Raw genomic sequence first — 55995 nt, 5'->3', positions numbered from 1 at the left:
CTTGTTCCATCAGTATAATGTTTGAAACATTAACATTAGAGGAGACTATAGCAACGTCTTATCTGACTTCATTGTCCTGTACATCAATTTCCATAATTTGTCCCCCTCCTGTAAAGACCCTAAAAACCCTGACAGAATAAAATACGGGCAGTACAAGAGAATAATAATGCAACCAGAAAATAGTTTCCAGTTCCAATTCAAACATAAATTCATGAACTTCACTTTTCAGCATATTTGGAAACACTATAACAACCTTCAGCCAATAATATCAAGTGTGGTCCAAACATGAGTATTTCAGCAACTGGTTATTCCTGACAGTACAGCAGAATGATAAAGATTGTTGGAGTGAAAAGGTTAACACAGACCACCAGGAATTGCATTAACGAGTAGCACCACCTCAAATGAGCGGGAGTAGGCCGCCAATCATCGCTGCTCCTCAAACACTGCTGACATGTGTCAACAAAGCAGTGTGAGTGAAACCCTGTGACACCTGAAGATGATGGAAGAAAGGAGTGCAGAGAGAGAGGGGTGAGAGAATACAACCAAGCCCCCCCAACCCCCCCCCCCCCTCAGGAAAAAAATCTGGTGCCATAAAACGTAAGAGTGGGCAAACAGCTCCTCCACAGCTTGTCGGGGAGTTTGTTTTAAAGTGGAAATGAGGCTGATGGTGCACTTGGCGATTAGCCTTGCGGCTAACATGAAAGGAGAGGAAAAGACAGCTGCTAATTTTCTCCTTTGACCTTTGGCTCCCGCTGGTATTTCATACAAACACTGATTTATGGAGGAGCCTAACAGCTCACTGCTACTGGAGGGATTACCATAAGAGTAAGGAGAGAGAGGGGGGTGACCTCTGCTACTCACGGTATCTGGATTCATTCATTTAATTTTTTTTGGTTTCTATCACCGTCCTCTTTAACTTCATGTGTCCTTCTCTCCTAGATCTCATTGTTGTTTTTTCTTTGTTTCTCTGTCTGCCTTAGTCTGTTCCAAACCCTTTTTCCATCTTCTTGTGTTCCCAACCAAACTACCTCTTTACTTAGATACTTATGTATAGAAGTATATATATATATATATATATACTATATATATACATATGTATACAGACAGACAGAGAGAGAGAGACCTTTGGAAACTGACATTCAGAGAGGCTTGCTGACTGGGTCTTTTTAGTCACAAGGTAGCCTTCGCTAAATTGTCAGGCTCCTATCACATAAACCCCTTCTGTAAGAAAACAACTGACACTATCCTCAGCTACCAGTGTAGAGTGCAAATGGATAATCAATTACAAGCATTGCTGATCCTGTTGTCTTTGCTAACAGCTGTTGTGCAGTTGAATTCTGTGCTATGATACAACTGTTTGCATGAGTAGGAGATGAGCTAATACTTAATAATAATTAATCTGCGATAATGCCTGTGTCTTTTAAAACAATGCAAACATAGTAGTATGGATGTAGCCTGAGTCAAAAACAAAGTCAAACATCCTGACACCCTGTGGTCCACAAATGAGAAAGATAACACCATCTCTGAGCTCTTCCTCATTCACTGTGCATTGCCCAGTTGGGAATATGAATGCAAGTTGTGTCCCAGTGCTTTGTCTGCAGTGAGATCCCATCAAAGTCAGTTTCATGCAAATTCCATGTATGGTTGGGTCCCGTGTAAGGAGGCCCTGAAAATCGCCTGTGGGGCTGCAGAAACCCAGAACTTGTAGAGCTGGCTGCACATTCCCTTCCTCCCCTCCTCTCTATAATTGCCTCTCAGTTGTCCTATTGTTCCCTCAGGTTGTCAAAGGGGGTTCCAGTGAGCAAGTTGAAAAAAAAGCCAGTCACTGGACAACCACATTTTCAATATTCGGTTTGGATATTAGCTTGTAAATCACATGATTGTTGTGGTTATGTGGAGTCATTCAGTCCCGATAAGATAAACAGTTACTGTGTTTATATAAAGAGCAATGGCTCTAAATACATATACATGTTTCACTTGTAGTAGTAAGCTGAAAGTTATTTAGCCCCAGAGGCTCATTTGTCTTAAAACAAGGAAAAAGTTTGTAAATCCAGTGATAGTGGTATAAATACTTCCAGCTGTTGCCCGATTGTCTGTTGTCTGTTTTTGTCTCAAAGTGCCCCTCTGGACCAAACAATAAAGAAGAGATGTAATTATTGCTCAATATAGTGTTGTAATTCTAACACTGTATCTATACATGTTTTATTTACAATTTCAGCCTTAGGTCTTGATCACACATCTTTCACGTTTAAATAATGCAAGTATCTACAGCAGCCATGTCATATGTTCAAGTCTATTTTTTCCATTTTTTGTTATTTCCATTTTGAGATGACCCCCTGATTATAAACAGTGTCAAAATTTTTCTGATATTTCTGAGCATAACATTCATAACTTTATAACCTAGAATAGCATTTGGTAGAGTACACCCTATCTCCTTACGAAACCACATTTAAATCCAATTTTTGTTGAGATCTGCACCAAATTATATAAACTGTAGATATGCCTCCCCTAAATGTGCCTGATTTATTTATTCAAGATCCATGTAATATTCTGAGGGAAATCCATGCGAATGTCAAAAACCCAAACTATCTTGCGATGTTGCAAAGTGATAAAAAAAATGTCCTGGATGCGCCCCTACGTCCAGATCTGTGTCAAAATCTAATACTTCCTTGGCCCAGACCCCATCCTTCCATTACAATAAAATTGGTTCAGTAGTTTTTGCGTAATCTGATCTGGTTGTCACAAGCCAGACACAACAACCATGAAGAAACATGGAGGCAGATGTGCAGCGCGCTGAACAGAAGTGACTGAGGATTTAAATGACACAATAGATGCAACAGCACTTCCAGCTAAATACAGAGCATTGTTTTAGTACCTTTTTGGACTAGAAATGTTAACATGGGGGATCCACACAGCTTTCCTGGGGATACCCTCCAATGTTACAGTAATGTGTTCAGAGCAGGGCTGGATCCTGGGATGGGGCCAGGGAGGCATTGACCCTAGATGAAATCTGATTGGCTCTTGAAGTGCCCATATCAGTAATCTGTATGAACTTACTAATAATACATATGACAACTTTTAATGAATATGATTTTTTAATCTTCAATCATGTGTGACTTTTCTCAAACCTATGAAGTTGAAAGTGAACAATGTCTGACTTAAATGTGCATTTTACTGAATCAGGAATTCAATGAATGTTAAGAATTATTACATAATTACATAATAATTAGCACCTCTGTGTAAATTGAGGCCCGTTTATGGTCCAGGATTTAGTAAAATCCTAGTACCACTGCACTGCCACATGCTAAACATTTAAAAGACAGTGATCAGGGAGATTTTACAATGACATGCTACATTTCCTAAACAAAACTTTGAAGTTACACAAGTACATTTTTACATAGTGTTTTAAGATGATCTCTGTCCCTTAGTGTTATTACAAATAAAACAATTTACCCTCTAGTTTCCACATCACAAATATTAATTATACTATCAAATATTACAATATTTATTGTTAATTTGGTGTTTAGGTGGAATTTGTCTCTAAAGGAAAAAATTAGCAGAGTTTTGACCCATCATTAACAAAAAAATACAATTTAGATCAACATTACAGTTCCTTTCTATCTTCAAAGCCCTCAAACTATTGTACTCAGAATAGAGCAGTGGACCAAAATGAATGTCTGCAGGCAGCCATGTTCACACGCTGCATGGTTTTCACTATGTCTCTCTCTCCACCTTTTGTTCTCACCTCCTGGGTTTCATTCTGAGTTCAGGCAGGTCATTAGCAGAGTGATTACACTGGGAGAAATGGCATTCATTAAGGAAATGCTAATGCATGTGTGTGTGAATGTGCAAGTGTGTCTCTGTGATCATCATGTAAATGTATGCATGCAAGTGTGTGCCTCACCGTGATCACAGTGTGTGCGTGTGTGTGTGTGTATCAATCACTCCAGTGTGGATGACGACGAGGAGCTGTTTGTCTTTGGAATAAAGGGGAAAGGGATCAAAAGGTATAGTCTACCAGCTGGACCTTCAGTCACACTGGGACAACGTGACATTAGAGGCTGGGCAGCTGGAGCTCTGGGGACTAATGGTGTCTGTGTGTGACAGACCCTTTTAATCCAGGTTCTGCCCAGTCTCTATCACCAAATTCCATCTTTATCCTGCACGGTAATGTGTTCTTTTACAGCTTGATTCTTGTATCCATTCTTTCAGGCCAGGTTTCAGGGTTTTCATTTTATCATAATGTTGTAATTACCAAAGCGATCATGAAATCTGCGAACAGAGTAAAATTGCCACAACAAAGTCTGATGAGTCAAGACACAGGACAAAAATCTTGGACGGATTATGTGCAACTTATTTTCAAGTATTGTGATTAGTATCTCAACTAATTAATCATTTAATCCATAAAATGTCAGAATATATTGAAACAAGGTCATCATAATTTACCAGTGCACAAAGTGACATCTTCTAATGGTTTTATCTGTCAAATACTCCAAAACCCAACACATTCATTCATCACAAATGACAAAAAAGTAGATAGATTTGAGAAGTTTTTAGAAGAAAGTATTTGGGGTGAAATGATTATGGAAATAATTGCAGCTCCTGTTTTAATGTTCTTCTCTCTCATAAATAACTTTAAATTGGATGTTTGCATGCTGTGATCATCTGACTGCTTGTGTATTTCATCTGGTCTGATTTCTTTTTAGACATGTTACCATATTCCCACATTTCAGCAGTGAGTAGGATGAGTATGATGGTGTTATAAACTATACAAATATTGACCAAAAGTATGAAAATAAGGTCCAAATTTAAATAAAATCGAATTAACTTCTTCTGCATGAAAAATTCAAGTTTGTGCATGTGAACAAAGGTTTGTATTGAATAAAAAATGCGTGTTTGTATATCCTTACTGTACTCTACTTTGTGATTGGATTGTCCTTCAATCAGATTCAAGTGTAAAGGAAGGGTCAATATTCATTTGAAGAACACTTTGAGCACTGAGTTTTACAAACAGTTTTCTGCTTTGTATTTCCAAATATTCACAAAACAAACACAAATCTTTTCAACACATGTAGAAACTTAAATGAATGCAGGTTTTTTTTACATGTTTGCAAAGGTTGATTTATAGCCACAAACTTTGAAATTACTATTATTATTAATTACTTTTCTTCTTTAAATATGGACATGGTTTATTATCTGCAGTGATGATGAATTGTGTCTATGTGCTGATATGAAGAGTTTTGCCATATTAAAAAATAATACCGCAAATTATTATTGAATATTACACTGACAAAAATGATAACTGAATAAATAGGCCTACAACCATGTCAATGTCTTGTGTTTGAATGTTTCACTACTTAGTACATCATAAGGAAATGGACAGAATGATAAAATGTGACAGATGTCTTGTACCATACTGTCACAGGTTCAATAACACTAAAATAATATAGCAACTAAGATATGTGTGAAACAATAGGTAAAATAATTCCAGCAGACTTTTAAAAGTAACTATTTTATTAGTAACTAATTCATTTAAATGTAGTAAATGGTAAAGCTTGAAAGAAGAAAAAAGTACCTAACTAATAATAACTGTTATATATATATATATTATATATGTCGAATGAACATGAATGTACAAGTTACCAGAGTTCAGCACCTATTTAGTCTAGAGTTCAAAATCCTTGCACATTCATACCTTGTCATATTTCTTGCATATTTTCAAAATGTCACCCTGCTTGCTTTTCTGCCTGATATAAATCAACTTTGTGCTTGACAAAGGAGAGTAGATTTTACCAGGGTGTTGTTAAAGTGCATATATTGGACGTTATGATTGTGTGTGTGTACATGAACATGTCAAGGCAGCAAGATCAAGGCTGCAGCACAAGCATGACTGCAGAGTTTTAGGATCTGAACACACCTGTTGTACCTGCTGTGTTGACAGGTCTTGACTGGTACCCTTGTCCGGACACTCTTTTGATCTGAGACCAAATATTCTGATCTGAGCCTAATTTTGAATTAACAAACGTGATGTTTTTAAAACAATGATTTCCTCATCATGGGCAGTTCCAGGGGTGGGGCCAGGGGGGCACTAGCCCATCTGATGGGCCCTTGAACTGCCAGTGTCCTGAAAATTTTGAGAAATAAGTGTAGCTGCTGAAATAATTTGTATTTCTGCTCAACTAAAATTTAACATTAACAGACGGCATTTAATATTACTCAACAATCTCAGTATTAGGGGGCCATTTGCGAGTCATTGGGAAAAATAAGGCTGAACTATTAAGTAAGGTATGCTAAGGGATAGCAGTTACAATGATAAAAAAAAAAAAAAAAACAGTTCTTTGAAACAACAGTGTCTTTTTATGTCTGTGACATACTGTTTGTGACTTAACCTGTTGAGCATGCTTGCAGTGGGTGTACCTTTGTTCATGTGTGTCATGACATCACCAAGCGTGTTCACGGTCCCTTTGAAGACTCAGTAAGTAAACAGGTTGTGAGACAAGGTTTCGAAACCACAGATCAAAGTTGGAATGTAGCAAATGAGGTGAATTGTAGGAAGGAAACAACCGGTGTAGCAACTGCCCAACCTGCCAAAAACCTATCTTAGGCCTTGTTCACATCTGACATTATACAGAACACAAATTAATCAATGGACAGGAAACACTAGGAAGAGCAAAGATATTTTTAGGTCGTTACGAAACTGCAATGGGTCAGAGGACGCCAATTGGCTTTTTTCCAATGGCCACATCGCAGAGCACCTCTGAATGTGGTCTGAACTCGAACTTGAACTGGGATCTCAGCTACTGTATATCCACACTATCATGCTTTAAACAGTCTTGTGAATACGCCTGGCATCCAAACTACTCTGTAGCTTTAGAGACGCATGGAAAGGCGACTGGCCCCGTTTTCGGGTGAAAACTCTGGGGCTGCATTTTAGTCTGGACAAGTTTAAACTGAATTGTTTAGAAATTATGACATAGACACTCACAACCACTTGCTGATTGGGTCTTTTAGGTCATGATGAAGCCTTCACTGATTTGTCAGGCTCTTATCACGTGAATTGAAGAAAACAACCAGCATCAGCCTTGGCTAACAGTGTAGAACGCAACATGGTTAATCAATTACAAGCATTGCTGAACTTGTTGTCTTCAGAAACAACTATTGTGCTGTTCAATTCTGCATTATACTTTTCACCATTGCTGCTTCTCATTTGTAACCCAGCTCTTTCTGCAAATAACAACCAGATACTTCTTATTTACACTGACACCAGTGCCCAGTGTAGGTGAGAGGACTGATACAGAGCCAAACAATCCATGTGTGATTGGTGGCAAGTATGGATGTAGTCTTTGGTGCTTGCACACCTGTACTTCAAATTGTCCCCTTGTGATCAGATTGCCCAAGACTCTTGTTGATACCTGGTCTGAACAAGACTCTAGAACTTCCTTCCAAGGTGGAGGAGATGTCCATCTAAATATATCCTGCTGTGTGTTTTTATAAAGAGCTCTGTTGTTACCTTGTATGTCCAGTTTTAGAGAAGGATTAAAGGATTATAATGTCTGCTGTAGATTCAGAACATTTTTGACGCCAAGACTCCAAGATGAACCTTTCAAAGCCTGTTGTGTAATTTCAAAAATGCATGGTCACCAAACTAAAACTTAGAATAGTGAAGAGATGTGTGGAAGGTTTTTGACCCAGCAGCAGCTAAATGCATGGAACCAGCTTAGAAATGGTTTCAGACACATTCTTTAGGCAGCCTCAAAAAAGGCTGTTTTTTTAAGTCTCTTTGGAATCTGAGTGATATTTCAGTCAAAAGGCAAAAGCAAAAGCCTGTGGTTGTGTGGGTGAAAGTCGGATGCTATCCAATGTTCAAAGCCTTGAAATACATATGCCACACAAAGTTAAAGCATTCCTTTTCACAATTTACAATGCATAAACATGATGGTTTACAGAGGCCCAGGGTGATTATTTGCACTGAGGTCTAGTTTCAGCTATTTCAGGTTTCCTTGAGGCTGCCCCATGATGCCGCCCCACAAAGTGCTTCTCAAAAGTGTTAAACCACTGGCCCTCCAGCCTTAGTCAACACAAAACACTGATTGTTTAGACTTCAAATATCCAACACAGATTGTCCAGACAGCATAAGCTACAAAAAGCAACTCACGCCTATATGAAACAAAAATAAACTGCTTGGGCATTTGTGTTGATTTATACCACAATTGCCTTCGTTCATTCCTCTAATATGACATAATTTCTCACATTTAAGATTTTAATGAATGAGAGGGGTCTATCTAACATGTATTTGTAAGTGCCATTTCTGTAATCCCTTTACAACAATATGTATCAACATGACGTATAAATCGCATACGGCTAAAGATAAAGTCTTGACAAGTTGCACCTCAAAAGTCGACTTTGCTCCAGGTCATGTATTCATGCCGTTGTCTTTCTGCACATACAGAACATGAACTTACTGTCAGCAGCTCTGATAACACAAGAGAGAATGCACCAATTTCTCATTTTTCAAAAGTTAAGAAAAACCTAAGCAGAGCAGCATCTCCACAAGGGCCCCACTGATGTATCTTGAAAGACTGTGACTTCTCAGTTTGCATTTGATACGGTGTCTTTTTAGCAGCCACGTGAGAAAGCCAGTGCAAAAGGGAGAGACAGGACGAGCTCCTGGGCCTTCAGAAGTCTCGTCAAAAGCTTTTCCTTTCTGCGCTTTGTCCCACCGATATTCATCTTGCCAGTTGAAAAGTGAAGATGGCAAAAACTTCAAGCTTGAAAAGAACTTTTCAACTTCTGAGAGGCACCTCGCAACAGGATTGAGTATTTGAAAAAAAAGAAAAAAGAAGGCCTGAAACAGTGGGAAAGGAAGGGACTTCCAGACTGAGAGGCATGTTAAAGAATCAGATACCGCATTTGGAAAATGGAGCGAGGATGAATATGGCATTGTCCTCTGGTGAAAAGAGAAACAGACACATAAAGAGTGTGTTGATACTGGCATGCTTTGTGGTCCCACATCCCGAAAATCAATGTGACATATCCCAATAAATACATACTTACGTGTTCTATACATGTTTATCCTTAATCTGTGTGTGTGTGTGACTGATATAGACAGACATAACAGAAAGGATAGATTGTGTGTGTGGATGTGCAAACGTTCCTGTATTAGTGACAACCATCAGTAACACATTGTTTGACAGGATTCTTCACAGGAGTGTTGTCCTGCAAATGCGCTGTTGAAAGAAAAGTTTAATAAAGTTTGAATGCTGTTTATTTTATCTCAGAGATCAGTGAGGCCTTTCAAATTTTGCAGAGCTAAAAAACTTTCACGCCACATCTTTTTACCTCAACTCTGCTCGTCTCTCAAAGGAAAGCTGACTTCATCACCACACCTCGAGAGTTTGACGAAAATGAATGCTAAGCTCCTGAATCCTCTCTTTCTTTCGCTCAACGGCAAAATGAATAAATGATATTCCTCCCTTTAATCGACGCACTCAGCGATAACAAAGAGACTTTGAGACACTTTGAGGACACCTAACGATCAGAAGCATCCGGAGGTGCTCTTCGTTTTCGTTGATGGACAGGCAGATCAAAAAGCAAGCCCCTTAAACGCTTCTACCCACTTTAGAATAATCTCGCCTTTTCCCTTTTCAAGCACAAAGTGGGAAGAGAGAATAATCGTTTCATCTTTGCTCTCTTTTCCAGTTTCAAAGTTATTTTGCCCGTGATAAAGCGCTCTATATTGACGACTTCGAAGGTGCCTTGTCTCTTGAAAGAAGTGACATTTTATCTATATATAGTGTTAGAGTGAGCTTCAATTTAACTTTGTCTGGCACAGAGCGCATTGAGTGTTGATGTGGCTGACAGCTGCTGGTTGAAAGACACGGGAAAGGAACTGAAGATTCAAATAAAGTTTTGCCATGACGACAGGGGCTTGATGTATGCTAATCAATCGATGGGGTAGAAAATATGCTTGCTGGTGGAGAGAGAAAAAGGAGAATGTGTGAGTGACAGAAACTTGTCAGACAGCACTCACCGAGATATCAAAAAGTCTCAAAGTTTGCGTCGCCACACAAGAGCCCAAATCGCATGTGGTATATGCTACAAAAGGTTCTACTTGAAACACACTGCATTTGATATAAAGGAAAAGAAATTGGGACAATTCTCCATATGGTGTGGCAGCAAGCAAGATTATATTCTTTAAATGGGAGGGGGGCACGCTTTATCTTCATGACACCTATTGTGGGTTCCTAAGAAAATTCTCCATCTAGGTCTGTTTGAACTTCTTCCATCCCTCAAAGGACACGGCAATAGGATGTTGAATTTACATCACAAAAGACCCTGAACTGTCCCAGCGAGTAAAGGTAATAAACATCAATAAACATCAATATCTAATAGAACAGATTGTGAAAGAAAGACAAGACATCAGCTTTAAAACAATACACTCAGTCGAGGCTAAAAATATTCTATTCACTCTAGTTTGTTACACTTCTTTAGAGGCTCAGTAATGTCTCAGCCAGATGCTTACAAGTTTACCACCTTGAAGATGCTCTCCAGGCTACCTGACGTGGAGTGTTTGGGTAAAACCACAACATCTGAGCTGCTGCTGCTCATTTCAGCTTTCAGCTCAGCAGCCGGAGCTTTCATAACACAGCACAGAAATGTGTTCCAGATGTGGATCCCCGCGGAATTCCAGGAAACAAGAACTATCTCCACTGATCTGTTCATCCACATGTACGTCTCATACGTGTCAGAAACAACAGGTTAAGATGACACAGACGGCAAATTTAACCACTGGTGAACATCGGCACAGACGATCCATTCTTGTTTCATGTCTTCATGAAATGGAAGGTCTTAACTACATGCTGTTAAGACACTACATGTAAAGATTTTAACATGTTCCATTGTGTTAAACAAAACAGACCCACATCATTAGGACAAAACAAACATGGGAGAATCCTGCTACATACTATTATATTTTCGTTCATGATTTCTGTCCACAGGAGCATTTTAGTTATGCATCACTATAAATCCCCATCCATATTGACTTTCTGAAAACACATATCACATGACCACTCATGTAGACTGGACATGCACATGCCGGTGTACACAGGAAGCATTTGGTTGTTAGTGCAGAATTATTGCTTGAATAATAGCTCCTCTCCTTTGCATGTAAGCAGATGTTGTTTGTATGTTGTAACCCGGGGCGTAGCAATGTAAATTTCGTTGGATCACGTTCAATGATAATAAAGGCAATCTGAATCTGAATGTAACATTGTAACTATTCATGCTCTACACTGGTAGCTGCTGGTTGTTTTCTTCCTGAAGGAAGTCATGTGATAGGAAATAGGTGTCTTTGAAACAATTTCTGAACATCTCAGTTTCTGTCCATCCAGACTGAAACACAGCCCGAGAGTTTTCAAACGAAAACAGGGTCAGCAGCTTTTCAAAACTTCTGTGTTTTAGCGGCTCTAAAACTCTGGAGTCCTTTGGACACCAGGCGTATCCATAGCAGATTAGATGTGTTTTCATATGAAGTTGTAATAGTATGGATGTAAACTGAGGAGGCACAGGACCACAAAGGCTAAACATAACCTTACAACAATAAACACTCACATGCTCATGTACACAACCTCAGACTGATATTTACATACACACACTGAATTGATGTGCTCTTGCTGGCAGACACGCAGACACATAAGGAGCCATGTTATCACCAAATGTGATTAACACTGTAAAACGATTAACATCAGCGTATTTATTCAAATCGAGACATCAAACACATTCTTTCTTCTTTTTTATCTCAGCAGATCACAGAAGTGACTGTCAGGGGAGGGAGGCGCCTTCCGATCAGCTCAGCGTCCAGCGGGGTCGGCCAAACAAGGCCGGCGCTTTCAGCACAGCTCCCTTGCTCTCTTTCATCATTTACAGAGGGAGCGTGCCGTGCCAGCGCCGCCCTCTGCTAGAACAAGGCCACTCACTGTCAGGCACACAGTGGACAGTAGAACCGGAGGTGGCAGTGGACTCATTGTGACGGATGATGTCACTGGCGACGGACACCAGTGCTGCCAGGCACCAAGCAGGGTCAAGTCCACGGGTCAAGAGCGAGGGCGGACGGCAAAATGCTATGAAATGGTGACAATGGCACAAGGCTTGGGGACATGAATGGAAAGTGTGTACTGCTGAAAGAAATACACCCTCTGGAAAAGCAAAATATATACAGTCATCTGTAGAAACAGGAGACACAGCGTTTGAGCTACTGCAGTGCAGTTATGCCATCTGATAAAGCAGTCATGTGGCTCGCAAACTTTACTCACAACCAGCCCTGCATATAGGACAACCAGTTTGTCACCCTATCCAACTTTCACTACAGAGAGAAACAGCTCACAGTCAAATCCAGGACATTAAAGTATCTACACTCATATGATACAACTAAACCATGAGAGTTTAAATTAATAGTTAAGAAGATTTTAACCAAGAGCAGAGCATTGAGAAATGAAAGGGTCAGAATCTCAGAGGAACACAAAAAGCATCTTGATTTATCTATCAAGGGCCTTGCCTCAGATCCAGGCCCCCTAGTGAAATTTTACTATATTTGTATATTTTTGTAGCTGCATGATTTCAGACATGCACTGGACTCCGCAGCTGTAGAAATCCTACAAAAGAGGTGGGACTTTTTCTGCACTACATTTTAAGTTAACAGTGATGTAATTCAAACAGTACAATAACAGTCCCACAACATTGTTGAAAGTACCGACTTTTTACATTAACTTTCAGTACTGCTCATCCTGACAACAGAGAGTCCTTCATTAGCCCACTAAGTTACAATGTTCTCTGTAGCTGTAGAGGAACTTTGTCAAGTCAGATAACACAAACGATTATGATGTCATAGTGATGTCATCAGGGGCTATGTCAGGTTGCAATTAGAAAGATTGTGTTACAAACTTGGAACATAACGTTTGTAAAACATTTAGAAGTCAGGGAGTAACAGTTCCTTTAAGAATCAGCCTGAAATGCAGCAGTAAACTCCCAGAGTGTGAAAGTTTGATCATTTAAACTTGTCATCAGTCAGACTGTTCATGTGTTTTAGTCTCCATGACAACAGTGGGGGAGGCAGTCAAGATGTATCTTGAGTTTTCAGATTCAGTTCAATTTGGATGTATATTTTTAGAGTTCCTGAAATCAAAACTCTATTAAACTTGGCAAAAGGCATTTGGACAAGCTCTCCACATCTGTTTGACTGAGTATATATTTACCACCTCCCTGCTTTAATAAAATATCAGTATTCCCACTGGAGTTTGCTTTCCACAACAGCCAGCTCGCCCTATAAACCAACTGAGCTACTGCTTAGGGCCCCACAGCCATCAGGGGCCCCCAGAAGTGTCTGTTAATCTGCTAATGTTATGCTTGCTACTCACAATCTTGTATAATATGGTTGCAATAAGGATCAGGACATTTATAAGATCCAAAACTGGCATCAATGATGAATGCTCCTCCCTTAGTGAGTGAACAGTGAAAACATCTTAAAGAATATCTACAAAGAGGGCCAAAATAAAAAATGCAACAATAATTTTAATAGGGAACTTTAAAAAAGTTAAAAAGTGTGGTTGTTGATAAATGTCCTATGAAGCAATGTCAAAGAAGGTACACAACAATTCTTGGATCTGCACAAAAATTAATGAGTTCTTCCCTGACCCGTACCACATCCTTCCACCAAATTTAGAGGGAATCAGTTATAATGTTTTTGGTGCAATCTTGCTTACAAACAAACAAATCAACTTCCTTAACTGAGGTAACTTTCCCAATCTGTGTACAAAAACTGGTCAATCCAGTGTGAGTCAGGGCCCAGAAACTGGGCAACACAGCTTTTGTGACTGCACTGTTAATGTTGCATTAATGTTACAATAATGTGATGAGTGGGACTTTACCTTAAGTCAGCCTTTGTTTGAGTACAGGTGTAAAATGTGGCTTGTAGCCGCTGCTTATATAAAATGGCTCAACAATTACTCGATTACTCAACCACAGGTGAAGGTTGGTATTGAGTCCACTCAACCTCCCATATATCATTTCATATACAGGATAAAATCAAAATGATTCATTTTCCTCAAGAAGAAAACATGCTACTGCTTTTATCAGAATACAAACAAATCAAAGCATAAGTTGTTGCCCAGAACATGAATCACCAATCTCCGTTGGTAGTGGGTAATGATGCTTTTATGAATAGGGGTCTCTAAATCAGATCAATAATAAAATAAACACCTTGTTTGATAATGTCATGAAGATGTGTGGGGTCATGGAAGTTGTCTTCACCTCCATTGAAAATGAAAATCTACTTGATGCAACTCAGTTGCAAATCATGTTCACAGTTGAGGTCAGTATTGAAGTGGTATTAATGTTACGCAGTAAAGGGTAATGATTGATTGTGATCCATTAAAGTGACCAATACAAACATCATTTAACTTTTGTCCTAGAAGTTAAAGTAGGGATGTGCAAAGCCATGCGTAAAGTATAATTTGATTAAAAAGTGAGCAAACTGAAAAGTCCCTGTATACCTTAAACAAAATTGTTTTTTTTCTCTGTTTGAACATTCATGGAAACATTTTGGATAATCAAGTACTCATGTCAACAAAATATATAACATAGGTCAAGTCGTTTTGAAACATTTGAATGAACAATTATTACATATCATCTCTTTAACTGGAGAAAGGTCTGAAAGTAAAATAAAAAGACTCTCAGTCGTCGGCTATGACACTGTCGTACCAAAACAAATGATCACGTTAGTCATTTCAGTAAATACCCCAAAACATGGTTTTGGGACTGGCCTTATGTTTCCTATCCATCCAGCAGTGTGACTTTGTATAGAGTCACAAAGACTGCAGCTGGAGGAGGTCGGTGTTGATAAGTGCTAACAGTACACTGGACTGGATTTGCAATCAATCTTTTGATTCCTGTTTCTTACCAGCAGTCAACTTTTGGTTATTTTTTTCAACTGTGACCACAATCATTCTCTAACCATAACTAAGTTGCTTATGTGTCTAAACCTAAATCAAACCATAACCATAGTGCTGTCAAATTCAGAAATGGTTTTATTTTTGCATCATTGATTTTCCATGGTTTGGGAAGGCACGCCCTGCCAGTATGAGTGTTCGGATCACAGAGTGCATGTGTCTGAGGAGGACATTTTATCTGGATGACACATTGAGGACCGGCACAGACTCCAGTTTAACAGAATAATTACATCTATGTGAAATACTTTTACAGTGTTTTCTGTACATTGTGTAAAGATAAGGTGGTAATACACAAAAAGACAGACAGTGTGGTGTGATCCCCCGGAGATAATTGTAAATAATTCCTTTGTCAAAAAGACTAATAACCAACCAAATAAAATAAAAAGGAACATGATAAAGTGCTAAGTCTATTTAAAAGAAGAGAAAGTAATGAGTACAAACCTCTAACACCATTTATCAATTTCTCCAAATATACATCACATTTATCTTTTTATTAACTCTGTAAGAGTTGATTAATTTGGAACCATTTAACATTTTCAACGCCTCTGAGGTCGCATACAAATTAAAGCAAAGATGCAACATATCTGCTTTGCAAGTCTTCAGTCTTTCATCTCATTTTATTGCAACTGCTTCAGCTGTATAAGCTTATCCTTATGTATGGAAACACTGCTCTTGTGTGTGTGTGTTTATGTGTTCAGATATGTTTGTGGGGACCATTTTAAGCCTACAACCGACAGAGTGAGAACATTTTGGACAGTCCTCACTTTCTGAGCCACTTTTGATGGGCTGTTAAGGCTTTGCTTTAGGGTTATGGTTAGAAATAGGTATGCATGGGTTAGGGTAAGGGTTAGGCATTTAGTTTTGATGGTTAAGGTGCTAGGGAATGCATTATGCCAATGGATATCCTCACTGTGTACAAACGTGTGTGTGTGGGGGAACATCAAAACATTTATAATTGTGGCTAATCCTGGACTGAGATTATTTCTAATGGGAAATCTTCAGTGAAGATGCTGCGACTGAACATCCAGCTGGGATTATTGAACTCTTTTATTCACAGCCTTTAGCTCGGTGTGAATAATCACCCTCTTATATCTTGGCTTGCCAATGAAAAAAAAACAAAAAATGATATATATATGTATACATATGTACACACACGCACGCATCGGTTTATTTACTGTAATGTGGTGATACTGAAACCTCGCTGGATTTGGCCTATTGTGAATTTGAGCTGTGGTCTTTTATATTTTGCATTTTGGAAGGGAACATGAGGCCTAGGACGCCCATGTAGGTCAAAAACAAATCCTGTGCCTCAAGCTGGGAAGCCAGAAACTTCTTTGAGCATCTGAGGGAAAGGAGCAGGAGCACTGCGTTTCTTCCAGGTGCTGCTTTTTCACAGTGGTAATCCTGCCACGGCGTGACTGTGATTTTTACAGAAAATTTCTCCAAACACGGCCCAGATGGTGGGAGGTAGGAGCGCACAAATACACAGAAAACACATTCATTCATAGACACACGCACACACACAACTGTATACAGACACAGACATACGCTTATAAAGTACAAAGCTCACACAAACTAAAGGTGAGAACTGACTTGTTGCTCCTGGGTGGTCTCTGTGAAAAGATGAGGGCAGGCAGGAATAAAGCTTGTTGGTTACACCGAGGCACAAGTTATGCAACTGTTTTGTTACGTTCCTCTTTTAAACACACGCAGAATGTCTGTGGCAAAATAAGAGCAATCTCTGAGTTGAGCTGCGATTACAGAGGCCATTCTTAATGACAATGAGTCAGGACTGAAGCTATACAAACCTCCTCCTCGCCTCTATTTCTGCCCTCACGTGCTCTGTTTGTGGAGGAGTTACATGTGTCCTGATGCAGGAGACACCTCTGCTTTGTAGTGGTGTTGGTCAGGCATGAAGATCCTGACAGTGGTTGGCATGTGGAGGATGTGGATATGGAGAACGTTTGAAATGAAGAGATAAAAGAGTTAATCTCCTGCCATTCCTAAACCGATTCCCTCCATAGCTCCCTATTTATGTACAAGGAAAGAAAGAAAGAAAAAAACTTGCTCCATCTCTCCCAGCCTTTCTCCATCTCTCTCTGCCTCTCTCTCTGTGTTTCATGTGGTTACTGGAACAACAATGTACATTCTGAGTTCTGGGTCTTTGATGTTGTTGCATTCACCGAGCCGTCTTAAACCGGAGGAGAAAAAGACGCAGGAGAGATTCTGTGGTGTGCTTTTTTGCGCGCTCTCTCTCTCTCTCTCTCTCTCTGGCAAGGCATCTGACATCTCCCGGCAAAAGACAAATTCGGTTTCGCCTGTTAAGTCATCAGTCTAAGCTGTTTTCAAGATTTTTTTTCTTTCTTGCTCTTTCTCTCTCTCTCACTCTCGCTGCCGCTCTCTCTCTCGCTCTGTGTTTGCTTCATTTCCGTGGATGCAGTGTTGTGAAGGCCGCTTACACGCTTTTCAAACAATAACAGTCCCCCCCTCTCCCTTGCACACCCCCACCGCAAGTTTCCTCTCTGCCAGAACCCTACACATGCCAGCACATCCTTTAGAGAGCCTTGAACCGACAACAAACGCTAAGCATTTTCACCACCAAGAGAAAAGAGTGGCCCATCCTGCAAGCCCCTGTGTAATTAAACTAGATCTAATACTGTTATATGTTGCTCCTAGTGAGGAAGAGTGTTTCGGGGGCCCCTCTTTCTCACAGCAGTGAATGGCTGTTTCCAGGTCAGCACAATGCCCTGCACACAGAGGAGTAGTGCTGTCGGAAAAAGACAGTGCAGGTTTTTAAACTAGATTGTTGCAGGAGAGTGAGACCAGGGATGGGCAAAAATACAGTACAACCAAATGTATTTCAAAATAAAATGCCAAATACCTGACTAAGTCACAACAGAATACAGCAGCCACACCATGTATAAAAAATAAACTACTGTTTTTTAAAAATACTTATCCAAGTGAGCATGAAATCACATTGCAAACCATGTATCCACTAAGTTTTAAACTTAGACTTAGAGAAGTTGTGGGCTACAACAAACACCAGTGGTGCATGGGATAACAACCTGTGTCATGACTTGATAATAAGGCACAAAACATATGTGCATTTACTAAGTCAAACCATCTTGTGGCATTATAACATAACTCTGTAACGCTATATAGTTTTTTTTTACCATGCACAACCGATGAAAATTTAACATAGGCTAAAATTTTCTGAATCTCAACGTTAAGATCTCAAGAAGCCTGCACAAATTACTGAGTAGACACCAATCAGAGGCTGCATGCATCAATTTTCATTTTTCATTACATAGATGTCTCACAGAAAGTTTTTACAGTATTTTTAAACTAAAAACAGACAAAATACTATTTGTTTATTTATTTATTTTGATACAAAATATGAATCCATTTTCATCAAGCCTCTCAAATACAAATCACTATATTGTATCTCAAATAAGTATACAATCGCTATGACGAGTTGAGGAGCGTTAAATTACTCAAACAGTAAAAAGACCAATTGTTTATCTGCAGATTCTGTGAGCCAACTGTTTCCTCAAACATACAGTATCACACTGTAGTCCACGGTCAAAGATTCATGTCATGATGTTAATGGTTCTTGACGATGTTTTGCCACCAAGACCTTTTCCATCTCACTGCTACATTTAAGAGAGAGCCTGGAGTGTATGAAAACGAACATCCTTCCAGTGCCTGTCTCCATCACCTCGGCAGAAACACAACACATCTCAATCCGTGTCCGCTGCGGTAGTGCGCTCACCATCCGTTCACCTCCAACCTGGCGTTGTTGCTCAGACTTGAAGGCGGGAGGAGAACATGGAAGAGACAATCAAACAACGTGGCATCAGAGCTGTCACTGGTGCCTGCAGAATGCAAAGTGTTATCAGAAGTGGAGCTGAACCTGATCCTCTGGTGCTCTGTCCTTCCCACAGGCAAAGTTATCCTTTCAACTTGCTGTGGCTTTCAGTTACACACAAACAAAAAAATAACGCTGCTGATGTCAACTTCAGAGATGGCTGGGTACTTGAATATTCAGATACATGAGAGTACTGCTAATGGTGTGATATCTGATATCTGCTGGAAGTAAAGCTGCTTAGGAAAAAGAAACACAGAACCTAATCCTGATAAAATGATCTGTATGATTTTGTGTTTGTACTTTTAGTATGGTTCTTGATAATTTCATGTTGCAGCAGTGTAGAAGCATCCAAGTCATGGTAGCACTTCTATATGACAATCCATTGAGCTTAATGGATGTTGGTCACAGTGCAGTAGGCCTATAGCCCCTTCAAAACGTTTGACACAGTGGCGCTATTGTCACAGTAAAGGGGAGGTGTGAGGATGTGCAGATAGAATCCCCAGAAGCCTCAAATACCCCAATGTCGGTGCAGATGAAAGGGCCCCACCAAGCCAAATCACTTTATCAGCCCAAACAGCCTCCCTTATTGTGGAATGCCTCTCAGACGTTGGGTGCTGAAATGTCACACCACTAATTGAGAGTCACAACAAGCCTACTTGTTTGGCCAGCTCCTCCGGTTGTGTACAGCTACTGTAATCACCACAATAATTTGGCTCCCCAAAACATCAAATGGTGGCGTGGAAGCTGCAGGAATTTGCATTGCATGCTTTGATCTAGGAAATTTAAACAAAGCTCCCTCTCACTCTGAGCGGCGTGAAGGTTACAATGTCCTGTGCCCTCCCCACATACAAACCCCCTCACCCCACCCGTGTCTGTTTGTCACTCACGCTTCTGTCTAAACCACCTCCGTTCTTGTAATTATTTTGGTGACAAAAGCTACAGAGCGATAAAAATCAGGCATTAAAGATAAATAATAAGTAAGGGTTGACCTCAGGGCTTGTTTATGTATTACACACAAATGGAGACAGACATCTGTTTGGTGACATACCAGTCAGAGAGTCCTGATGACAGTGGTTTATATTTCACAGAAGTTCTATGAGTTAACATGACTATATTTGTAAATCAAGATCAATAAAAATTGACCTTGTCTCTGGTCTGGGCAAAGTTGGACTTGATCATAATCGCAACATAACTATTTAACAAAACCTCTACAGCCACATTAGAGAATCCTACTGTGATTCTTCACTAATGGTTTTGGGATCAACCGGATATGATGAGGATAGTGTGAATGTGGAGTTGGTTACTCTTTATTTACTTTCTCATTAAGCATGTCGAGTTTACCATGTTCAACATCTTAGTTTAGCATTAGCACACTTTCAACCCACTCTTTGGGATAGAATGACTCCACTACGTGAATCACTTGTGAAGATATCTGTGAAAGTGAAGCTGCTTACAGACATGCACTGAACTCCAGATATTCTCCTGAAATTATACGCAGAGGCTGAATATGCAAAGGCAAATGTCCCAGTGAGTTGCTGTGGACATTCTCCACAGTTTATCCTGCCTGCCCCATTGTAAAACCTCTTAATAATGTTAGAGTGAGCTTATGTGAGAAAACCGCAGGAAAATATCTGGAGGATTCACTGCCAATGAGTGGGTGTATTGATGAGTTTCTAACATGCAACTGAAAAAAACAAAAAGAATACAAAAAGAATACAAATATCTCAGGATGAAAAAGAGGTGTCTTTAATGTAGAGGACACCGATGAAGGTGTCAACTTGGAAAGACTCGGGAGACTCAAAAGATTCAAAGACTCAAAGAGATTTTGGTGAAAATGATGCCAGTGTTGATCTCCACAGCAGAAATTATATGTTATGTCCTGCCTCTTCCATGCTTCACCAACCCTAACGCTCCGGAGATGTCTGTGTTGTTATGAATGAGAATCTTCCGATGGGTTCTTCATATGTGAAGGGCAAACCCCAGACGCCATTGTTTGAACATATACAGAGTCATGTATGAAAACGGCTGAAGGCAGCTGCATAACCAGACCCAGGGTGTGGCTGAGAAACAAATGAAATACAATATAGTTTTTGTTTAGTGTTGGCAAAAAACTAAGAACATTTCTAACCTGTTTTTAGCGTAGTTAGCACGCATTAGGGATGTCTTGGCTTGTTTACAACATTAGATGAATGTTTCTGTCACTCTGAATGCATCACACACCCCACTCAAGAATCTGGCAGTTCAATGAATTGTTGTTTGATAGTCTACATGAAAAAAAGGTACACCAAGATTCTTAGTTGGGTAAAGTCAGCATGGACGTAGCCTCGGTGGTGAGCATGACTTTTCATTTACACTCCAAAACAAGCAAACAGAGCTACAGTAGGTCAATCAAACAGACAGATACAATACATTACCTCATCTATATTGCTTATCTGCATCTCAACCAGCTAAACCCACCGAGGAGGAACACTTGACACTGATTTCACATCATTGTTTGCAAGCGACCTCATCCACTCCTCCTCTCCCTCTGTGGCCCACTCACTAAGATCTGTGTGCTAACTCAGCCATGCGTACTGATGTCTAATCAACAGCAATTAACCCTGGCCTCATTCACGAGCTGTGGAGCTGGGAGATAACGAAAACACCATTGTGATTTTTTTTATTTTATTTTCACACCCTGCTTTTGTCACTTAGACACTTCCCTCGTGGCTGAGTGACAATGGAATGGTATCGAACGGCTCCAGGAAAGTGAACCCTGGCTATTGCTATGGCTGCTGGGTCAGCAAATGTGAGGCTGTCATGAGTGGATTTTGTGTAGCGTTAAGGTGTTGTGTACACATGAGGATAGCAGCCACTGCTACTGATGTGTGACAGACCTTGTTTTGGGTGTTTAAATTCCGTTTCTCATTCCTCATCGCTGAGATAATGCAGTTCTTGGCCAAATCTTTCTGCTGCATCTTGCTCCACTCTCACTGTCTGACTGCAGAATGACCTAGAAAACAAACAGGCACAGGACACATCCACACAGTGTTACGGCCTACAATTTGAGACAAAGGTATTTTGCAATACAGAACCAGCAGGCAGATCTCAGATGGAGTTTAGGAAACCACCTTGTAATCTTGATCAATAGCACGATTCATGTGTCAGTCAATCTCCTGTGTGAAAAACAGACAGGCTGGTTGGAGCCTTGAGTGTAAAAATAGCATGGGAGATAGAGGACACCCCTGCTCTACCCCCACAACTGACCTTTTGCCCTACGAACAAAAATGTCTACATCTAATACTCTGAATTATCTATTTAAATGCCTGGAAACAATCTTTGGACAGTGACACATCAATCAAATGTTCCCCAAACCGGGGGTGGTTGTTTATATAAATGCTGTGCATCTTGGGGAGAGATCTCAGCAATGTTACAGCTCTTTTTTCTGTGGGGAGATGGCAGAGAAGAGAAAAGAAGGAAGTTCATAGAAAAACTTAAAATTCTCTTTTCTTCTGCTTTTTCTTTTCTTTTTTTTTTCAAATCCCAGCGTGAATGTGTCGGCGAGCTCGTGGTATGCACCAAGATGAAAAGTAGAGGCCATCCCTTTGAAATCCTCCTCAAGTCAAAATTACCATTTCATTTCAACTCCAGCCAGGAAACGGAGAGCGGGGCCACTGCTAACTGCTTTGGGCATATCGTTATTTATTGTGTGTAAACTTTGGAGGAACATTGTTGCCTGGGAAAATGTGTTGTGTGGGTGGTGGAAGTGAGCAGTTGGAGCAACCACAAAGGGAGAGATCAGGCCTATTTTCTCTGTAGGAGGAACACATAAAAGAGAAAATAATGCCCATTATTACAGAAAAACAACATCAGACTTCTTGGCTCATAATTTTCTAACAGGCAAGAAGTTACCACTGAAGCTAAACAACCAACCAGTTGACCCTATTTAGGTATCTGTGTTATCATTTTTTTTCGTCCTCTTTTAATTAGTAAGCTCTCTGCATTAAGTGTTAAGTGGGCTATTATCTAAGCTCTAAATTGCTGCTTTTTCCATCGTGGTCACATTAGCTCTGTCATGGCATTTTATTTAGTTGGCTTTATTTACCTATACGCAGCAGGAGGTTGCATCACCTAGACTATATACAACCTCTTTACAGACACTGTCATAAGTTGGTTAAATATTTTACAAAGTGCGTGTCCTTAGGCTACATTTGTACTGCTACGCTTTTTTTTTTGAAAATGCAACTCTGCTACTGGCGTCAGTTTTAGAGCTGCTAAAACTGGGAAGTTTGAAAAAGGCAGCTGGCCTCATTTTAGCTTGAAAACTGTGGGGCTGTGTTTAAGTCTGAACAGGCATACCTGAGAGGTTTGGAAACGACCACCTTCCAGAAGAAAACAACTGACATTAGCTTCGGCTACCAGTGTAGAACACAATACGTGCATGCCTTCCTGTTTACACTGGGATGCGCAAGCCCAGTGTCATGTGAGTGGTAATGTGATATGTGTTTTCAGGCGTGTTAGTATTTACATTGAAGCTTGTGTTGGCAGAAATCCTGTTAGTTTGAAAAGGCCCTTTTGAAATGACAACATAGCGTTATGGATGTAGCCTGAGTCTGAGCCAGACCTCTAAAGCCATTTTCAGACATGACCTGCGGATAAAGAGTAATTGCTTCTATCATTAAAGTAATAAAAGGCTGATTTTGTAATTTTAGTAACATACTAACTCTGCTGCAGAGATCACATGATTTTTCTTGACAACAAACAGTGTGTCAACCACCCCACTTGCTCACTGTGTTCTCACATCGAATTCTCCCGACTTTCTGCAGACTTTATACTAGGGGGGCCGGCCGGGGAGAAAGTCTGCAGTTAATCCGGATCAGATACTCAATACTCTGATCGCTGAAAGCAATTTTGTTTGTACACACCTTATGTGTCTATGTGTGTTTGTTGCAGTTGTGCAGCCTGATAATGATCACTTATCTGAAAAACTTTTTTTATCATACCAATACCCGTCATCACTTGTCAGCCTTGACGACAGCCTGTGCTGTTTGTTCCAACATTTCAACATCTATTGGTGATATGTCTTGAAAGAAACAACTAGAATGACACTAAAAACCCAACAGTGCCCTCTTGAAACCACTTTTACATACACAAGATTTTCATTTGGATCACCACAGTCAGTCTATATCAGTCACTTAAACATATCTGATATTTTTAATCAAGATCAATAAATTATTTTCAGAGTAATCAAGAGAGATATTGGAAGTCATCCTATCTCACAATGTTAAGGAATCCTGCATCCTGATCCAGCTCTGCACCAAAATGTATTAGGTTCTTCCCTGACCACAATCTTCTACCAAGTTTCGGTTGAGCAGTTTTTCCTGCTAAAAACAAACAAACAGAGACTACAATATAAACTCCTTGGCAGAGGTAGAAATGTTTGCAACATATGAATGAAGGTGGGTTATTTAACATTCATTTTCTTCAGGGAAAACCTTTGGGATCCATTGTGGGTGACATGAAACTACTGACTCTATTCTCCATATTGAACCATATTTCAGGATGCAGAATGATCTCTTAGCTCCAATAGTCTGGTCACAGGTCCATATTTGAGGATGGCTTCATACTGAAACTATAAGCATAAATGCCAGTATTGAGGTGAGACAGCTCACGCTGCTACTGTCAGGACATATAATACATTTTGCTAAGGCTCTGTGATTGACATACTTTCAGAGTTTCAGTCTGGGAATGGATGGAAGCTGATATAGGAGCAGACTGGAGGCTTTGGATGGAAGATATGTCACATTGTTATGCTTATAATTTCTGAGAAAATTATAAACAGGCGGTGAACAGAGTCTCTTTTCATGATCCTGTGCGACTGATCAGTTTTACTGATTAAATCCTTTACTGACACAGTTTGTCTACACTGATGCTCTGTTTACACTGCAGTCAACTCTAGTATGAGCTTTTGCATTAATGTAGCACATTTGGCATATATACATTATTTGTTGCATTTTAAGGAAAGTGAATAAATTTAAGCTGGATGTAATTGGACAGTGGGAGGAAGCCTGAGTTCGTGGAGAAAACCCATGTACATACAGGGTTAGAACCAGAAACTTAATGTTGTGAGGCTAGTTAACCACAAACAAACAAAATTCCTGATTCAAATTTTTTTTCTGATCTGCTAAATTTAATGGTTTCTTTCTTGACCCATACCACATCCCACCACTAAGTTTCATGGTAATCTGTGCAATTATGTTTTGCCTAAACCTGCTAACTAACAGACAAACAAAATGAAAAACATTATCTCCTTGGCTGAGGTAAAAACTCTGTAAAAGTGGTTATTGATATAAGTTACTGGACAACAAACCAGATCTAAACAGAGAGTGATGATTGGATCATTCATCCAATCACTCATCTCTCCTAACATTTGTAAATTCACTGTCCTTAGAGGTTTCACACTGGACAAACATCTCAGTGCAGGTTGTGGCATTAATGTAGTATCAACACAGAGCAAGAGGTCAATGTAAACTCGAGACATTTGTTCAACATTAGCAATACATTTTACCTCATCCGGTTCTTTTCTGAACAGACTCTTCCACTGCAGGTCTGCCTCTGTATATGCTTCTGTGTATTCTTCACCATAAATCTTCTACAACACTAGTTTATGACACATGCGCACCCAAAAATCAATAAGAATATGATCCACATCACCATTCATAGTCCACAGGTTCTGTATTCTTGACATGTGACTTGTGTAATTGCAGTTATCATAGTGAGTCAGTAGAATTAAGAATAGGAGGAGCGGGGTGTGGACAGAGCCCTGTTGATTCATGACCAGCAGGGAACCAGCTGAACTTTGTTGACTGTGTTCCCATTTAACAAAAGAGTACATCTAATCTTAAACATATGGCCGACGCCGGAGATGCATGCACGACAGCATGCAGCGTGTGGAAAAATACTGCTGTTGTCTGGTTTTTTGTCTCTCTCAGGAAAATTTACATCTGCTCCTTTGCATCCTGGTTTCAGAAATGTGTATCTTCCAATAGAATTTATTTCTACTTTTTATCTCACTTTTGATCACATGTTAAAAACACAGAGTTTGTTACAGAAAGCAACAAAATGCAGCCTAGTTGGTTGATTCCCTAAAAGACCATGTAGGGGAATACTAGTCTGTCCTAACAGTATGGGTCCAAAGACTCATAAAGCTTTATGTCTGTATAGTAAATGGTCTGCATTCATACAATGCTTTTCTAGTCTTCCTTCTCAACGTGCTTGACAGAGCAGTTTTTGCCATTCACCCCTTCACACAGACACATTCAAGCAGTAAATATATGTGCAGCACTTAATCACTCATCAATCAAATAATGTCAGCATGTGGAATGGGTGAGACTGAGATCGAACCGCTGACCCCCTGATTGGTGGACCGCCCGCTCTACCTCTTGAGCCACAGCCGCCCCCAGTGTCCATATTCATATACTTTAGGTCTAATTTAAAAAACTGTGTTGGAAATAATCAACGTCCTGACAGAGAGAGGATGTTTGTGAGCAAAGACGGTCCTCACTGTGGTATTTACACATCACTTGTCACAGTTTTACTGAAGTGAGTCATTAAAAGGTCTGTAATTCAACCATCCCGCTCAGACTTAGTAACATCATTTTGGCTGTCCTCAGACAAATTCTGCAAACGTGTCAGATGAGTTGAAAAGCAAGCTGGGTGTTGCATATATATTTGGACTACAGGGGCTTGTTCATTTGTTTTATCTATCCCACTTTTTGTATCCTCCACCTCAATTTATTTGTATTGGCCACCGCTTCATCAGACTTGGCTGCAGCACTTATATATTTAAACAAGGGCTGTTGAGGGTGTTCGACTAAACTCTGGTCAGGTCCGCTCAAACATTTAAACACCGCTCTGTCCGTAGGGGCAAGATGTTTACCTCAGCTGGTTCTGATCCCGCTGCACAGGCTGCTGGTCTGGTCTGTCTTAGATCTGCTCTCTGGAAAAGCAAAGGACATGGAGAGTCAAAGAAGACGAATGTGCAATAGGTGCACAAAGAAACAAAGACAAGCTAGTTGCAGGAAGTTAACAAACTGACTGAGAGGAAAAGACAGATGGAAAGGGAGTCTGTTGCACAAAACTAGATCATCTTACAGGAAGCACACGCTCTGATACTTAAGCCACTGACCTCTTGTATACAGGAGTGGGGGGCGGAGGCGATGAGGGCTCCGCAGGCCCCATCTGCATGGCTTGTCCCCATCTCTGTGGCCATGTGCAGCACCTGGCCCCACGCCAGCGCCCAACGCCCCTTTGTGTTGGCCAGAGTGGCCGGTTGGGGTCTGTCTTTGATCCCGGGCCAACTATTCATCTCTAAAGGAAGAGGAAGAGCAAAAGAAAAAAAAAGAGAGAGCGAGGGAAAGATAAACAGAATGGGGGGGGGGGGGGGAGAAAAGAAAGTCAACCTCTGCTGCCAATTATTGGAGAAACATCAAGGTCTTTTCTGTCTGTGTAAAGAGAAAGAAGAGAAAAGAGGGAAGGGAAGGTGGAGGATAGTTGTTTGATGGCCTGGTCCAGTGTTAGTTGGAGGATTGTGCGGTGTTGAGGCGGAGGCTGACCCACAGGAGGTGATTACAGGTGGAGAGAGGTATTTGTCTGCCTGCTAACACTCGTTTTTTGGTGTTTTCTTTTTTTTCCCTCTATGCCCTTTTTTTTTATCTTTGCCACTTTCACTATCTCTCACAGACTCCTTTTTTCTTTCCGTTGTTGTTACAATCCTTATCTGTGCCTTTGTCACCGTGTGCTGTTGAACCAGTTCACGAGGACAAACAAAGGTCATTTCTTTGTCTCTGTTGAGGGGTTTCTGTCTCTGTCTGTCGGTCTGTCAGATTCTCCCCCTCTTGTCTTGAACCCCTACTAAACACAGACACACACACACGAACATGCAGCACATATACTACACACACATTAACCGCGTCACCAAAGCAGGAAGCAACCGTGAATGACAGCCTGTGTACAGAAGAAGCATGTCAGACAAATGATGAGGATGTCATGAAAACAAACAGAGGAGAGGATTACAGTGTCGTCAGTAAGCAAGACACATTTTAAAGCCTGTGAGGAGCAGAAATAATCACATAAATCATGCAGGTTACACTTCCACAGTTGCTCTAACTCGGCCTAACAGGCTCAAGGCTCCTTCTTTTATTCCTTTATTATTATTGAGGCAAGGGTTTGGCTCTATGTACAAATAATTTTTCAGAACAAATTCTGCCTCACATCATGACCCAAAGCACCCTTTACTCATTATAACTACTTTGAACTAAAGGGTGTACAAAATAAAACAGGATTAACTCGGCTTTGTGTTGTTATTTATTCTACACTTGTCTCATCACCACCTTTTAACCTTTTTAAAGTGTTTTCATATTCAGACAGTATGTAGTTACACAGGGTTGATTGGATCATTTTAATGTATTAGAATATCAGTGCACACACTAGTTCAGGTATTTTTGTACTGATAGTTTCCCCTCATTTAAAAACAAATGTCCATTCTCATGAACTTTGTTTTGTAAAATATCACAAAATAACACAAAACTGATTAAAAAAAACAAGCACAGGTGGTGAAAAAAGTCGAAATCAATGATCCGTCAAATACCAGAGAAGAACATAGAGAAACCGGTATACAGCTGCCATTGTAGTTTCTGGCACATGCTCATCACACAAAGCATCATTGGGCATGTGTGCACAAAGTAAACTGTGATGTCATTGTTTCCCATCTTACAGGAACACATGGATACAGACAGTTTATTAAAAAAAAGCACTTTGGAATGTGTTTGTAAAAATCTCTGTTTTAGTGACTTAAAACCCTGTTTGCAAGTGGAAGAGAGGCCGCAAAGAAATATAGATCAGGTAAAATATCAGCATAAGTGTGAGCAGGATATTAATCTGTATTTTATGCTCCCTCTCTGTGTGTGTCTATCCCTTTTAATAAGGGTTATTAATTAAAACTTCTTTATGTACTTCTGGTCCCCCTATTCATTGGCCATGTTAACATTGTATTCACCAAAGAAATTGCTTGGATCTGAAAATATGTCTTTGTAGACAAACCAACAGTTTAGAGATTATGTGAACTATAGCCCCACAGTTACTTGATGTTTGAGGCATCTATATATCAATATGTAAGCTGATCTTTATTTTTTTTAAATAAAAGTTTACTATTGAGAACAATCTATTAAATGAGGATTCCTCTAACAGTAACTTTAAGGACACATTTCTGACTACACCTGACCATACTCATGAGTAGTGCTGGATGTCATCAAATACAGACTTCCAATCAGAGGGGGCAGCAAAACACAGTTTTTTTTGGTATCATGTGTTATTCTGTTTATTGATATTTAAGAAATGTCTCAAAATATATGTTGAATTTTACAGTTTGAAGCTGTAGTGCAGTTATATCACTATGTAGTGGTTTCATATGGTCATATTATTGAGGTAACATCTTATGAGGCCTTATTCACTGATAACTATTTATAATTATAATAATACTAATATTGGTTGGTCAATTTAGGAGACCAATTTATCTTCTGATCCAAACAACCATGTAAAGATGGACAACACCACAAAAGGTGAACCCATAGTACATCAAACTCTCCCTGATGGCAGGCTGCACAGTGGAAAATAGACAAAACTAAAACTTCAAAGTACACATCAGTGAATTTCCCCAGAGATGTAATTCTTATCACACTGATGTAATTTATGTTCAAGTGTAAGTTTTTCAGATAAGTCTGGTTTTAATTGATGGTATAAAAATGGGGTTGCCTGGGCAGATGTATGGGACCCTGATACGTTCAGCTTCGGTAAGCTTTGTGAGCACACAAAATGTTCATGTATCCCTCAAAGCTATGAGATAACTTTCATGGTATTTAATCCAGGTAAATAAATGGATGCCAGATAAAAACTAATTTCAAGAGTCCACAGTCATACACACAGTACATGTTCTCTGACTTACATCACGGTGCAGCTGGAAAGTTACTTTTACATCAAACTTGTAGTCAGGTGTTTGGTATAAGGGGCCTTAACACTGTTCATATGCATCACTTGCCTCCTCTCCACTGCCTTCGTCCTTGTGGACAAAGAACCAGAACAGACAATAGCACATGCATTGATCACCAAGGACGAGTTTCTATCGCTCTCTCCCTCCCTCTCCCTCCCTCTCCCTCTGTGTGTCTCTGTAATTTTCCTTTCATGGCTGTTTTTCCTGCTGTCCCCCGAGACCTTCTTAGTCGACAAGAGAAAACAAAATCTGAACATTAAAACGCCCCACAGCCCTTTAAACACTTGTCATTTGTCCTTTGTACAAATCATGGCGAGAGTTGCTACTATTTTTTAACAGTTTTTGCTTCATTAATTTTGCTGGTGAGACGGAGGGAAACACAGGAAAACAGACCGTCAGAGAAAGAAAACCACAGTCAATTATAAGTAAGGAGGGACGATCAAAAAGGAGTCATTTAAAAATCCAATTTGCCACGGGGGTGTAAGATGAGAAATGAGTGAAGGACAGTCAGTGTGCTGGATCTCTGTGGACATATTGACCAACCTGAAGCTTTTGTTCTGAGAGAAGACAGATGAAAGGGATGGTTTACTTAGACCACAGTTCAGTCATGATGCATTAAAATAATTGTAATAATTATTTTTATTATCATCATTATTATATTATAATCAATTATTGTCATTATGATTCTGTAATTAGGCTATGGGTATTTCTGTGCGATATTTTCTTTCTGTGTTTTTGACATGTGAGTGTTTTCATTCCGTGTCATGCTTCTGCATCTCATCTTCATTGTTTAAGTGCATGCACTGTGTGAGTGTGTTCATTAAAATCCCAGTACCTGCGCCCAGCCATGGGCGTTTAATTCAGCGAGCAGGCAGGGGCATTATCACACACTACCATCACTAATCCCCATGGAATAACACACCGACACTTTGATGTCTGCCAAAGAACACTGCTGTAGTATTGGGAGGCGAGACCGTGCATCACGTAGAAACTGTAATTAACAATCTATGGCTGGACTCGAGCCAGGCAGAGCAGCGGAGGTGCAAGGAGGGTGGGAGAAAGGAGAGAAAGACACCGGTGATATGGAGCCAGAGGCACTATGGTAAAGCTTCACAGGAGGTGATATATATGTGTTTGTGTGTGTGTGTGTGTGAGTGTGAGTGTGTGCTATATAGATAGATGTACATATATTGGGGTCGAAGTAGCTGGAAGGCAAACCATCAGTCCCTACCACTGTGGAAGTGTTTCTTCTGTGATCAATGCTCACACCGATACACACATCCAGCCGTAGCAACAGCGCTGTTGTCTCAGTAACAACCTGCCCGCAGCTCAAATAAAACCAGACACAAGAGTAAATCCTGGACAACAAAATGAACGTGAGCTGCCACTGGGTAGAACACAAACCCCTGGACTTTTTGTACTTGACGAGGACGCAGGATGAAACATTCAGGCCCTCCAACACCAACTGGCACTTAGAAATGTTCCTCATAGACACATACACACACACACACTCACAAAAGCCTGATTCCTCATGCCACCTACACACATTCTGGTGAGAAAATGATATCAGTGCATGCCAGTGTTCATCACAACACGTGAGTGTGCATGTGAATCTCATCTGCACACACACACATACACTATAATACATATACCTCATGTAAGAGGATAAAACACCCAAAAACCACAGACTTTCATCAAAGCAAGTGAGAGAGGATGTCAGAGATTTTTTCTAAAGATGAAAGCAGGGGATATTCTCTCATTTCGGCTCATGTCTTCTTCTCCCTCTGTCTCTCTCTTTCAAAATCCTTGAAGTATCATCCATGTCTCTGTGAAGAAGGGAAAGAGAGAGAAAGCAGAAGGGAGGGGGCAAAAGTTATTTACGTCCCACGCTGTGTTATGTGGTCTGTCACTTCTCATTTTCTGCCAGGGTTGTCCAACTGGAAGACTTCAGTCAACTTTCTCCAAGCCTGTATTTGCTGAGGTAATTACAAAGTGACAGCTTCAAATCCTCTGTTGCACCCCCCTCAACACACTCACTCACTCACACACACACACACTCAGTAGTGTCTCCATGACTTCAGAGGACATTGCATATTGAGTTACATTAATATCCTTGAGACTTGCTCCAACCTTAACCATATACTTAACTAACCCTAACCCATCCTCTAACCTTAACCTAAACCTAACGTGAAAACATTTTTAATGATTTACATCATGGGGACTTGCTAATTGTCCTCATAAGGAAGACAAGTCCCCATAATGTGACTGTGTGAACAGATTTCAGTCCCCACAACATGAGGAATACACACACACACACACACACACACACACACACACTAAGGGAATATGGCTCTGTGGCCTTTCAGATTCTGAGCTTAGTTTGGTAAAATCTGAGATGCACATCTCTCATTTGATTCCGGCAAACACAACTGCATAAATGGCCTTTAAATGTTCCCCTCATCCCACTCATCAGAATACCAAGACAGTTTCCAATGATTAATGATCCTGATAATTCGAAATAATGTCGGGGGAAACTGGGTTGAAGATTTTTTTCTTCCTTTTTTCTGGCTATCTGCAGTCCCCACAAAACATACGTGGGATGCAAACATACACACTCACACATGCACACACAAACACGTCCACCTTCCATATCCACTTGGAGGTGATTGTAAGAACATCTTTGATCTTTTTTTCCCTTCTTCTTCAAGGAGATGCATTGCCTGTACACATAATCCATGACAGGCATAATGTGATTTGGTAGTATCTCTAAATGGCAGAAAAAAGCGGCTGACAGAAATTAATAAGTTACTGCGGCAGTAAGAGGGAATTGGAGGAGGAGGGGTTGGGAGGAGATGGTGGAGGTGGTGCGGCAACCTGGCAGCAAAACACACAGATCATCAAATTATCTTTTGAGGCATATCGTCATGGTAAAAGTCACACAAGCTCAACCTGCCATATCTGCAGCTGCACACAACGCTGGTCTGTCGTCTCCAGTTTGGATCATTACTCCAAAAAGGTGTGTTACAGGCTCAGTGTTATGAAGAAGCTGGGGAGCTGTGGGGACCTTTGTGCCTCCTTTCTGTCAGCTCTGTCCAGATGTACAAGAGATTTCACCTGACTGTTTGAGCGCAGCACATGAGGTTGCATGTGTACTAAGGTATGGTGTTACACTTTTTTACAAGGCAGGGAAATTGCTTGAAACAAACTAAATTTTACAAAAAGTGCAAACTTTGGCCGGTCACTGAGGCTACATCCATGATACTAGGTTTCAGCTTGAAAATGGTGTTTCAAAACTAAAATGATTCAGAGTTGATGCATTTCAAACAAAAATGTAATAGTGTGGATGTAGCCTGAGTAAGGTTGTTGAATTGAAAGGGTTTGGAAACTGTCAGAAACACACATTGTCTGTATCACTTCCATCAATGCTGACGTCAGAAGAATATTCTTGGAGCAGATTTCAGACATGTGTGACTGTCTGACAGACACTCTGTTTGAAGGACACAGATGCCTTAAGGGTCTGTGTCACAGTAGAGGTTAGAGCAGCCAAACTTAAGTTTGTTAAAGTGATCACAGCATTACACTCAGAGGTTGTGAGTAGAGTTCAACTGTTGATTTGGTGAACGTTCTCTGTCCTGTAGAGTATAAACTGCTGTACAACAGATACATGGTTTGTATCTGACAAATGTATTTGACTGTGTTGAAGCTAAAATTATAGCCATAGCTATAATAAGTCACCACTGCATAAGCAACGACATACACACAGAAATTCATCTGCAACTAATTTGCTACGTCAGGGCTTTGCATGTGTGTGTCAGATTTGATTGACAGTGCGGGAAACACAAGCAAACTGTCATCAGGTTTCGATTAAAATTTTGCTACATCCCGATTGGAGCACAGAAGTCTATGACATCATCTTTTTTTCCAGCCAAACTTAAAACTTGTGAGAAAAGAGAGAAAAATCACAAATGCAAATATATCTATGAAATAGCAAAGTTCCATATTTATCTAAAGCTGCTTGAAAACTTAAGAATCAGTACATTTCTGTCTGGTTAGAACACTGGTGACTATGACCCCAGCTTCCAGCTTCTCCTATTTCACAAGGATGATTAAATGATAAATAATTTAAGAATAAATGAATGAATTTTGCTCCTCCACATCTACAGACCTGGTATTAACTGAGATCCAAACACAAAAACTACATTCAGAGGTGGTCGAGGATGCATGTGACTTCAGCTGACATCCTCTGACCCACTATAGTTTCACAATTAACTTATTTTGACAGTTCTCAGGGCCCATATGTGTATTTCTTTGCAGCCACAATGACAATATCAACAATGATCATCACAATGACTTCTAAAATTGATTTAAATCTTTTTTTAATAGCTGCAGGCATTCATTAATTCAAATCCCCCCTGCAGAAAACTTATGCAGTCTTCTTGGGATCAGATCTCTAAGAATGGATGTTAATACCAGGGATGAAAAGGGCCTAAATCCAGGGGTGGGTTGCCTAAAAATGTTTTCAGTATACATGCTTTTCAAAACTTGAGTCCAAACAAGAGGAAAATGCCCAAATCAATCTGAACAAGATGATCAGGTCCAATCAAACTGTGTAAGATAAAAGGCAGATAAAATATATTCTATACTCCCACTGGATGAAATCTAAGTTACCCATGTCACCGCCTCAGCATTTAGTTTAAGGCAGAACAACCTTCAAGTCTGACTTGATGACGTATTATACTTTTTACTCCGACAATATCACTATTTTGCTGCCATCCGGATTTTTGTATTCAGTTGTGCTTTTGTGGTTCCACCCACCTCTTGAATGTACTTCATTTTGCCTGCGCAGATCAACAGTGTTCCTGGCAACAGTGGCAATCAGTGTCACGTAAAGAAGTAAAGAATTACATAAATGGAGCAAAAATTGGAACAACAGTAAACGGTGTGAAAGCAGAGCAGAGGGAGGGGACAACAGAATCAAGCTTTGGTTCTGTCTCCAAGTGCACACAACTACAAGCATGCATACTTTGTTTGCATGTATGTGCAAGGTACATAATAATAACTGTGTGGTTACGTGAGTGTTGCCTGCACAACTCAGAGCATCTGGATTTGATTTGCAATCTGATACGTATAAAGACACACAAACAAATAAACCAATAATATGCCAAGCTTTATCTAACTTTTGAAACATTCAACACGGAAAAAGCATCTTGATCTAGAACATTGGACAGAACTAAATGTGAGTGATGTGTCAAAGTGATGGAGATAAATTGGGACTCTCAAGGTGGCAACTGTTGTTCATGTGGGGAGAACTGGGCCAGATGTGGTTTATAGGTTGCTCTTGGCTCGTGCGTGTGTGTGTTTATGTACAAGACAGACAGAGAGAGAGAGAGAGAGAGGGTGATGGAAAGGAGAAAGAGAGAGGGAGCAAGGGAGGTATGTCATGCTCGCCAAACCACTCAGCGAGACTCTTGATTTATTTGGCAACTGCAGGATGGTGGTCTGACTCCAAGAGGCCACCTACACCAGTGTCCGACCTCCGACCCGCCTCAACATCTGAAATGAACTCAGCTGTCCTTGCTAAATCTAAACCCAGACAGGAGGGATGAGCTGTTATTGGGGGAGAACACACTCACAAACATGCCCACACACGCTTGTGTTTAGGCCGTGGCAAACTCATGCATGCAAGCCACCCATCCCATCACACTTGTAAAAGCAGCATGTATGCAATATTATGTTAAATGGGAAAAATGGTAAAAGGGAAGAGAGCTAAAAGGGTCTTAATGAGCGCTTTTTGACTTTAACATTGTTTCTGTGGTTTTAAAGGAACATTTCACCCTGATATCACACTATGTTTGCATAGTTTTAGTTTTATTTGAAGCTTTGTCCCTCTGTCTCCATCTCAATACAATGAAAGTATAGGGAATTGAATTTGTAGTGCTAAAAAGGCTTACAATAAGAAGAAGTTTACATTGAACATTGAGAAATCTGGTTATTCATATCCCTGAACACTTGATAAATACCACCGCATACAAGGGAGCAGAAGATCCGCAGCCATCACTGGAGAGATCAAGTTGTCATGATGAAGTTTGCTGACATTGAATGGAAAGGGTTCTGTACCATGCAGCAGGGCATCCTTTTACCAGCTGTATGTCACAGTTGAACCATTCATTAGAGTGGAGGACACAACAGTAGGAGAATCAGTCGAAGCCACGTCTGCGCAGGTGGTCTGCAGTGGTCAGAAATTGGGGGAAGTTGTGCACCAGTAACCTGTAAAATCAGGTTTCTCAAAACCAGGATGACTTTTCCAGCATACTGAAATTGTGATATGACATTTATATGCCCAATCACAAAAATGGGATATTTCAAAAATCTAATTATAACTGGAATGCTAGTGTGCATGCAGCGCCTAGACAGTTGTAGGAAAGACGAGTCATAGTTACACAGTTTTGATGTTGGAGGCAGAAAGACATTTCAAAATATTTCGAGGTCCCGTCTTTCTTTTTTTCCTCCATCCAGTCCTCTCCACTTTCCCCATACAGATGGTTTTGGGCTGTGACCTTGGACACACACACACACACACACACACACACATCTGCTTGTGCTTAGATTGGCGTAACTCTCATTTTCTTTCTCTCTTGCTCGTCTTTTTCTCCCTTTGTTGTCAGTATTGTTATTTCCATGCATTTGAAACATAAAAATATCCCACCTCCATTGTATTCTGTACATTTTGTTTCCATGGAGATTGCCATGAACAAGTCAAATGAGTGTGTGTGTGTGTGTGTGTGTGTTTGCGTGTCTGTGTGTGTGTATCTAAGTGTGTATGCATGTATAATGTCTGTTCATGTGCCAGTAGCATTGCTATCAGCCAAGCACAGAGTCTAAAGCTGTTTTCTAAGAAAACAAAAATAAAAGGAGAAACATCCACCAGCCCCTCTCTTTCCTTTTCTCTTTTTTCTCTTCTTCTCATCTTTTTCTGTGCCTCCACAGTCTCCTTCATCCCTATCTTTCTCTGTTGCCCCATTCTTTTTTCTCTCTTTCATCCCTCCATCTTCCAGCCCCTCCCTTCCCATGCCAGTCTTCAAATGCCCACCATCACCCTCCTGCAACCCATGGCAACAGCCAAGAAGGGTGCGAGGAGGACAGAGGGACAGAGATTGACAGGCGGCGTCTCAGAGGGTTTGCATGTGGGAGTTTTACTGTATGTGCTGTTATTGAGCAAACAGCCTCATCTGGCCTGCACATTGCAGTCCTTCAACACCAGCAGCATCACAACATCAGGGTGTCAGCTTACAGTCCAGTACCACCAGTGGCCTTAGAGACCACACCACACTGTGGACCTGGCTATAATGAGGGACATGCCTCCCTATGTGTGTGTGTGTGTGTTTGTGTGTGTGTGTGTGTGTCTGTCATACTTACTCTAATTTTTTGGATTTCTCTCTGTTTATTTGTCCTCTGATGTGTTTGTGATGAAGGGGGGTTTAATTTGGGGTGTGTGCAACAGTCTGGCCGTGCTTTTGCAAACATGCCTCATTGAATGTGTGCACTCATTCTGTGATGGATAGATGTTTCAATTTGTACGTATTCTTGTGTGTCATTAAATCAGATTCATATTATTCTGCCATATGATGTTCCCTCCTGTTTTGTGTACATGTAATCATGCACATATGCCCTTCTCTCTGTGTGTTTGTGTATGTTTAAAGCCATGCAAGATTTCATTGCCACTGATCAAGGGAGCAAAACGCTCTTTTAATTCAGGGGTGGTCCCCATGTGCATCCACCACCCTGGGCTGATCAAGGGAAGAGCAGTGAGGGAGGAGCAGCTGAAAAGGCCTGGTGGGTCTGCACATCTGACTGAGTCAGCTTCTAGAAGATGTGAATCCCAGCAGCCTATTACACAAAGGCGGGGAGAACTAAAACCACACAATTATATTGATTGATCAATTTCTGTCGGTTAGGTGATAATATAAACCCTCAGGCAGTCTGAGACAGATATAGTGCTGAAACAGAGAATCATCTGTTGAAATACTGTACAGGATCTTCCTGCATTTATGGTGTTTGAGCTATCAGTTATTATAACAATGTGCTCACCAGAGCATGATGAGACCTGGGAACTCAGATCTACAGTCTTAAAAATGGTGGTGAATTGAAGAAAGTAAGAGGTATAATGAAAGCTGCTTTCAGACATACACTTAACTCAAGATAATCTCCTGAAATTATCTGGAGGGGCTGTATGTGAGAACACAAATATACGTTTCTGCGAAAATTCTCCCTTCCATCCCCCTGGTAAAAACGTCACAAAAAGCAGTGTCATACTCGTAGGAGGCACAGCCAAAGATGTAAACTTGGAAAAACAACAAGGTTTAAGAGCTTACGGTATAATGGGCGGACGCCGCAGTCGCTGTAAACAAAAACATGTGATCTCTACAGTGTAATTAATACATTACATCCTGTCTCCTGCATGGTGTGCCACCCCTCACATGTACGCTATGGAGATTTCTTTGTTGTTGCGAACCCTTGTGACTATGGAATCTCCTGCTGCGTTGTTCATATGTGCAAACTCTGGATAGAGTCTGGATCCCATTGTGTGGACATTTTAAGAGTTCATGGAGGAATGTGGAATTTAAGTAATGACTCATGTGTTTGATTGAGTATTACCCATTAGTCTTAGCCCTGTCACATATCTAATTAAGTTGGAAAGCACAATCTTATAGAAGACAACAGTAAAGGTCAAAACAGGGAACATAATTCCAAGGTTGTTGCAATCTGGAATGAACCTGTTGATTTGATGACCACTTAGCTTATAAATGTTCAACTCTTAACCAGCTGCTAATTTTGTTTGTCTGTCGTTTGGTGTTGGGTAGCTAGTATACAGAGGGTATACTAGAATATTTCGACTGAAACTGCTACTGGAAACAAGGAGAGAATCAACCAAAGCAATAAGCTACAAACCGTACAATGCTTTATAGAACAGAGGGGAACTAGAGAGTTGTGATTCATCCCAAGAATCATTTTTCATCATAACCTTATGGTCATTGTTTTCAGTGTTTAAAAAAATTATTAAAAATATTGATCCATGCAGCTTTAAGAGAAAAGCCAGGACAATATGAGAAAAATAAACTGTGGCCATGTCTTTTATTGTTTATAAGGATAGAAAGCCAGGTACCCCAACTGTAGAGGGATAGAGGTGGATAATGTAGCTCTGTGTTGTCAGTCTCAGCTTATCAGTCACATTGAAGCCGGAGGATGGTGTGTGTATTCCGATAAGCTACTTCCAGGAAGTCCTGTGTTTCCTTGGTTGGTAATTACTTCTCCTGGAGACTGACCAGGGAAAGAAATAAATCTTAAACGTGTGTGGACTGGATAATGGGAGATCTAGAGGGATGATGCCTTTAGCTAGTGGTAGAGGTGACACACACAAAAACATGAATGCACATACACACAAAAAACCCTGTTCTTCAATCTACATGCTGACAAGCAGAAAAACAGGAATTTGAGACAGGAGCTTTGTCCTTAGCTTTCTGATAAACTCCTGTTAGCAAGTCCTGCAGCTAAATAAATTCTCCAGTCTACATTTGTGTCTACACCTCATGTAATGTATCCTCATTCCCTGCTTCTCTAATACTTGGCACTGTGCAGCCACTGAGCCACTGGGTCTGATCACTTCTGATACTCCATCTCGCTCCTCCACCTTCTCAATCCCTTCAAACAAACTTGTTTTAATGAAAATACATTCCTGAGTTTGGCTGATTTAGCAGGTTTTCCTCCCACCCTCATCTCTCTCTCCAGAATTGTGTGTGTGTTAGAGGGCTGTGTGCTGAATCTCCAGCTGTAACAGTGGTGGCAGGAGCCCTATTTAAGAAGTGCTGATGCCAGAGCACCGAGCATTTTTGTGTGCATTCAAGGAATGAGGGATGCATCTCCAATCAGCTTAGAGAAGGAGAAAGAAGGGTAGAGTGAGGAAGTGGAGAAGGGTTAGATGGGGGAAAGGAAAAAACTAGTATGAAGTAGATAGAGGGTGTAGAATGGAAATAAGTAACGAAAGACAAGTCATAAGAGCAAAATTGAGGTTGCACCTTCCTCATCAATGCAGTTTTTCTAAAGGATACTTTAGTGCAAGGACAGCAGACTAGTGAATCCTGTTTGTGGACACTAGGGGGGCGGCTGTGTGTGTGTGTGTGAGAGGGGGTACAGTGGTCGTCCTCTAACCAGAAGGTTGGCGGTTTGGTCCCAGCTCATCTGCATGTGGAGTGAAGTGTCCTCAGGCAAGATACTGAACACCGAATCGTTCCTCATTGAAGAAGTGCTGCCCGTAGATGCAGTGTATGAATGTGTGTGTGTGAATAGGTGAATGGCAATGAACTGAAATGTAAAGTGCTTTGAGTGCTCATCAAGACTAGAAAAATACTATGTAAATACAGACCATTCATAATTTACACTGGTATTGAGCAGAGCATAAACCTGGTTTAGACGTGAGTGTGGCAGCTCACCTTTTTTCATCTTTGGCTAAGATTTGTTTTAGAATACAATGCAGAAAGAAACAGTTCAAGAAAACGCACACCATACACAACACATCACAAACACTATTCAAAAGGGTATAACGGGTGACATGTGGTGACAAAATGGTGGGGGCCGGATCAACCCAGAGACATTCCCAGACCACAGTAATCCACAGCAGATGATGCCTGACACACACGTGTGTTCCATGAGGACAGTGGCTTTGATGGGAACCATCACAGCCTCACAGGCATGATCATTATTTCCTGCACACTGATTTACCCTACATGCATCTGTGATGTATTTGTAACTACTGATATCAAGTAGTGTGAATGAAGTCTTCCCAAATTTGCTTTAAAAGCATGTGAATGCAGCTAATAGGTATTTACAGTTGAACTCAGAAATATAAAATGTCACATCATCAACCAACTGGCAACAATGCTCCTTCTGGTAGGTTGATGTGAAGGGTGACAGCAGCTACGGAAACAGAAACATGCCGCGCCAAACAACAACTCTCTCCTTCGCCTTCCAAGCCCTGTCCCTCACCCTCTCCAAACTCCACAGCATCCACCCATCATAGATTCATCCATGCGTCTGGGCTTTCCAGTACTCAAGACCTCATTTGCAAGGACTGACATGTTGAAGTGTTGACCTCCTGTACAGCTGGGAGTGGCAGTGAAAACTCTTTCCAAGGATTGTTGGGCTAAGCCTGACAGACCTGAGGTTTGTTATCAACAGATGGCATGAGGATAAGAGTAAGGTGAAATTATCGCAACAAATGAACAAATGAAATTAAAACTTGAATGTGTACAGTATAACAATTGGATTGAACTTAAAAGAGGCACTTAAGAGTAGACACAGTGCAAAATAAACTTGCAATAAGTCCAATGGGGCTTAATGATTGAACAAATGGGGAAAGAGAGGTGTCTCACTGTTGACTTCGGTCCATCGTGTCTGCTCAAAGTGAAGAGTCCACCACTTCTCCAGCTGTCCCTTGTCATCCTTCAGTGTCCTTAACTCTCCACTTCGGGCAACTCTTTGCCGAATTGGAGCCCTGGGCACTGCCAGCGGAGCCACCTTTGGGACAGCTTTTTCCCATGGCTGGTCATTGAAGCCTTGCTTTGTACCCTGGAACAGACAGGAAAAACATACCGCCCCTTAAGGTAAGCATGAGCGCATTTCATCATAGGGAGCACAGGTGACAACGTTGGTTGAAGACAGGTAGATTTATTCTATTATTCACAGCCCAGCAAGGGTGTCAGATCTCCCTGCTGATTGCTACAGAGGCTGGTGTCAGAGGTGACATCAAACAGACAAGAGCTCTGTGACAGCCGCCGACTACACCGCCGTCAAGGTAATTCCCAGGTGCCCTGGCAAGGGTCTCCACTCAGGAGGCACCAGGGGGATCAGGAAAGGTCACCTGGCAACACAGGTCAAGGCTTTGATGCAATCAGAGTAAAATCCAGCAGGGAAGGGGTTTTATGAGGGAGGGACAGAGGGAAATGCCCAGCTGTCAGTTTAGGTTTAAGAAGCAAAACATGGAGCCAAAGGGAAGCAGGCAGCAGCAGCAGCAGCAGCTCCATCATTTTTTAATACACAGCTCACTTTAGATGCTTCTAGATTGAAACAGAGGATGAAAACAAAAAAGGACCCATGATAACCAGTATTATTAAACTGCATATTTTATGAGGCCCCTCCCGATTAGAAAGTCAATTGCCGGTTATGTATTCATGCAGGCAGTGAAAAGGCACTGAGAGAGTGACCCTCAAGTTTGACCTTGCAGGCTTTGAACTTCTTCTCCTCGGCCCCCCTCCTGTCTCTCTCACTTTCTCTCTTTCTCCCTCTCTTTCTAGGTCCCTGGGAATGAATGCTTTGATTTGGGCCGTCCAGCTGCATAAGTAAACCACATTACATTTTAGGAATGTAAATAGCAGAAAGTGCTTTTGTGAAAAATTCATTGGATGCTCCCGGCTGGACCACATAATTATTTAGAGAGCATATGTAAATACCTCTTACGATTATGGAGGAATGTATGCAATTTCCTTTTCAATGTCCAAACCCGTCATTTGGTTGGGAGATAGGAGGTCATGGAGACAGAGTGGGAAACTAAACAAATGCTTTGCAGCATGGCAAGAAACTGCGGTGAGGGAGGTGATCCGTTCAAGAGCTCCAAGTGATCTTTGGACCCCAACCAAGAAACAGTGTCTATTACTGGAATATTGTATAGATCTGCAGAGAACCCGGCGGGTGCTCCAGGCTAAGAGCTGCAGATGCACTATGATATCATTTAACATCATTTGTCAGTGTTTTAAGAAATTATTTGTCAGGACTGTCAGCAGAATGCATCATCCTTCCCCTCACTGGCTACACAGACACATTAAATGGTAAATCATACATGGGTTTCTGTATGTCAGATACAATTCCTGACAAAATAACTGACACACACGATAAACTAAGCTGTGTATGTTTTTGCAAAGATTAAATGTATTACACTGCACCAAATCTGCCATATGTAAAAAATATGGTATGGCTGCGCTCAGACCGGCTGCCATCGCTCATCACTTTCTCCTCTCTGAGAACTCCACACACTGACAGGGATGACTTCCTGTCTGTCTGGAAGATTGCCTGTCTCTGGGGAAGGGGACATGTCTCTGCCATGACAGGGATTATCTCTCTCTCTCTCTCTGTGTTTTGCCAAACACAATCAGCCAAATCTCCGCTCATGCCCTTCTCATGTCCTCTACCATATATTCTTTTGTTATGGAGACTAACAAAGGTACTGACTCTGAATCCTCCCTCCCCATGATCAAATGCAACAACACTGACAACCAAACATTTCCTCCACCATCACACAACATCCCCAAAGGTAGGCTGATATGATATGGGTGAATATGTGGATAGTTGTGATCTCTTTCTCTGTCAAACATCAGTGTCTTCTCCAAAGACAAGAGATAGGTGACAAGACACAAAAACAAACGCAAACAATAAATAGTGTTATGGGGGAGGGGGTGATTGAGGAATAATAATTAACGAAGAGCATGCAGCAGGACAGAGATGCTCTCTAAAGACTAGCCTGCTATCCCCCAAGGGAGAGAATGGGGCTTCAATTAACTGACAGGCAGATGTATTAGAATTTCTATCATGGGCCTTGGTGGGCAAGTGAGATGCAGAACTACGATGCTTTGAAAACCAGTGTGGTTTCCCCATCAAACACGTCCTCTAGGTCCTTTGATCTGCTGGGTGGTATGTGTCCTTGGAGATACATGTCTACTTCCTCAAAGCTCTTTGTTGCCGGCACCTCATTTTCTTGCTCTGCTCAGCTGTGTTCATTCTCAGACAACAGAAATACCATTTTTGCATCATGTGACACTAAGGACTTTAAACATTCAGATGTTAAGTACACCAGTGATGTGTGTGTGTGTGTGTACTCTGTAAGACCATGGAGCTCATGAATACAGGTAATTGGACCATCTCAGGATTGTATATTCATTTACTACTATGTATTTCCTGATATATACACAAATGCAGAATCTCATTTAATAAGCCACATTAAAGTGAAAATGGAGTGCGGCATATTTCCCTTTAGCTCTGTGAATATCATTAGCCTTATTCTGGACTGCTGAATCACATCTGAGGGTTTTAGGTCTTGTGTTGAACCCACATTTTAACCATGAGTCATGGCCATATAATTAACCAATCAAACCATGGTCTGTAGGATCAAGAATGGTGACTGTATCTTTGCTAACCTAGCTGCCAAACTACATTAACTATCAGAGCAGGTGGCATTGACATAGCTGTATATGTTTCTGTAGTTCTACTTACAAAAGGAAGGACTCTTAAAAGGTACCATGTAGAGAGTGATATTTCTGTGTAATTTTTCTGATAGAGCAGGTGAAGGTGCCATATAAGTACTATGAAGAATGGGTCTATCTGACAATGTACTTATCAGATGAATTTTACAGAATGTTATTAGAAGATGCTATATTTAGATGTTTCATTTTAAAAGCTCAGACACAGCTAACCAGCCTGTTGTAAGTTGTGAAACAGCTGACCTGTTTACTACTTACTCCAAAATTATTCTGGTGAATACTTTGGCCATAAATGTATGTTTGTTGCGGCAGAATATATGGCCAGTCCTACGCCAACCGACATACAGTTTGACAGTCAAAAGCAACTTCACATCTAGACATGCACAGAGAGAACACTCCTGGCTGTCAGCCAACAATGGAGGATAACAGCCGAAAACCAGCCCAGATATGGAACTAAAAGCCAAACTCTGGCCTGAAAGAAATGGGAAACGTCTAAAGACAGGGGCTGAGGGAACTGCATTCATTCATTCAAGTTTTACCCAGCTATAGTAGTATGCAGCAATCTCACCAGAGAGAACCACAAGAGTCCACACAACATCTAATGTCATTCACTCCTGGATAGTTAAGTTCAAACAAATTAACCCCCATCCCAAACAGGTGACACATAAATAAAGCACCACATTTAATACATCAAATTTAACAAAATGGCAATTCAATCTGTTTATCCGGCTACTATGAACCGCCTCCTTTCACACCAGCAGTTGTCTAATACAAGACAAGAGCAAGGCCATTTATTTACATTACAGGTAATATAGGATCTAGTGTTTCTCAATCTAGGAAGAGGAATGACTCAAACTCAGCATCTCAGTATCTGTAGTTTCACTTTTGACCTTTCTTTTTACATTTTGTCTCTTTTGAATCCTCCAACTTTGAGTAGCCTATAATACTGTCACTCACTGCAATTCTATACCAGAGAATCTCTTCATAAAATATGCTGCTACCACCAACATAAATCAAACTGCATTCCTGCAGAGATGAGGTGAAAGTTATGATAGTGCCAATTTCTGTCAAGAGCCAAATGGATGTTATTTTTGTGCATTGTAGAATTTCCAGAGTTACTTAAAAGAACACTAGAACGTTTTTTATACCTTAAAATAGTGGCCTGCTTTATTGCTTACGTCACAACAACCAGAACGGGAACATTTAGCAACAATTACCTCTCCTGTTTCAGTGAAGACATCATGGCAGAGCCACCAAAGAAACGGACATGAATGTTGATGGAGGAAATAAAGAGGAAAAGAGAAAGTGACCAAGTAAGAAATCAAATAGAGTAAATGTCCAAGCACACTCTTCATGGACGAAGCAGGACAGATGCTGACCTGTCATTGTTATTATTGTACAAGTAAGACATAGCTTTTGTTTTATGTTGCACCATGTATGTGAAGCTTTCTCGTTTATCCTTGGACACCAGTTAAAACCATTATGATAACTGCATTGGCTACTTGCCAGCTGTGTTAGCTTGAATGTCGCTGTTCTATTCTGAGTTGAGTGCAATGATTGTGCAAATGTTTACTTCCTGACTCTGACAACAGCTTGTATTTACAACAGTGAAAATGAAAGTGTTGCTTTAACCCTACTCTACTCCACTATAAATAAAAATAATTTTTAGCATGGCAAAAACATATGAAGATAACAGCTTACATCATTTATTTGAGATTGTTCACATTCAATCGTAAACCAAAGCATAGTTAACTGCTTTCTATTATTGACATGCTTTACTTGAGTTCTTCACTCCACTTTTCTAGCTTATGTTTCTGTTGTAAAACTATAAACTACTATAGATTATTGTGATTGATAGCTCATGGGGCAAAATCCAAGCAGCCTGTTTGCCAGACATCCCCTCCACACATGACCACTGACGTCAGCAAGCGTTCTCACCAGCCGTGTCTCCCTTGAACTGCTGGGTGAGTTTCCTGTTAGGTCCTGACACAATATGCATGAATGCTCCATCTCACAGCACTGCCTCCCTGTGAAGTGGTGTTCAGGTTACATTCCTCCCAGCGAAAGCCCTCGGCCCTCCCTAGCCACAGCAGATCTGTAAACTGTTTACACTTCCCACACCTGGAAGAGGGCCAAGACAAACCTGGAACAAGGCCCACAAGAAGAAACCAACAGATAGGCCCTTAGATTTCAGCAGGAGAGGAGTGATTGTGTCTCAGGCTGGAGTGGAGTCTTGGCTCAACAACACCACTCCACTGTCTTTTTCTCTCTCCTAAAGGAAAGAAGTATGACCTGGAAGAAGATTCATGTGCTACAGAGGTCTGCTGATCCAAATAACTAAGACACAGTGTGCTCTCATCACATCCAGTAAATATCTTCTCACATCAAGGTTTCTCATAAACTACTGTATTTTTCTGATGTACTATGACCAAACACGGTTTACATGGGCATGCGTCATTCATGCCTACTGTTTGATATTTATTTGGATGCATTAAAAGTAACAATTGTAGGTTTTTTTTTAAACCTCTAGTCCCCACCCTCTCTGAATGTGATCAACGTTTCCCTACAGTAATAGTAGCAAATCTGACGAATGGGTGCTCTGGTGTATGTCACGGCCTGACTCCAGTGACGATATCTTAACCAACTTGTGCCATGTTAGTTTTCATGCAGGCTGCATCTCATGTAAATGCAAGTCCAATCCCTGACATATTCTGCAAGTGTGATGTAAGTCTATGACAGAAAGAAATCCTCCATTCCCCTGGTGTTCACAGGGAAGCTCAAAGAATGAGGAAAACAGGCAACTGATAGAATGAGGGAGGAACCTCTGAATGTGCTTTAGGATTTAAGACAAAAAAGTGAGTCTAAAAAGGGGGGTGGGACTTCAGAGAGGAAAACACAGATACTGCAAAGACACTAAATTATGAAAAGATAACATGGAAAAGTGTGCCACGTGAATAAGAGTTAATGTATGTGATGAATATATTTACTTCTGAAATAATGAGAGATATATACTGTATATGCACTGGGGGAAGAGAGACCTACATTTTTTTGTTTCACTGTACAATAAAGCCTCCAGACTGAAAAAAGAGCCGGGTCTGTTTTCTATAAAGTCTGGTGTAACTCTTAACCAAGCTGCGAGGGGAGGGGATGCATCCAAATCCAGTGGACTGTTTGAAAGCTGTGCCATTTAATACAACAAAACCAGAAAAATATGTCAGCCATATTTACAGTAAGCCTGGCCCAGCCTATTAATTGACCCTGTGTCCAATTTTCTGTCGTCTTTTTAAATGACAGTGGAGAAGATAGGCATTTTCTATGGTTGGAATTAGGATGGGTGGAAAGCAGGAGGCATAGAGGGAAAAAAATTGAGAGAGAGTGTGAGAGAGTAAACCCATAACCCCAAACTAACATGTCCTGCAGTGACATGTATATTGAATACCAATCAGAGGCATGGGGTTTGCCAGCCCCGTGCAGCACTCATTTCCAATGCACACACTGTAGCTCAATCAGTAGGGGCCTGGCGGATAAAAAGGGATCGCTTGCCTGGCTCTCTGAATATTAGCTAATGCCACATTTGCAAGTCTTCAAGAGCAAAGGGAGTGTGTGTGTGTGTGTGTGATGGGGGGGGGGGGGGGGTGTTAAAGAGAGAGATCAGGGTGGAAGACATGGTGGGATGGAGAAACAGAGGGATGTGAGATGGGAAGATAAAGATAGAAATAGACTGAAAGCAAAAGAAGGAGGAGAGGAACAAAATAAAAGTGCTCTGTTTGGGACTGTGGAAAAAAAGAGATTATTTCTTGCAAAAAAAAAAGCTGTGAATGGCTTTGTAGTGCTCAAGTGATGGAAGTGATGCCTGGATGGGGATTATGCTCTTTTCATCATAAAGCCCCATCTGGTATACTAGCAAGACCACGTCTGTCCAGGCCTTTCGCCCTTTAAAGTGCCGGCTTGGGTTACACATCAATCCAGTCCTATTGCAGCTGTGCCGAGAAAATAAGGCAGACCAATTCAGCACATACATGGAAACACACACTAACATGCACACACATAAACGCAAAGAAATGCTCATCAATTACAAAAAAGTGTAGACATGCAAATACACTGATGGATGAACCAGGGAGGGAAAAAGCAGTGCAGACAGAAGGAGAGATTTCACACACACAGACACACACATATGTACCCTTGTCCCCATGCGGAAAGTCCCACAGAAACAATGGTAAAACACAAAAAGGCCAGCTCTGTTTTTGAAGCATGCCTATTTCTAACTTGAAAGAGCCAACCATAATTAAAACCAATGGGCAGCTATGCAAGATAAATGAATAGCAGAGCGTTCACCAGACCCCTCCTCATTTTTTAACTAAACCACTGGTCCGGTGTCTGACAGATGTTCCAGCTCCATTTGATGTATGCACGTGCATGCCCAAGTGTTTGAGTGTATATGTGGGTGTGTTTTATGAGTTTATGTGTCTGCAGTGACTGGCAGGACATTATCATTTGTCATTTGCTTATACTCTGTCTTTGGAGAACCATCAAGGTGGTTTACATAGATAAACTTATCATGAGCTCAAGATCTTACTAAAACTACATTGGCATATATATATATATATATATATATATATATATATATATACATATGCAACACGTACAGATAAATTGCACATGTTGTTATTAAACTATAGGCATTTGGCATGATCTCTGGATAAATAAATAAATCAGCAGGTGTATCAGGTTTTTTAGATGAGGGTAAACCTCCTAAAAAAGGTCAATAGATTGCTTTCGCCAATATAGGACTTTGTCTTTCTGTCTTTTCCCCAGTGTATCGTGTTTGATGTCACAAACGCACCAAAAACTGATTTGCTCTCTCAACTCATCTTGCCAAATTAGCCAATCATCCAGATCTCTCGTTTCCATCATCTGATCGGAGCTGTTTAAAACCTGTGTATACTGCAGGGTCATTTGAGATTCAGAGTCCATTCTCATTGCAGACAAAAGCCAGATGGTAGTGCGTGTTAGTGGGTTTTTTGACCAATGAATAGGAGCTTTATAAAGTTTACTATCCAGTGATCTAAACAAAATAGACATATTTTCAGCGTTTTATCATCTAAACATTTGCCAAAACAACTTGCTCTACTCTACATGTTGAAACCTTGTTTTATGATGCTGGTGCATGAATGTGTTTTGGGAATTTGGGAATTGGAATCATTAAATATTAAAACACTTAGATTTGATCTATATCTGTATATATATCTATGATGTAGTAGCTATAACTAAAAGTAAATCATTCAAACCGTTTCATAGCTTGACTCCAGACAATAATGAGAATGGATTCAAATCACACTGCACCATCGTCTTTTCCTTTTTTTACTCATTAATGCTTTAAAGAGGATGAGATTTAACTGATCGGTCACATTCCTCCTGCAGACATACAGTTACTCTATTTTAGCAGAGACATCTGCCTTTCAGCCACAAATGATATTAGATGTCACACATTAACTTGAAGGACGTGATTCACTTTCTAGCTATGTGAGACCTTTAATTCTCCTGTCTAAATTGGCTGGGGAGGACGGTGCTTCATCTTTAGACCGTGTCATCCTCATCACTGGAAGAAAGACCCAGCATCATTATCTCATGATCTGCCTATCCCTACTTGTTCCAAGACCAATAGGATATGAACAAAGAGGATAATATTACGACTGGATAAAGATAAATGAAACTCAATTTCACCGGAATTAAAACAGGCTTTTGATTTTTCTGAAAAAATAAATGATAATAAGGATTCAATTTGATTTGTGAGGCATTAAAGGTAGTTTGGGTTCTCCTTTGACCATTCTGAATGAACAAATTAGTTTAGCTTCTCTTTCATCGCCCTAAAAATAATGAACAATGGAGAGAGACAAAACAGACAGGGACTGAGTTAGGACGATGGGAGGGGTTACACTATGACTGTATTGAAAATTGTGCTGTTAACAAATTGATGGGTCTCAGCTGTTTTCCCAGACTTCAGCCTCCAGGTGCATTTGTCTGCCTGTTTGTCCATCTTTTGCTTCATTGTACTGTTTCTATCAATGCTGGACTTTCTGTTGTTCAATCCGGACAGCCCAAATGACAACGCTGCTGGCAAGAGAGAGGTAGTTTGACCGTGGAGTGAATAAAAGGAGCCCAAATCACTGCCCCTCCTCCCCTGTCAGCCCGTCTGGACAGCCCAGAGGAGATCAAAACTGTTTGTAATGCCTCTCTTCCTCTTCATGTCTGTGTGTTTACATCCTGACCACATTTCTGCTGTACCCACTCTCACAGCTCAGTCTGTGGTCCATGTCTTTCTCTATTAAATCAGATGTAGAAAGGTGGGGAAGAAATAGGATGCATTCATTGTCCTTGGCTGACAGCTTCTCAGAGAGACAGCTGCACAGTGCTAGTTTTTCTACACTGCACCGACAAGTGATGGGCAATTAATTCACGTCAACTGCTCCCCCCATCTTCACATGGTCATCATAGTCATTTCTAGCCTGGAGTCTGAGTGAAACGTGAAGTGCTGTACGACTGTCATCACATGGTTTTTTCTACTTGGGAGGAATGCAGGCTTACTGATAGGAATGAAATTTTCCTCCAGAGCAGTCTGGGGCCTTGTTTCTCTTTCGTCCATGCTCGGGTTCTTTTCAAACACAGCAATTTGCGGAAGGGGACCCCAGTCATAGATCACAGGCTCTGGATCTGTGGGGTTGGTGGGCAGGGGGAACGGTCTTTGGGGTGAAACCCTGGAACTTCTTCAATGGAAACCGCATGGCTTTTAATGGGCAACATCTGGGTGGTCCAATCAACCTCAAGATGACATTTACTGACACATGTGTCGCTGGTGATTGATTCAGTCCATGAAACATCAGCCTATTATCCCTCTTTCTTTGGATGTTTCAAATTGTGATTTATCAGGACAACAGCAGGAGTCCATTACATCATGCAATAAATGCATTCCAAGCAGGTTGCATTGAGTTTCCCATGGGCCTTTGCGGGTTCTCTGACATCTTGATCATGGCAGATGTTACAACACTTTGGATCTTTGGAAAAAGGTAAGCACAAAAACAGGAATCGAAAACAACATATTTAAGAAAGGACTAATTCTGCATGTCAACATGTCTTTGATTCTTCGAATTGTGTGCACCATTCACCATCAGCACAATGCTCATCAATGCAACATCTCCCCAGGCCTCAAGGTCAGAATGTAAACAGGATGGTGCAGAGCTCACCACATCTGACCCCAGTCACCAAAATGTTACTAATTTTGCATCATAAGAACAGCAATCATCTCACTTCAGTGGTTTCCCTGCTACAAACCCTCTCATACTGCAACAATTTGACATCATTGTCCGCAAACTCTCCAGAACATTTGTGGTGTGTAATTTCAAGCAATGGGAAAACCCCTTCCCTTCCAACTTGGAAGTGACTGTGAACAAGCAACTTTTCACTGGGTTAGCTGGTTTCAAATGTAAACAAACGATTCTCCAGCAAAACAATGTCCACACTTGTAGGCTTATGATGGGAGATGTTAAACATAGATGATCTCTAAACATTTAAATTCCATCAAAACAATAATACTATTGGACTCCTCTAAACAAGTCTACTTTATAAAATGTCTATTTTGAGTCTCAGCCCGTGAAAATTCTCAGCTTTACAATCAGCAGTTGATCCCAATATTTCCATCTTAGAAGCCATTAGCTTGGATTGTAGTTGGCTTGGGGTTGCATGAAGGTAAAATAAATAAATGCCTGACTTAAAAGTCAAGCAATCAGCTTGTAGCGATGAGCTGCTTTTGGCATCTTTGCCTAAATCCAGTTTCCCATCATCAACCTGGCTTAGCACCACTTATGAAATATTCTTTCATGAAAGGAGAAATTATTTTTTCCTTATTTTGGATAAAAATGCTGAGGTGGAGGAAAGAGTGACACTGTCTGTGTCTTACATTAAGCCTGGTTTCACTATGACTAGGGAATCAGAATTTTACCTGCAGTAAGCAGAAATAGGGGCTTTAGAAACTATGACTGGCTCAATATTAGCATGTAACACAGCCCATTACTATTAAACACTGTAAAAATATAATTTCTCTCCTGGTTTATCTCTTTGTTAGTGGTTGAAATTTCAATAGGGCCTACGTGTAAACAAAATAACCAGTAGGCATAAGACATTTTTGTCTGCCCACCTTTCAGTGAGGCAGTTGAGGAAAACTCCCCCCACAAAATAGACAACAACATGAATAATATTATGCAAAAATGAAAAATGAAAAATATCATATTCCAGTATGAAATATATATCAACATATTATACTATCTAATAGAACTGGTCTTAAACTGGTCATACAAGAAACCAGTGATTGACCAGTCTTTTGCCCAAACCATCTAGTGATGGCTGATCCTGCTGATCATTCCACTTCCCATCATTTTCAGAAATCTGTAAGTAAAGAGAAACATTTTAAAATCTGCTAATATCCAACCAGGAGATTATAGAGGTGGCTTCTCCATGCTGACAAATTAGATTTCATTTTCAAGTTTGAAGAGTCAAACACAACCACTATTGGGGGTCAGCCTCTCGAATGGCGTCCCACAGAGACCCCATGACAGAGGGACTGAAGCTGAGCAAGGGAGGGGTAGGGATGGAGGGAAGGGGTTTGTTGTTCAAATGAACTGCTTAAAGAAATAAATGCAAATCATAATCATCTTATAAAGATGCCAATGTTAATGAAAAGAATAGTATTTGTAGACAGCTACAATCAATAGGCTATAATAATAAGCTGTAGAGGACGATGACCGTAATGGCTACCTGCAGTGCTAGGAAAAAAACCAGAGTGCGCCCCCACCAAGCCCTCCATCTTTTATAGAACTGCACGTAGCCCCGGCTTCTCCTTTGGTCAGCCAGCAGCAAATGAAAGAAAAATCCTCCCCAGGGTTTTAAATAAAAGGCCTGAATCAAACTAACACTGCGAGAGTTTTTCGTTCACTTTGCTACCTGCAGTTTCTGGATATTAGCCGCGACTACTCTTCATCTGCATCCTGCAGTGAAATGAATATAAAACTGCATTAAAGTTAATGCCACATGACATTTCCCCCCTTTTAAAAAAAAAATCCCTTGCTTTAGGAAGGGATTATTGTGGTTGTTGCACATTTGTTAAAACCACCTGCAGGAGTGATTTGTCATTTTGCTAAAGTGCACCTGGAACAATCCAATAACTACGACCACCATCCCGTAACATCATATAAGCCGTATGAATGACAGTCTTTAAAAACTGCATGCCAACAGTGAAAATAAATAATGCATTCATACTTTGTATTGATAGCAGCAAAGAAATGCAGCTCAAAGAGCATCAGACATGATGGAGACCCCCTACCTGGCAGCCCCTGTATCCACGACCCCCGCTGTCTGTGTATTGTCGAACCATGGCGGCCCATTGACAGCGTCCCCCGGATTGCCAATTTCCCGTTGGTGGTCCTGGGTTTCGCCTGTCCTTTCTCAGCATTGTGCAACTGGAATAGGTGCGTCCTCCCCTGTTCACGCTGCGGTTGTAGCTGCACGATCTGATTGGATAGCGCTGCGCGAGACTTCATCAGCAGAACATCCCTGTCGTCATGACAACTTGCCAATATCCCAACAGGGGTGTGCTTGTGGGAGGGCGGGCTGGCGGGGCATGGTAGCTGTCTTGCCTCCTACTGGAAAACGACAATGATTCATTTTACATCATCGTTACCTCACTGCTCGCTTCCCTCTTCTCAGACCTAGCAGGCTAAGCTAATCTGTCCAGTCTGCGATCTCGGAGAATGTGTGGGCCACTCTGCCACAGTCTGTGAGTCTCCAACCAGCTGTCTCATCGGGGTTTCTCAACCCAGTGTCTCGCACCACAGGATGCCAAATCAGCTTAAAATGGTGGCCGTGATCACTATTCTGTCACGTGAGATTCAGAATGGCGATAGCAAATCCAAAGATGGACTTCTAACAAAAATTTTAAAAAAATTACCTTTCAGATGTAATATCATGTTCCATCCACAGGAAAAAATACAAAGGGAAGTCCCGTGTTCCCAGGTTTGTTGAAACCATGGTAACTTGAAAGAAACTTTTGAGAAAGACATTTCACTTTCTATCCTCAAATGGCCTTTGTCATTGCACTCCACCTCTTCTCAGCCTTCCCATTAAGGACAACTTATTCTACAGTCAGGGGACCATTGTACCAGTTTCACATTCTGCTAAGTCAGCATACAGTTTAGTTCAAAGACAGAAATCCCACAAAACTGAGCAAAAGAGATCCACAAAAGACAGAAAGGAGGGAAAGTGAGAGGAAAGTAAACAAAGGCATTATCTCGTTGTCAGCCAAGCTATCCACGATGAGACACCTGCTGTGCTGCTAGCCTGCTAGCCTGCGATTAGCACAGAGCAGGCGGCTGGTTCCCAGGGTTCTTTCCCAGTTACCTCCTGCCGAGCTGAAGACGATGACCTTGGCCGCTGCTGGAGCTCTCCTAAGAGTGAATGGCAGGCTGGGACGGAGGGTCCCAGCCTCCACACTCTTTTGATTACTAATCCCCAAACATTGTGCGCCACCCGGCACCCTACCTGGCCTTCTAGCTGGAGGCAGCTTGATGGTGGCCATTGAAAGCAGGTGATGAATAGAGAATAGCTGCTGGAAGCCGGACTCCCTGGGTAGCAGAGGAGCTCTGCGGGCCCACAAAGCTGCTTAAAAGAGTCCAGTGCAGTTCTCATCTGTTTTGGTGGATTGGAAAAGATGCCCCTTCTCAATCCCTGTTATTTTAAATCTTTTGATGAATGGACATCATTTTCCAGAAATAGCCATATGAGACGAGTATCGGGTATTCACAAAACGTAAACAACACCTCTGACAAACCCTGAAGAGGCAAATCATATTACCAGATACCTATCAACAACATTTGTGAACAATACAGTAACAAGAAAGCATGAGTATTGAAAAGGAAAAGCTGACAACTGAAAGAAAAAATCATAATACTGCAGCTAACCAGAGGAGCCGGCAAAAATTGATCGAGCGTGGTTTGGGAGAATACATGGATCTCTTAAAGTGATAGCATTCTTTTTTTTCTGACCACCGCCCAGCATGGGTTAGACCCTGAGTGTAAACGTCTGTCAGCGTAATGGTAATGAGTCAGTCTTCAGCCTTTTATTGTGTGTAAAGTCACTGACATGCTTTGACAATTTCAATTGTAACTATTGAAGGATATAACCTAAAGAACTTCCAAATGATATCCATAAAAAGCGATACATCTTCCACCAAACTTTAAACAAATATTCCTCAGGACAGACTACTTATTGTATGGAATTCCCCATGACAAAACAGAAGGCACCAATACAATAGCAATTTCCACAGTCCAATGGCGGTAACACTTGATTCTGCCAATTCAGATTTTCGCCCCGGTGACATGGACTCCCAAACACATTTCAGAGGTAGCGACAGAAAAAAGAGGAAGGAAAAAAAGATCTGCGATGCTGCAGAGTGAAAAAAATGAAAACACAAACCTTCTCATTGTAACGTCAGCAGCATGTTGAGGAGAGACTGCTGGATGCCAGACTCTTAAGGGGACCGAAGCTGAATTCAATGCATCTTGTCAGGAGAGCTTGATGTGATTATCGCCCCCTGCTAGGGCAGGGATAGTGAAGTTGTCTGGCGCTGGCAAGGACGCCCAAACAGCACTGCGGGATGCCCCTCTCGCTGTCCCCTCTCCAGGAACATTGCTCCGGACGCAACAGGGGGTGGGAAGCAGACACCATCTTCACCAAGGACTCTATGTGCAG

The 55995-nt window shown here is 41.0% G+C and overlaps 1 protein-coding gene across 2 annotated transcripts; it reads right to left on the bottom strand.

Moving 5' to 3' along the window:
• Positions 1–18366: 18366 nt before the first annotated feature.
• On the bottom strand, positions 18367–55686 carry LOC109627315 (uncharacterized). Of its 2 annotated transcripts, none has more exons than XM_069530229.1 (6): positions 53573–55686; positions 41323–41518; positions 27038–27219; positions 26789–26848; positions 21747–21862; positions 18367–18877 (listed from the first exon to the last, which is right to left on the bottom strand). In XM_069530229.1, exons 1-5 carry the CDS (start codon positions 53699–53701, stop codon positions 21782–21784), a joined length of 648 nt encoding a protein of 215 aa, XP_069386330.1. In that variant the 5' UTR covers positions 53702–55686; the 3' UTR covers positions 18367–18877; positions 21747–21781. The 2 variants fall into 2 exon arrangements, with proteins under 2 accessions (XP_069386330.1, XP_069386329.1); XM_069530228.1 differs by having other exon boundaries at positions 18367–18810; positions 53573–55685.
• Between the last annotated feature and the right edge of the window lie 309 nt (positions 55687–55995).

This window comes from Paralichthys olivaceus, chromosome 8, assembly GCF_024713975.1.
Source record: "Paralichthys olivaceus isolate ysfri-2021 chromosome 8, ASM2471397v2, whole genome shotgun sequence".
NCBI classification, from domain to species: Eukaryota; Metazoa; Chordata; class Actinopteri; order Pleuronectiformes; family Paralichthyidae; genus Paralichthys; species Paralichthys olivaceus.
This window is presented reverse-complemented; position numbering and strand designations above follow the sequence as displayed.

Bases quoted from the DNA above. Each gene is read 5' to 3' on its own strand.
- LOC109627315 (XM_069530229.1), bottom strand. From the start codon at position 53,701: ATGCTGAGAAAGGACAGGCGAAACCCAGGACCACCAACGGGAAATTGG. The intron at 27,220-41,322 runs GTGAGACACCTC...CTCTTCCTTTAG, and splicing joins ACGATGGACCGAAGTCAACA to AGATGAATAGTTGGCCCGGG. The intron at 21,863-26,788 runs GTAAACATCTTG...TTTGTTTTCTAG, and splicing joins CGGGATCAGAACCAGCTGAG to GTCATTCTGCAGTCAGACAG.